The sequence below is a fragment of the Ursus maritimus genome, unplaced genomic scaffold (assembly GCF_017311325.1).
Source record: "Ursus maritimus isolate PB19 unplaced genomic scaffold, ASM1731132v1 scaffold_6, whole genome shotgun sequence".
NCBI classification, from domain to species: Eukaryota; Metazoa; Chordata; class Mammalia; order Carnivora; family Ursidae; genus Ursus; species Ursus maritimus.
In genome coordinates this window covers 965,727-1,037,815 of record NW_024426774.1, presented here as the reverse complement: position 1 = coordinate 1,037,815, position 72,089 = coordinate 965,727, and positions in this window count along the sequence as shown.

Below are 72,089 nucleotides of genomic sequence, written 5' to 3'. Positions count from 1 at the left end.
CTGTTCCCTTGCAGAGATAATATCGATGCTGCAGGATTTGGGGAAGGCTAAATTAGACAACGTATGGGAAAAGAGTCCAGCAGAGGCAGCTGGTTCATTAAATCCATTCCTTTTTTTGCAAGAGGGTTAAAACTGAGCAAAAGCAGCTACCCAAATCTCCATCTCTCTCACTGACCTCAGAAGACAACGTTGAATCATTATTTCTACTTGTCACTCATCCCAAACCGTGGAGCAGGGGCAAGTTTTTCTTTTAAAAAAGACTTTATCCAAATGACGATGGTTTATCTTTCCACATATGTGACTTTGATTACATTTTATAAAATCTTTGAGCTGGAAACCACCTTTCTCAAACTTGCCACCTGTCAGCAAAGTTGGCCACAATGTCATCAGAAGAACAGAAAAGCAACATCACTCAGGAAGGAGAATTTATTTCCTGCTGCACACACAGCAGTCTTAAGAAAGCCTTTACTGCTGTGAGACTTTAATCTCCGTGGCAATAACTTCAGTTTGGCTTCAGTGTGGGGTAAGAGCAAGACAGATGTCATCCAGTCACCCATACAAGGCATCTTGGTATCGGCCAAGAGAGACACCCAAGTGTTCTGTGCATTCTAGACTATATTTGTCTCTTTAAAGAGGGAGACAATGATTTCCTGATTCATAACTAACATTTCAAAGTGTTTTATATTTGATCATCACATTTGACCCCTGATGAGGGGATTATTAATTGGAATCCCGTTTCATAAATTAAAAAAACTGACAGCAGATAAATCATCTAGCCAATCATTTGGCATAGTACATGTCTCAGTTGACTTCAAATTCAGGACTATTAGCCAGGATTCCATGCTTTTTCTTAGTTTATATGCTTGAGTTCACCTCTGGCCTTTAGAATGAGTTAAGCATCATGATTAGGAATTAAATAACCATATGTCACTGTGAAGGTTAACTGTATGTGTCAACTTGGCTAGGCCACAGTACTTAGAGTTGGTGAAATATTATTCCGGAGCTTCCTCTGAAGATGTTTTCTGGATGAGACTAACGCTTAAATCAATAGACTTAGAATAAAACAGATTACTCTTCCTAAATGGTGGGCCTCATCCAATCAGTTGAAGGACTTAATAGAAAAATACTGACCTCCTTCTCAGAAGAGGGAGCCCTGACAGCAGACCACATTTCAGACCCAAGCTGCAATTCTTTTTTGGGGTCACTGGCCTGCCAGCCTACTCTGTAGATTTTGGACCTGCTAAGCTTGCATCTGAGCCAATTCCTTAAACTCAGTCTCTAAATTGGTGCACATCCCATTCTGTTTTTCTGGAGAACCCTGACTAATATAGATATTGGAGTGGGGAGCTGTTAACAAATACGAAAACTATGCAGGTGTCTTTAGGACTGGGTAATGGGTAGAGCTGGAAGAATTCTTGAGTGCCTGACGGGAAAAGACAAGATTACCTTGCAGAGAGTGTTGATAGCCATAAGACAATGAAAGGTGCTTCTGGTGAGGTCTCGCTTGGGACTGAGGAAGAGGTTGGAAACTGAAGGAAAGGTGGTCCTTGTTATAAAAGGACTAAGAACTTGGCTGAACTGGGTCCAGTGTGCTGTGGAAGGTCGAACTTGTAGGTGATTAACTTGGATATTTTGCTGAGGAGATTCCTAAGCAAAGTGTGGCAGGTGCTGCCTGCTTTCTCCTTGCTGCTTATAACAAAAGGTGACAGGGGAGACACACATTGAAGAAGGAATTGTGAGGCCAAAGGGAATCAGAACTTGAAGATTTGGAAATGTTCGGCCTACCCATATTGCCAAAACATGAGAATGCTCCGTCTGGAGAGAATACCAAACATGTGGCTGGGCAATCATTTTGTCCAGGTGTGACTCATGGATCCAATTAGCTGTCTTAGCAGGACTGCCAGCTTGGACGGGAGGTGACAGAGACAGGACAGAAGGAAGGCGTGTGTTGGGCTTCTGAGATTTTGCAGAATGAGTCAATTGGGCTCTCTGGCTGGGAACGTGTGTTATCCTTCAAGAAAACAGAAGAATGGCCCTAAAGGCAGTTCCGATGTCGGCAGTGTTCCCACCGCCACCACAGGCCTAGAGGGCACAGGCTTGTGGATGCGTGGGGGTGTGCAGCTGCTGCTTTTTTGATTCTGAAGGGTAGAATTACTGCCCAGGGACCCAGGACAGGCCTGCCTCCCTGGTGGACCAGAGGGCAAGAGACTGGAGCCAAAGAGGGTTATTCTCAAGCCTGAAGAAAGACCTCATGGAATTTGCCTTGCTAGGTTTCAGACTTGCTTGGTATCTGTCACTCCCTTCTTCTTCTCGACTTTTCCCTTTAGAATGGTAATGTCTGTTCTTTTTTTTTTATGTTATCTTTTTTTCCTTTTTCTTTTTTTTAATATTTTTTTATTATATTATGTGAGTCACCATACAGTATATCCCTAGTTTTTGATGTAAAGTTCCATGATTCATTACTTGCGTATAACACCCAGTGCACCATGCAATACGTGCCCTCCTTACTACCCATCACCAGCCTATCCCAATCCCCCACACCCCCTCCCCTCTGAAGCCCTCAATTTGTTTCTCATAGTCCATAGTCTCTCATGGTTCATTACCCCTTCTGATTACCTCCCTTTCTTCTTCCCTTTCTTCTCCTACCGATCTTCCTAGTTCTTATGTTCCATAAATGAGTGACACCATATGATAATTGTCCTTCTCTGCTTGACTTATTTCTCTTAGCATTATCTCCTCCAGTCCCGTCCATGTTGCTGCAAATGTTGAGAAATCGTTCTTTTTGATTGCTGAGTAATATTCCATTGCATATATGGACCACATCTTCTTAATCCAATCATCTGTTGAAGGGCATCTCGGCTCCTTCCACGATTTAGCTATTGTGGACAATGACACTACAGATAAAAGACTGGTATCCAAGATCTACAAAGAACTTCTCAAACTCAATATACAAGAAACAAATATACAAATCAAAATATGGGCAGAAGATATGAACAGACACTTTTCCAATGAAGACATACAAATGGCTAACAGACACATGAAAAAACGTTCAAGTAATGTCTGTTCTATGCCTGCCCTGCCATTGCATCTTGGAGGTAGCTAACTAGTCTGGTTTCACAGTAAGAGAAGGATTGTGCCTCAGGACACATCACACCTCGAGTCTCACCCACATCTGAGCTTTGCATTGATGCTGAAATGGGTTAAGACTTGGGGGCCGCTGGGATGGGGAGAGTGTATTTTGCTTGTGAGAACAAGGTGCATTCTGTGGGAGCAGAAGGTGACATGTTATGGGCTGCCTTGTGTCCTCCCAAATCCAGATATTGAAGTCCGAACCCCCAGGTCCTTCAGAATGCGACTGCATTGGAGATGAGGCATTTACAAAGGTGATTAGGTAAAATGATGGTAAAGTAAGGTCAAATGAGGTTGTACGGTGGGCCTAACCCAACAGGACTAGCATCTTCCTAAGAAGAGATTAGAGCACAGACACATAGGAGGAGGGGCAGCCACACGAGGACACAGAGAGAAGGTAGCCGTCTACAAGCTGAGGAGAGAGGCCTCAGAAGAAACCAAACTTGCCAGCGTCTTGGTCTTGAACTTCCAGCCGCCAGAACTGTGAGAAAATAAACTTCTGTTGTCAAAGCCCCTCCGCCTGTGGTATTTTGTTGTGTCGGTCCTAGCAGACTAAAACGGTCACTGGTATCAGTTTAATGATTTAGTGGGGGATTGGGGGAGCAGTTAGCCACACCATGTTGTTGGCATTAAGAAGATGAATCTTGGTTATTTGATTTTGTTATTTCAAAGCTGATATTGTATAGACCCAACTTTAATTACATGTTCCTTCATCTCTGATTTTTTTTTCATGTAAAATCACTTTCTCTCAAGTCTATTGCCCTAATAGCCTGGGGGAAATATTCGCTTCTGAGGATCATGTATCAAATCTGTTTCATTTTGGTCAGAATATCCTTCTTTCCTTGTAAACCAAATTACACTGTGATTTTGAGTGCAGAAACTCTTGGAAGGAAAAGTCTGCTTTGGATTCCAAGAAAGTTTCCTCTTATTACATTTCGTCTCTATTGTAGACTTCAGGACTCCGACACTACCTGGAACCAAGCTATCCAAAACCAGTGTCTTTCACCAAAAAGAACTGTAGGACCAAGGAATGTCCCCTTTGAAGAAATTCTCCCCCTTCCTACTTCTCCCCAGGAACACTCTAAACATTCCCACTTGACAGAGGAATCTTTTTTTTTTTTTCCAATTCTGAGTTTTACGTGCCCAGATTCCAACATTTCAGCACACATACACAGGAAAAAAATAACTGACAATTCCTAATTGACATCTCATTTTCTGGCTGTAGTTATGAGCCTTGAAGAAGAAAAATAGCAGTGAGAAGGTGAAAGAGAATGATGCCAATATTTGTTGATAGACCCACACAGTATTTCTGTGCGGTGATGATACTGCAGTTCGTGAACAACATTTCTTGTTAATTTACTTTTCTGGTTAACCAGAAAATCTTTCTTGTTTTACCTTTCGAAAAAATTGTAAATCTTTAAAAATTCACACACTAATGGAACTCTATGTTGAACAAAATTGATTTTTTCTATGATTGAGTCTCTTGACTTTAGATTCCTATTAGAACAACCAAAGACTGTCTAGAAGAGTGTACGAGATCAGAATGCCTGTACACCAAATAGAGAAACTTCTCTACGTCTAGAATGTTATTTTTTCTTTCTTGAAAGTAGAGGGTCCCTCCAGACTCCTCTTTCCTCCTCCCAAACCATAAATAAACAAAGCCAGACCATCATAGATCCTGGTTAATTGGGTTCCAGGAGACTGAACTTGTAGGTCTTTTGTGGGTCGTTCTAGTTCTGGTCGATGGTACATTTGATGGGCGGAATGCAGGGGGATGGAAGGAGCCTGATTCTGTCACACAGTCATTGTGCACCCTTAGCTAAGTCATTCAAACGCCGAGCCTTGACGGGGGGACAATAATATCTGCCTCACAAATTTTCATGTGCATCAAATGAGATAATGGATGCGAATTTGGTCTTTAAACCATAACTGGGCTATGCAGATGTTAGTCATTATTTTCAAACAGCATCTGTGACCTAGTTTTGATTGTGGTTTACTTTTGGAAAGAAGAGAATTATAAACGCAGCGTGGCTCATCTGGGATAAAACTAATTCAGGGACTTGAACTACCAGTGATCACATTCAAAGCAAATGCCCTACTGCAAAAGTAGACGGACTCCAAGGACAACTCTTCTTTGCTAATTAATTACCAGAAGCATTTCCATCAGCATACTCAATTTTGAAAATCCATTTAAGGAAAAATTGTACTTGTCTATGGCACGTCACCTCCAGATTCTCTCACTTTGCTCAGTTAGAGAAGGAAAATGCTTCTTGGAACTTTTCCATGTTCAAATATTTCCACTGTTTGTAAATAACTTGCTTTTGTCACTTACACATCATTGCTCGAACACATTTTTTTTTAAAGATTTTTATTTATTTATTTGAGAGAGAGAGAGAGAGCTCAAGCACTAGCGGTAGAAGGGGCAGAGGCAGAGGGAGAAGCAGGCTCCCTGCTGAGCAGGGAGCCTGATGCAGGACTCGATCCCAGGACGCTGGGATCATGACCTGAGCTGAAGGCAGATGCTTAACTGACTGAGCCACCCAGACACCTACTTGAACAAATGTTTTGATAGTTTTTTCATTATATTTATTTCCCCATTACATAGCTTTATATAAGGGAGTATTTTTTTTATTGCTTAAGTGCAATACGGAAGAGATTAATCTTTAAAACAGAAATAAGAAATTAACCTCTGGTTCACAATATCGCACATCAGATGTAATTCTTTGGGATTCCCTCTTTTTTTCCACTCGAAACTGTCCATTCAACCTTTTTATCGGGCAATCTCTATACTGGTTTCCTGGTCCAGGGAGTATTTTGATTGAATTCAGAGAAGGGGACTGCCCGACAGTCCCCTCCAACTTGCTCACCTAGTGGACCTTTGCTTTCTGGGCATAGTTTAATTCTGACACTTCCATCTATCACGTTAGCAAAGTCCCTCTCTTCACTTCTTAGATACACCATTAGATGATGTTCAAGTCTTTCCTGTCACATCATTTTTGCTGCCCTCTTAAAGTATTATCCTACAAATGAACGACTCCTTTTCTTCTCTTGGCCATGTGGTCCCGGTGAAACTTCATGAAGCAATCCTTCCCACAGGGGTAGTTGTCTTCTTGAAGGGGAGCTCACATGGTGAAGAGAAAAGGATGGGGCTGGGCTTCAGGGGAGCTGGTTCTGCTTGTGTTTCTGCCTCTGATTACCTCCAGCGTGTTGCCAACATTGCTAGCCTGCTCTGGGCCTCTGTTTATTCATCTGAGAAATAAACCGTTTGGAGGAGCTGTCCTCCAAGATTTTTTTCAAATTTAGATTTTCCTTAGTTATCAAGTATGTAGGATATTAAAGAATATGGGCTTCAGAGCCCAGCAGACCTGAGCCCCCTAAGACTTTGACAGAAGTCACTAAAATTTGGAAAGCCTCAGTATTCCTGTCTGTAAAATAGGGATGACCATGCTTGTCTCAAAGTTATAGGCATTGAACGTGTATAAAATCGTTACATATAGAAAATACTGTGATATAGAAAAGAGGTAAGTATTGTTTCCCTTCTCCTCCTCCCATTATCTCCTAAAAATTAAAGAAAACCCATATGTGGAAATGGAATAAGAAGCCATCGGCATACTTGGCCGTGGAGAAGGGAAGCTGCTGGAAGACTGGCCCAGTGTCCCTCTTGGAGAGCATGGGGCTGGGATGTGGCCACCAAGCTTCCGGTTCACTTCCAGCTCTGGACTCACTAACACTCCACGTGATTCTTCATGGAACATCATTGGAATCTTCTCTCGTAATCTTTGCAGAAGACATGGGGGACGATTGATCTGGCAGAGGACCCTGGGGACGTGGAAAGTGTGAGGATAGCCTGAGAGACGTAGTAAACGTAGACAGTGAGCGCTGTGACTTCTGTGACATTCTTGCAGACATTCTGTGACATTCTGGTGCCTCTTGCAGACCATGGAGCAGACAGAATATTAGAAACTGAGGCTGCTCCAGCAACATGCCGGTAAGTCGTCATACCTCGGGGGCTTTCTTCCCTACAGCAGAAATAATGATTCCGTTAACTAGACTCCAGGGTAGCATGGAAAGGTCAGAAAGAACAGCGCCTTCTGGAAATCTGGTCTCACCAAAATTCCAAGTTTTATTTCCTCCCACATTTCTTGATTGTGCAGTGCTGAGTCACTATGCCTTCCTGCCTCCCTTCTTCACGAGGGGAAGCCAGGACACAGTAGTTCAGTGCTGGTGACTGGAACGTAAGTCGGGGGATGACATGAATGTGGCAGTGGGAAACTCCAGCATCTGTATTTAAGTGGAATGAAAAATTAGTCCATTGCACTAGAGCAGCGGGCAGACATGGGGCTTAGCAAAGAGTAGCTATTCAAATAAATGTCCCAGTGCTTTGAGGTGACTATGCATTCTCTGTAAACCAACCACGTGACATGGCTACCGGAAAAGTAAATGCAAGAGTAAAATGCATTACTAGAGGAATTGCGACTTTTTTTTTTTTTTTTAAGCAAGATGCTATTTCTCATATGATTTGCATGGTCCAACCTTTCACTAGAGTGCTGTTTTCAATTTCTCATTAACCTTGCATCCCTGTTGCCTATAAAGGAATATCATTAGAGCGCTCTACCCGTTTGCCAAATAAACAGATTAACGAGAGGTGTTTCATAAGCATTTAATGATTCGTCTATTTGTTTGACAGTATTTATTGAGCTTTTCCCAGTTTCCTTACGTGACTGCACCAAATTAGACGGACAGACCCGATGTCAAGGCATCTTCATTCTGGCCGAGATCTGTCCTATGAAGAGTGGCTGGAGGAACTGGGGTTTATTTAACTAGGCTGCAAAGGTCTTAGGAAGTGTTTGGCAGTGTTTCCAATAAAGAGCTGAATTCGGGATGATATTCAGGCTGTGAAACTCCAGAGGGTAAACATTGGTGGGAGTTTGAGGGAGGGAGATTCCTAATAATAAGAGGAGCCGCAGCGATGGAGGAATGGTGTGCCTTGGAAAACGGCATAGTGTGCCAGGTGACAGCGTGTGTAGCCAATGCTTGTGATGCCCACCTGACCAGAGGGGATGTCCTAGAAAAGAAGATGGACAGCCAAGCTCTGGGGTGTCCTCTGGGTCCCAGAGAGTCGTCATTTTCCCTGGAAGAGTGGTTTTACAGAGTGGACATTTGGTCCCAAGCTCCTACGTTTATTTGCTAAAACTAAAGCCGAAAGACAAAATACAATATAAGGTCTATGTGTTGAGAAGTGTTTCTAGGGGCCACCCCACTAAGACCCAAGAAAGAGTTCAGTGGCCTGCCTAAGATAGAGTCATGGGGTCACCTCGCTTGTTTCTACTTCTCTGGGAGATGCCGATCTAATGGATGTGAAGCTTTGTATGTGGACAGAGCATCTAAACAGGACATGCTCGGCCGCAGGGACCATCTTGCTGTGTGAACGAGAGTGAGTTTGTCACCTCTCTGGGCTTTGACGAAACAGCCCTCAGGGGCCCTTCCAGCTCTCACAGCCCAGGGGTTTTGTTTTATTTCAAAACGTCTTTTCTGCTGACAGGTAAGCTGCTGATTGAGTCAAATCATGCACTTGTTTGAATATTTCCTAAGATAAATGCAACCCCTTGCTCACTCATGTACATTGCACTCTGCAAATGAATGAGTAAGACAGTTTTGATGACTACTAAGCTGGTACCTGAAGAATTATGGAAAGTTTTACATCTGCCGGAAGGCACAAAGGTCATTATTTACTCTCTCTCACTAGCCAGATCTATGAATTTTCAAATTTTTTCCCCTGGATTGTTTCCTGGCATTTCCCGACACCAGGAAACACATAAAATATGTTATTTGAGAAATTTTGCAGGCGCGTTTCAAAATTGGGTGGAAACAATGTCGAAAAAGATATCTTTGTTTATTTGGAAAAATAAGTGGAACTTGGAAAAGCATAAGTTATTTTGGATTTAAGGGCTTGAATGACATTCCTGTGCTGCAAACCAGCGAGTTCTTTTCTATATTTTAATTTTTTTTTTTGGCAAAGTTTGGGGTTGTGTGCACGTAAACTCTGAATACAAAAGTCGTCTCTCATTTTTGCCCCAGTTCAAATTATTGACTCTGATAGGCCCAGAAAAGATGGAATTGATAAGAATAGCAGATTGCTGTTGTTTTTACATCTCAGAAAGAACAACATCTATGACTTCTGACAACTATTTCCTAGAAGGAGTTGGAATGTCCCAGTGCAGCCTTGCAAATGGTCACACAAACACCGTCAGGTTAACTGCTGCCCGTTCACGGACTCTGGAACACAAGTCGGGCTGATGTCTGGGGCACCCCGTAGCAATCGACAGTGTCTTGCTCGTAACGCCAAGTACATTCAACCATCATCTACTTTTCCTTATGAAAGTGGTGCCTATTAATTGCATCAAGTTTGTAAAATACATTTAATGTGATGACCATGACAAGACCGTGTAGCAGAGACTTTGAAAACAACAATGTCAGACTACTTTATGCTTGTCCTTTGAGGGCTTTGAGACCAAGTCATACCCTGGTGGGTAGGGGAGGGGTTTGCCACTGAGTGAATGTTCCCGTCCTTAATTTTCTGGCATGATGTAAATCTTGGGGCAGGAAAGGAACGACCAGGAGACGGACCTTCCTCATGCTTTACAAATTAATTCTAGAACAAACTCCCTGGGGTCCGAGGTCAGTCTAGCCCAGTCTCTGAGGCTTGGCAAGGCACGGTGTGGTTTCTGGGTGGGTGACCTGCCATCGTCCTGTAGGGTCAGATGGGAAGCCAGGCCCCTGGGATCTGGCCTGGGAAAGGATGCTCCGGTGGGTGTGGACCCGGGGCAGAAGTTACAAATGATTCTGTCCACACCGTTTCCCCACCATTGTCCTTCATGCTTTGTATCTTTTTGCACACAGCAATCTGGGATTGGGGGTGCTAGTCATAGATGGGGTGATAATGATAGTAACAACAGTAAAACTCTCATGTAGCCTTTGTTACGTTCCAGGCACTATGCTGAATACTTGATGTGAACTCGTTTTTGTCCCCACAGCAACATCGTGAATGAGGTACTAGTATTTTCCCAATTTTGCAGACTCGGAAAATAAGGCCCAGGAGAGCCCCAGGGAGGGTCCCAGGTCTGGGAGGTGTTGGAGTGGAGATGGGCGCCCTGGGATCGCAAAGGCTCTGCGGGCAACAGAGGCTGAGCCTTAGGCAGCGTGCGGCAGAACTGGGGTGGGGTGGGGGGCTGGGTGTCCCGTTCCCCCTGGGGCAGAGGGAAGAGGCAGAAGCAGTCGGGGGGGGGGGGCGGTTAAAGAGCAGGGTCTGCTGACTCAGAGGCCGCCCAACAAGGATGCAGGAGAAGAAACAGAGGGACTTGTCCCACAGCATGGGCAAGGCAGTTTCCAGAAGCCAGCAGTGTCCCTTCAGGGAGACGAAAGTTTCATTACGAAATGGGACCAGGACAGCATGGTGTGGGTAGCATATATAAGCATACAAAAGAGAATTAAAAATCACCCATATTGTCACCACTGAAAGGTAATGACTGTGAGCATTTTGGTAGATACAAATGTTTGTGTGGACATTGGCATAAAATGGGTCTTTTCTCAATTTTATATCATAAAAAATTTTCAACCGTACAGCAAAGTTGAGAGAATGATCCAGAGACCACAGTACACGCACCACCTAGAGTCTATAATTATCATCTCACTCTGTTTGCTTTTGCACTCATCTGCCCATCCCCCTACCCATCTCTTCGTCAATTTATCTTAGTTCTTACGCATATCTCGGTAAGTTGCAGACAGCAGACCTTTCGTCCCCAAACACTTCAGATCACACAGGCACATGATGCTTTTTCACACGGTATCACAGTCTTTTCCCCTCTCACTGGAATTTGTTAGAAGCATAGTTTTTAGGGCCATACTACATTGGTAAACTCTATCCCAGATGGCCTCAGCAACCAGAAGAAAACCACCTCCCAAGCTCCTCTGTCCACCAGTCTTGTCCACCCTGGGACATCTGTACACACGCTCTCTCCCCCCTTTCCTGTGACCAGGGAAGAACTGCCTACAATAATGTTTGCACTGAGTGGGTGCACAATAATATTTATTGAGTAAATGAATTTAACCAATGTCCATGTTTGCAACACGCACCGTTTCCAATTTTGTCCATCATCTATGTAAATATGGCAAGAAACATACTTACTTGCATTTTTACATTGCTTTGTAGAACGATCTTTAAGAAGTGTAACGATTAACTCAAAGGTTAGGAGCACTTTAGAGACGTTTTGTTACGTTTGGCAAACACCTTCTAGAATGCCATCGGGGTAGTGCTCCTTCCCCATATCGTTGTGGGATTTGGTTTCACAGGCTTGGCAGCACCCATGAACTCAGCTGTGGGGGTCGAGATAATCTGTGAACTTCACCGCGAAGAGCAAGCACGGAGTGCGTGGGGTTGGGGGTCAATGTAGCTTTCATTTTGTGAACAGTGATTCTCCTGACTGATTTCTCTCATTGCCGTGGCAAAACAGTTCAAAAATAGAAGCTACCTCTGTCCCCCGTGGATTCCTGGTCTGGGCTCATATGACTTTATCTAGTGGGACCCAGGGAGTCTGACCCAGAATTCCCAGTGACTGATCAAGTCTCTTCATCTCCAGCCTCTGCTTTGCTTGGTACAAGGCTCAGGTCACTCCCGCTCAGCAATGAGTGAACACGATTGCCCGTAAAACTCTCTGTCAATGAAAGACGTCGTAAATACAGAGTAGAGCAGTCTGGTGGTCGCGGCTAAGATGAGTAGCGATTCTGATATGATTCTGAGCAACATTCTCATGGCTCAGTATACAAATGAACTTCAATATCCCTGAGGATCAGAAAACCTTAAATATAACGATCCATTCTCGATGACCTATGAGTGGGAGGCCGGGATATTAGACGACAGAACTCTAAATATAATTTCAAATACTCATGTCACTGCTCAGATGTGACACCTCTTCCTTTACCAAACTTTTTAAAAAACTCTTTCCTTCAAAGCTCTTAAACCACACAATTCAGCTACTAACCGAGGCTCACCCTTCTGGAGTTCCCCTGCTGTACTGTGGTCGAGGTGCTAATTAGCAGGGAAAGTGCCAAATGGCAGGCAGCCAGAAGGAAAAGCAGAGAAGTCAGAAGACCTGCGCAAACCGCAAATGGGATAACCTGCGCCTTGTAAAACGGGAGACACGCCTCTAAGGAGCGATGCATTCAAGTCCCTCCCCCACTTCGCAACCTTGTCAGGTTGGCAAGGGGCTCCAGCCTCCTCTCCTGTTCGGTGGGGATTGTAAATAATACCAACCCCCCAGCTTGCCCAGAGGGGTAAATACAATCAGATAAGGGCAGCTAGCCTTTGTTGAGTACCCCCTGCGTGTCTGACACTTGGCAATGTGTTCCGTTGAATTCTCCCCTTGACTTGGTCAGGTAGGCGGGACCAGCTCGGTTTGATGGATGGGTGAACCCCGGCGGGGGAACGTGCTGGATGTCACATACCAAGTAGTCTGACCTCACTCCAAAGCCTTTGTTCTTGCCGCTGAGCCATGGCGAAGTGCCTGGCATTTTGTGGACACTCAATCACATCTGTTATTATTGGAGAGGACAGGAAAAAAAATGATCCCCTTGTTATGAATGAAAACAACCTATATTTAAAGCTGTTGGGAGCCTTTGCGTTCCAGGTTTCAATATCTGCTTTACCTGTCCTATTTTAACCAATTCGCATGAGCATTTGTTATATAACCGGCAGACGCTTTTACTGGATATAACTTAGGTTACATAAATCTAAAGCTTGCTGACTGCTGGCGATCTTTAAAATGTAATGAGCTGAAGGATTCGTTGGGAGCCTTGGGGCAGGATGGCTTTAACCATTCGCCGAGTTCCGCTTTGAGAAGGATAAGTTTGCTGCATCTTTTCCATAATCCAACTGAAGCCTGGATCCCAACCAGCTGTGGATGAGATTTAAGTCTTTAAGAATGATACAAACTTAAATAAAACAAGGCTTAAGGAGAAAGTCCCCGCAAACCCTGCGTCCACGTTCCATCAGGATGATGTAATAGAAGTTTGGAAGCATGCAGCCTCTCCCTTTGGGTGCCATGACCTCTCGGCAAGAGGGAAATCAACCGAGTGATGATCTGTGACCCTCAGAAGCCACAGATCGCAGTGGGCTTTCTGCGGCTGGAAATACTTGGCCATTGGTGGGTTTCTCAACTATAAAGATGATCTCTATAAAAAAAAATGCAAAATAAGAGACGTTTTGGTTAATGGAGGTCAAATTTTGTATTAAAAGAGGAGTGAATTAGGGTTTAGCTTTCTTTGCATCGGAAAAAAGTCTCTATGTGGATAAAAACATCCTATCATTTAGTCTTGTCCGTTTTCTTGATAAGTTGAAATTGGAGCAATAAGATGCAAAGAAGGGAAAGGATTTGGGGCCATTGGGTTTATTCTCTTTTGTCGGGGCCAAAACACATGCAGATTGTGGCCGTATCGCCCCCAAGCTGGTGATAGATATCAGCTCTGTCACCTGTTGTTCATTCATATAATGAAATGCAAGGTGGGACCTATGCTGGGTTATTCAGCCCCTCTGTATCTCATATTTTTTCATCTGTAGAATAGGAAAATTAGAGTATCTACCTCAATGAGTTGTGTGCAGATTAAATGAGTTTTAAATATTAATTAGATATGGAAATTTAAATTAAATGCATAGATCTCTCAGAACAGACCCAGGCACATAGTAGGAGCTATGGGTTTGTGATGCTTCTATTATGAGGACAAGAGCATGGTCCTGGGTATGTGTGAAGTCTTGGGAATCCACTTGACCTGCTTCAGAAGCCGAGTTCTGCCATCTACCACTTCCCCGACCTCGGGCAAGTCACATGAAGTCTCTGAGTCTCCTTTTTTCTCAAATGTAAAAATGCAAATATCAATTCCTAACACTAGTAGCATTATGAGGAAAAGGACAAGATTACATTTGATGATATGTGATAAGCATGGTGTCTGGCACATGACTAATTCTCTCAGTCAGTCTCTGTGGAAAAAACGTAACCCCTTCCGCTTTAAGCTCATGTTTCCACTCACATCCAAATACACACATGTTGGACTACGGTCATTTTTTCATTTTTAACTTTTCGATACATCTTAGAGACCCCAACTTGAAATCCTGAAACAGGTGAAAATCCCAGTTTCCTTTGTTGGCAAATCACTTCAGAAAAGAAGTGTATTAGTCAACTCAGGCTACCATAAAAACCACACTGGACTGGGGGGGTTAGACAACAGAAATTTATTTCCTCAGTTCTGGAGGCTGGAAGTCCAAGATCAAGGTGTCGACAGGGCTCGTTTCCCCTGAGGCGTCTCTTCTTGGTTTGCAGATGACTGCCTTCTCCTGTGTCCTCACACTGTCTTTGCTCACTGGTGAGTATCCCTAGTGTCTCCTCCTCTTCTTCAAAGGACATCAGTTTTATTGCATCAGGGCTACGTCCTTATAACGTCATTTAACCTTAATTACCCCTGTAAAGACTTTATCCCCAAATATAGTCACACTGGAGGTTAGGGCTTCAACGTATGTATTTTGGGGGGGCACACAATTCAGTTCATAATAGGAAGCCATTATAGCATATTTTCCCCCTCATTCGTGTTGACTCACTCATTCAGAGAAACTTCGTGTTGCATTTAGTCATCAGAAAGCCTAGGAGAGGGGTGCCTGGGTGGCACAGCGGTTAAGCATCTGCCTTCAGCTCAGCGAGTGATCCTGGCATTCTGGGATCAAGCCCCACATCAGGCTCCTCCACTATGAGCCTGCTTCTTCCTCTCCCACTCCCCCTGCTTGTGTTCCCTCTCTCGCTGGCTGTCTCTATCTCTGTCGAATAAACAAATAAAAATCTTAAAAAAAAAAAAAAAGGAAGCCAAGGAGAGAGGCTTCAGAAACCAGCCCTGCTGGTACTTTGGTGGAGGATTTCTGGCCTGGGTGCTGGGAGGGAATAAATTTCTGTTGTTCAAGCCACTGGGTCTGTGATCCTTTCTTGTGGAAGCCCTCACAAATGAATCAATTCCTTTACCTAAATAATACGTACTTGAAAATATTGAGCATCTATGATGTCCCAAGCCATCTGGATCTCAAACATTCCTTACAATTCTGAATGTGTCCATCCCACTTCAGAGATGACAAGTTGGAATTTGAACCCCAGAGACCTGCTCTGTCTATTCTCCCATGTCTAATTTCTGATCATTGCAAATCTCAAAAGTCACCCATCAGATATTTCTGCCTTTTAGTGGCCTGTGTGGTGTCTCACTGGCTCTTCTAAATAGTTTCTTTAATTAGCAATGGAGTCTAGAACTGGATCCAGTACTAAAAAGAGAATGACTGTGTTTGAGCTAGTGGGAGCCTCCCCTGGGACTTCTATGACCCGTTCTGCCGCTGAGACATTCCAGACCTTCTCCTGTTTTGAAACATACAACTGTAGCCAGAATTTATGTAACAGTTTTACTCCTAAAAATGTTGTATAATAATCCGTCTCATGGCGTTGGAAAACCATACTGAATGCACCCGAGCTTAGTCTTAAACCAAAAAATAAAAATCGACTTTGTTAACTTTTTACTTGATGAATTAATAACTCACCCAGTTTAAATTTGTGCGAATCAGGCTTTTCTTGTATTGGTTTCTGTGGTTTAGCTCATGGTGACCTCTTATGTGTGTGATAATCCCATCTCCTTGCGGACTTTCCCTGCCATACCTCCAGGTCCCCCAGAGCCTTGGCTCTGACCTCAGGTCAGTCACTTGTTTTTCTTACTCTGCATAGGGTGCTGAGCTAGGTGGAGCTCAGGCAAGCATTCTGAAATCCATGAGGTGCTCTATGGTGACTAACATAACATAATAAAAAATTAAAAAAAAAAAAAGAAATACATGAAGTGCTATCTGGATGAGTGGAGTTTATTATTTTCCCTAAGACACCATTCTTCATTTCTATTGTTATCTGTAAATATCTACTATCTATACTGTAGGTCCTGACCATGTTTTTATGACCAACTGAAGGAAAAAAATTATAAAAGCCAAGAAGTTTTCACCAGCAGCAAAGTAATCAAGCCTGTAAAGTTGTCAAATGTGAGGTCGTGTACTGTGACAGGCAGGTCTAAGGAAGGAAACAGAAAATCGTTGGCACATCTTGGGGTAGCTCTGACCCATGTCCTCATGTTATAGAGAAAGAAGGAGAATGTAGAAAATTATGTGATTTCCCATGAATGTCGCTAAACTGAGAAAGAGCAGAATGAGAGGGTCTTGACTAAGATAAATCGTGCTCCAGGGGAGATGCTAAGAGGCTCATTTCTTCCAGGAGGGTTTTGAGTTGGGGATAGAGGTGTTTTCTGGGAGGAATCCCGTGGCATGCTCACATGTGGCAGCCAAATACTTAGCACCTGCATGTTATGGGAATCCCGAGCTAGAAAAAAAACCAAAAAACAAAACACAGAACTGGGTTCTGTCCTTTAAAACTTTTGGGGGGTGCCCATGAGAAGCAGATGGAAAACTACTCTGTGGGAACTCTTCCACCCAATGTTCAAAATAAATTCATTTGGAATATGTTGAATCTTGGTTTACGACTCAGGAGATGGTAAATTTTTGCAACCATCCCATATGTGCAAGAGAACAAGTGTGTTTTGTGTAGTCTTCTCCTACTTTTGCTCAGTTGGGCACTTTCCACATCTAGACACTACCTGTCCTGATTTCTACTTTCTCCAAATTTCAGACGTACGCACTTGCAAACGCGTACGTGTGGGTTTGAAACAGAAGTTTCCGTCTGTTCTTTATTAGCACTCTTCTCTGTGACTCATTAACTTCAGCCTAAAGGTTCTTCTAAGCTGAACCAAGTGATTGTCAGAGAAGATGCAGGTTTAGATCATTCTGAGTGTTTGGGCGTCTCTATGTCCAGTTGAAGGCCTCTGAAACCTGCCGGCTTCCTCCACATTAGATTTATTTTTATTGTGATTCTTGCTGTTGTCACAGTAAGACTGGGCAACTCTCTGGCGAAGGAAGATTCTGAAACATGAAAACTGTTTGTTCTGACACTTTTTCCTCTTTGTTATAGGGCCAAGTGACCCTGCCTGTTTGGATTCCCAGGAGCCTGCATGGGGCCATTGGAATGTAAGTGCCAAAGACCCCTGCGTGTGATGTCGCCGGGGTTCGGCGTCCAGGCTGCTGGGGCGGTCGCCTCTCCTCATGCAGGAGTTCTCCTGTAGCCTCCACACTCAGTGTCTCTGGATTTGGTTTCAGTAGGGGATTTCAGCTCTGTCTAGATTACATGTCCTTCTGGTACAATCTAGGACTTATGTTACGGTGAAGAGTCAACTGACATTGGGTGGATGTTTCCTTTGCTTTAGACATGTTCAGTATCTCCCTCAATTCTCATGACCGTCCACAGAAGTGGTCTCAGAGAGATGAAGAAACTTGCCCTCGGTCACCTGGTTCATGGCAGCACTGGGCATCAAACCCCAGGCCGTGTGCTTCCCACATTGCTGTGTGCACCGTGGGCTGGGATCTGAGGTTGAACTTCTTGGCAAGTGATCACTGGATGGTTGAGGATGATGATGGTAATAGGGTAGAAAGGATGGAATTCTATGAGTTTCTTGATAAGTGAGAATGATACTTTGCTTACCAAATCTCAGAGTGCTTCACCGAGGAGAAGCCCGTGGACCCCGAGGACCGGGGGAAGGGATGTCCTATCTGCCAGGTAGAAATCTCCAAGAAAGAAGTCTCCGAAGGAATATTGGGGGGTAGGGTGGCCCTGCAGGCCAGATCTCAGAGCTTCAAAGTCAAAGATGGATTAGTTACAGGGTAAAGTCCTCGTCAGTGAGTGTGACACACACCCTTTCACAATCTGACCATTGTCTGTGGGTCCAGCCTCTGTTCCCATGACCCCCACCCTGCCCCACACAGGCAGCCTGCTGTTCCCTACTCCCCATGCTCTGGACTGCCTCTGTACCTTCACTCATGCTGCTTCCCCTGCCTAGAATGCTCCTACTCCTTCTAAATCTTTCCACATGTTGAATAACATCTACTTCTCCTTTAAGTCCAAGCTCAGTTGTCTCATCAAAAGCCTCTTCTTGGGACCGTCCTTCTGATAGAAGATGACATTCTATTTCTCTATCTGCGGAACTTAGCCCTATGGATGATGAACGTGAGACCCTAAAACCAGTGTTTTTGCGAGGATGAATGGATAAATTCCCAGCGCAGCAGGAGAGGCAGTGTGGGGCTGCGGAACCACAGGTGGATTGCTGAGCAGAAGACCTGAGCTCTGGTTCTCACGCGGCTGTCTGTAGGCTTTCCGACCCCAGGCAAATCACTTACCCCCAAGATTGAGATTCCTTATCTGTGAAATGAGGATGATGCTCAAACCTTGCTTGCCAGGTTTACGAGATTAAAAATAGGATGAGAAATATAAACTTTAAACTGTGATGCAGGATTGGCCGTGATTATAAATCCCATAAAACAATATGAAATTAAAGGCTGATAAATTACATGACCTTCAAATTAAGAAGTTCTGTCCCCTTTAAGGACACCATAAAAGAAGTGAAAAGAAGTTACAAACGAGGAGGCGATAAAGGTAACGGTAACTGACAAAATGCTAGTATCGAGAACTCCTTAGATCGACACAAAAAAATTTACCCAGTAACTGTGGACAACGCACAAACAGGCCTTTCACGGAAGAGGAGACACATGACGAATAAACATGTGGAAATGGAAATCAAGACCGAGTGAGAGGCTTTTTGTATCCATTTGACTGGCAACATTGAAGAAGCATGACATTTCCATGTTTTGGAAGGAATACGGGTCAGTGGTGTTTCTGCTACTTTGCTGCAGAAATGGAAACCACTATAGTCATTTTGAAAAGCAATTTGTGATCCCTTTGTAGGTTCCAACATTCACATGCAATAGCACCCAGCAATTCCCTCCTAGGTACACACCCAAGGGAAAGGTACACACAGCAAGTTGTGCCTGGTACACAAGGGTACCAGGAGGTGTGCAGAAGAACATTCACAGTGGCACTCTTTCTAATAAAACAATTCACATGACCCATATGTCTATGAACGGGAGAATGGATTCATGAACGATGGGATAGTCACCCAAGAGGATAGTAAGGAATAGTGAGAACAAACTTTAAGGACAAACACTCTGGATAAATAATAACATGATTGTGAATAAAAGAAATAAATCTGATATGTGAGTATGATAATTCTGTGGCGTTTCAAATTAAGAAAACTAATGACACATTGTTATGCATACACAGAAATGCAGTATAATGGACACAGATTCAGGAAATTGGTTACCTCTGGTGGGGGAGGGGAGATGGGAAGATGGGATACAGGAGGACCACAAGATACATGTTAGTTAATAGAAGTGTCTAGTTCTGGGCTTGGGTGGTAGGGTCATGGATGTTCTTTGTTTTTTAATTTTTATTTTTATTTTGAGAGAGAGAGCGTGAGCAGGGGAGGACCAGAGAGACAGGGAGAGGAAGAATTTTTTTTTTTTATATATTTTGCAAAAGACTTTAATTAATTAATTAATTATTTTATTTTTACTAATCTAACTCCACTTTTTTTTTAATTTTTAATTTTTATTTATTTATTTATTTTTTTGATTCTCTCTTTAGAGAGAATTTTTGAGTAGGCTGTAGGCCCAGCACAGAGCCCCACCTGGGGCTCGATCTCACAACCCTCAGATCCTAAGCTGAGCTGAAATCAAGAGTTGGATGCTTAACCTACTGAGCTATCCAGGTGGCCCCAAGTCCTTTAAGTTTCTAAACGAATGAGCACAGATGATGCAAGGTCATGCAAGGCTCCATGATGACCAGTCTGTGCACCACTGCGATTCAATTCCATCAGTTCTGTGTATCTTTCCTCAAGTACACTCGTTACATTTTTACTATGTGTGTGTGTGTGTGTGTGTGTGTGTACATATGTGTCCGTGTTCCAAGTGTTTGGGAGAAGGTGCTAGAAAAGAGAACAGAGAAAGGTGGAGTGACTCTGGGTCAGTTTGTAACTGACCACAAATGTGGGAGAATTATCACTTTAAACAATGTATGATCTTGGGAAAGTCGCTGCCCTTCTGTGCCTCAGTTTCCCTGTCTCTGAAAAGGGGAATGGACTCAGTGGTTTGGAATTCCTGAGTCTCTACGGCTCCTCGCTTCTTCCCTCCTCACTTGGCAGACCTTCATCTCAGGCTTGCCCTTCCTCCGGGATGGTCTCCCCGGTTGCTGGCTCCGAGGCGATGCTCTGGCAGGGCTGGGGAAGAGGAGCCGAGTGGCCACGTGCAGAATTCTGGCCGCACGTCCGTGTTGGCATCTACACTTCCCGCTCTGTCTGTCCGACCACATTTTGTTAATCACACAATTTAGTGCCCTGTAAACACGGCCACTGCTTCATTTCCTCGCAAGTATTCTTGGAAACAGCAGCCGGGGAAGATTTGTTTCTAGTCATGAACCGAATATGAAGGTCACGTGATTTTGTGATTTTTTTTTTTTCCTTCCCAAAGAAATATGGGAGGCTTAAGCAGGCCAACCTTCCAATTAATCCTAAGAACAGCTGCCGTCGAGGTGGGTGAGCCTGAATATTATTCACTTTCGTGGTCATTTATCAAAGAAAAGAAACTGTCAGCTGGCCTCTGATAGCTTTAATTCATTGGAGGCTAAAATGTAGCACAGGAGGAAGATCCCCGAGTCACCGGCGTGGTCCCGGTCGTTACCTGGAGCCGCGTGTGCTTTCTAGTGGAAAGGACGGTCCTCTGTTGGGCTGTGCACGTGCTTTGTGCCGACCTGCAAGCTCTCACCCGCAGTGTCTGGGTCGGCGTCCTCCTGCTGGTCCCAGGGCTTTGGGGTGCTCAGGAAACCCCCTCAGGGGCCTTGCAGGTGTGCTTGTAATGGCTCCTGCTTCTCCTTGGTGGCATTTGGTGGCAGGGAGCAGTACTTTTTCCCAGCTGAAAGCACAACTGGACGGTGGCCCGGCTTACACACGAACAAGGGCGGACAGGATGAGAGTGAGAAGGACCCGTCCGTATCCGAAGCAAAATCAGCAATAAAGCCAAATTTTCCAGTTGATATGGGACCGGGGGGTGGGGAGGGAGAGAGAGGGGAATTTAAGGGACACCTACATGGGCCAATATTATTTCGATATGGACAGCAGCCCCGAGGTTGGGCATTACTGACCCTATGCGATTCTTGCTATATGAATGGCTGTTGTGGGTACCGCCCAGCAGACACGTGGCACAAAGTGGGCACCCGATAGGTGTCTGTTGAATGAAAGGATGGGTGGATGAATGGCTAAAATGAAGTGACTTTGCTTATCTCCACACTAACTTAAAAAATGTATCATAAAATAAAATAAAATAAAATAAAATAGAATAAAATAAAATAAAATAAAATAAAATAGAATAAAATAAAATAAAATAAAATAAAATAAAATAAAATAAAATAAAATAAAATAAAAATGTATCTCTAGTCCAAAGAGTTGTATTCAGGATCTTGGGAGCACTTCCCTTTCCTCTAAATTGATGTTGGCAAGGACCTCTCTTTTAGTGCAGGTTTCCCCAAATTCCTCTGGATCCTGTCTGATGGACTCCTCATGGAATGGACCCAAACAGAGAAGTCCTCCATGATAGCAGGAAAGAGATCCATTAGGGATGGACTAGTGAATTATGTTCTGGAATGGCAGGAATGGTGAACTTAGGTGGTAGCACATTGAGGGAGTGCAAAATGAAGTGTGAGAGAGAGAGAGAGAGAGAGAGAAAGAACAATACTGCCTCAGAGGGCTGAACAATGGTCAGGGCTCCATGTAAGAGAGCAGCAACGGGGCCGTCTCATAGAATCTCTCTCTCGAAGGTGACTCAGGAATTTTCATCCCCATTCCCAGAGACAGAAATAGAGAAAGAGCAAGTCATTGGCTTCCAGCCTGAGCAGGATGCTCGGTCCTTGCCCTTCTTCCTGGGTCATCAGGCCAGGCCCTCAACTATCACACACCTGCTGGGGACCCCCCCATTTCTGGACTCATCCCCGATTTCACCCCTGGGGGTGTGACTCGTACATCCAAATGTCTCCTAGCTCTTACCCACCTCAAATCCCATGTCTGAGCTGACTCCATCTGCCCTGGTCTCTGGGACTGTCACCAATTCCCATTCACTGAGGCTGGAATTCTGATGTCATCTTGGGTTAATCATGTTCTTCAGAGGAACAGAACCTACAGAACAGGACGTATAGATATAGAAAGAGATTTATTACAAGGAATTAATTCACGCAATTATGAAGGCTGAGAAATCCCAAGATCTTCAGGGTGAGTCAATTGGCAGGCTTGAGCCTCAGGAAAAATTTTGGTTTGAGTCCAAAGGCAGGAAAAGGCCAAAACTCCAGCTCAAAGGTGGTCAGGCTGGAAGAATTCTCTTACTCAGGACCGTCAGCCTTTTTGTTCTATTCAGACCTTCAACTGATTGCATAAGGCCCACCCACACTAGGGAGGACAATGTCCTTTACTCAGTCTACCCGCTAAAAGTTAATCACACCCACAACACCCTCACAGAAACACCTTGAATTCTGTTTGACCATATATCTGAGCACCTGATGACCTAGGCAGAAGACACATAAAATTAACCATCACCCATTTTAGTCAGCACATCTTGTCACTTCTGCTCTCTCCTTAAAATATCTTCCCTATCTGTCCCTCTTCCTTTCCTGCAGCGACTGCCACAGGCCACAAAGCACCCCACACCAGGGTCACCGAGCACATCCCCACAGCCTCCCAGTGGGGCCTGCTGCCCTCTGCCCTCAGCATGAGGTCTTCTCCCTGCCGCAGCATGAGAATAACACAGGTCACCCCCTCGCCACCAACGTTTCATGGCTCTCTGTCGCTCTGTGTCCTACAAAATAACACCCAAGCCTTTCGCGTGGCATCACGGCTCTGTGTTCGAGTCCTAACCTATTTCCAGCTGAACTTGTCATTTCGTTGCAAGCTACTCACGCCCCTCTCAGCAGACTCCGTGTCTTCTCTCAGACACTCCTACCCTCTGCTTCTTCCGCACGGCACTGCCATATTCTGCAAAGTCCTCGTTGCTCACTCTGCTCCTTCAGGAGCTGATGAGTGACCTGCCAGCCCTCTCTGCTCCCGGAGTCAAGTAGGCGACTCGCACATCTTTACATTTTGACCCCGTGGTCTCTTTGCTCTGACCCTAGCATGGTCTTCCAGTCTCTTGTACATATCTTCCATATCTTGTACACATGTGCACATGCCTCTTTCTAGAAGATATGACTAAGGTTGTGAGACCCTGTGTCTCTGTGCAGTTTAAGGAAGCTCTCCCAGCCAAGAACGGGTCTTCGAGGCAGGAAGACCTGAGTTAGAATCCTGACTCTATTAATTTCTAGCTGTGTGACCCGGATGGAGCTACTTAATTTCCTTTATCTGGACAGTGGTGCTAAAAAACTTTCTTCCAGCATTGTGACTCTTAAAGAAAAGGTCCAGTGTCTGGGTCCTAGTATGCATCAAAAACTTCTGTCTGATCAAAGGAGAAGTGAATTTATAAACTTTCTTTCCTACCATTCCATTCAGTCATCACATATTAGATAGTCATTCCTCCTGGATGATTTTCTCTTCTCTTCAGTTTGGTTTTTCTCAATGGGCTCTATTTTCTACATAGTTTTTGAAAGCATTTGAACGTATGTTCAGTGTTAGTAATCTCTTTCTCTCTCCCCTTTCTTCTATGGCTGATGACCTGGCCTGAATCTCCCCTTGAGGAGAAGGGCCAGTGTTCAAGTTTTAAGATATAGAGGTCGGCATTCCGCACCAGCAGCCAAGCACCAGCCCGCCCTGCTCTGCCGTGGCTGTGATCTCCGTGGAACAAGAGGGTGCTGTGCTCCGGGCCTTGAAGACACCAGTGTGAGTCCCCACCCTGATTCTTCCCAGGAGAAGCCAAGTGTTGAAAATTATATTCAGCTGCAGGAGTTTTCAGCATCACATTCAGAAAGAGCAGAAGTTGCTAGAGGCTATTTTCAGAGAACTCCTAATAAGTACAGAACCAAAATACAGACATGGTTGTTAACACCCTGGGAAATGCCAAATCCAAGCTGGATCTCAGCCATCAGAGAAATGGAAAGTCCTAGATAGCTTATCTCAGAGCAAATCTGTATTATGCAGAAGGTGTGAGAGGCAATTACACGGGAGAACACGGGTGCTCCTTCTCCGCTCTGCATCAGCGCCCCGGAGCCGACAACATCGAGGCGCATCGGGCCTTTCCCAAATCTTTATTTTCAGCGAGCAGGTCCCTTGTCCTGCCCTGTGTTCTTTCCCGTGCTTCTAGCCTTCTTCTCTTTCAACTCCACCCATTCTTCCTGGTCTGTTTTATTCCTTCCTGGGGGCTTCAGTAACGGTCTATCCCTAAACGAAAAACTCCTCATTCTAAGTCTCCAGCCTTGACTTTTTGTCTGAACTCCAGGCACCTGTTGGAGTCCCTGATGGACAGCTAAACTCAGCATGCCTTTCTCCAGCTCTGTTCCCAGCACTGGAACACAGGTTCTCCAGCTCCACACCGAGAGCTTTCTCCTCTTTAAAACATTGCCTTTGGTAGTAGGGCATGGTTGCTAATTGAAGTTAAAGCATGCATTTAGAATGTTTTTGGGAAAAGCAAGAGAAAGCCTTTCTCTGGCCTTGATTAGAATTTGGATTCTGAAGATATGAGTTCAAACCTCAAGGTCTGGCTGAGTAATATTCCATTGTATATATGGACCATATCTTCTTTATCCATTCATCCATCTCGGCTCCTTCCGCAGTTTGGCTATTGTGGCCATTGCTGCTATGAACATTGGGGTGCATGTGCCCCATCTTTTCACTACATCTGTATCTTCGGGGTAAATACCTAGTAGTGCCTGCTTTCTTAACAAAGCTGAATGCCCTCTGGAAAGGGAGGGGATTGCTGGTCCATCGACCAGGTGAAGGCTTGCCCTGCTGTGCCAGCAGAGAGGGGGGCCCGCGGGAGCTGGAGCTCTGGGCTCACTGCTGCTGGAGACCCATGGAGGGACACTGCCAGGCACGGATGAGCAGAATTCACGCCACGGGTGGGACGCACAGCAGAGAGTTGAAGGACAGCGAACTGCGCAGAGGGAGAAGCAGCAGAGGCTGGGGGGCCTGGCTTTGGTGAAATTCTATGCAGCAAGGCCACCAGGGCCTCTGAATGTGTGATGCATTCTCAGCACCCTCTGGGAAGAGTGGACCAGCGTGCTGACCGCTGCCAGGGTGCCTGGGCGTTTCATGGCTGCGTGCGGGCAGGAGGGGGGGGAAGGTCCTTCTCTATCTGTGTTGCAGTAAAAGCTTTCCCAGTGGGTCCCCCAGCAGGTCCCTGGTGGGAAGGTGGGAGAATCTGAAAAGCCTGGGTCAGGTTAGTGCAGGACTGACCGAGAGCCAAGCCTTCCTGCAGAAACTGATTTCCCCAGGGACCCAGGCAGCCCTGGCTGTCACAGCCAGCGGAGCTGATTGGAGGGAGGGAAGAGAAAGAACGGCCTTTCCTGGAGAGCAAGCCACCATACGGAGCTGCCTGGGCCTCCGTACCGGAGTGGACCTGGGCCTCCAGAAGGAACACAGGCACCGTGTGGCTGCCCAAAGGATGTGGTGGCAAGACCAAATAGATGCTGACCTCAGTTGGGGGACCCTCAGAATCAGAACCCCCACCCCATCACTGGCCTCTGGTTGGTTAGGGTTGGTTACAACAGAGTTTCCTTGGCAGTCTGATTCCTGGAGCTCACAGGACCAGCGCAGGGTGGCCTGTGGGTGGCAAACATGGTCCTGCCCAGGTCTTTGGTGCATGGGAACACCCTTTTGCTCTGCTTGTGGCAAGAAAGGAGAAATAGGTCAGCGAGTGACTGACAGCCCCCAGAAGCCAGGGCTGGGGGGGGCGGTGAAGATAACTTGTCATTCCTTCCTTTTTTATAAAAGAAACACATCTCCTCTTTGCGGAGGCCCACAGAGTTTATCAGCTTAGAAGGGACAAAGATGGTCTCTGTATGTAGCCTCCTGTCCTGATTCCCTCAAAGAAGACTGAGAAGATAAAAGGTCCAGAGTAACTTTTGCATGTATTTTTATGTTCCATCATATGAATCTCTGTCCGGAGCCTTTAGAAAATGTTTGTTTTGCATTTAGGGCTTTTTTTGGACAGGTGTTTCTTTGCCACCATGGTTACGGAGACAGGCGTGGTAGAGGCCAGATTTATTCAGTTGACATCCCAGCTGCTGTGACCCTGAAACTTTCCTAGTCTCACAGCACACCTGGGTCACTCTGTCCCCAGAGAGAAGGGAGCCTGCGAGGTAACACAGACCCTGCATCACAGCCGGCGCTCGGCACCGTGAGACTGCAAAGTCTGAACCTGCCGGAGTGGCCCCACGAGAGGAAGGACACCAGGAGAACCAGGGACAAGCCAACATCAGGAACCGAGTGTTGGTGACTGAGCTCACAAGTCTGGCGAGGAGTGGCATCTAGGGGAAAGCCTGAGATCAGAGGCTGGTCGAAGCGTCAAAAGAAAGAAAGTTTGCGAAAGTGAAGGGAGGTTAAGGACACGCTCAGAATGGTCCAGCCTCCGGGGTCGGCTCAGTGTCGATGTAAGTTTTCGCGTTGGACTTGTGTCTTGTTCACTTTCCTGACATTTATTTATGATGTTACTGAAACTAACACCCCGTTGAAATGAACATGATGAACAAAGATAAAAGAGTTAAATTATTCCAAGGGCTACAGTACAATAGATACATTAATTTTCTGTAAAAGTTTACTTTTTCCTCTTGGGGATCAGCCATGAACTTTATATTTTCTTTAGTTATTATGAGTTTGCTCTGGCCCCGACTTCTAAAGGGCATTCTGACTTCTTTGAATTGTGGAATTGGAAGGCACCAAAGCCGATCCGACTCTAGTATTTCATTGACAGGCAAGGAAAAGGTGGCCCAGATAATGCTTATAACCGGTGGAGGATTACAGAGGTTGGACTGGAAATTTGGTTCACTACATTGAATTATATCGAGTTTTATTTGGAAAATGGACATTCGTTTCTTATTCTGCTCTGGGCTTATTTACATTCATATTAGGACATAAAAAGCTTAGTAAGAAAGCTTCCCCCATGCCACATCAACTGAGGAAAATCAATTTTATAGTAATAATATTTGCATTTTATGATGTCTTAAGATTTTTCAAGTGTTTGAGCTTTATACTTTTGAAGATAGATGTTATGTCCCTTTTAAAGAGAAGAACACACACGCTCAGCATGGCCGAATGACTTGGCCATGGGCTCCCCACGCGGGAAAGTTTTGGGGCGGGGGCCGGGGTAGCCACCTATGTGGGCTTTACTCACTGGTCCAGCTCTCATCCCCTGGTAATAGACTTAACCCATTCCTGCTCTCAAACCTGATATTTCTCCTGGATGCTGGGGCATTTTATCCATGGACTGGTACATGCAGAGGGAAGAAAAGATGCTTTTTCCTGAGTCTTTCTCCGAGTTTTCTGTCTGTATCATGTTCTGATCTTCTCCTTACACCTCTCCTCATTCATTTTCCTTTCTTTCCACTATTCTTTTGCATTTTCCCCATTTTTTTTTTAAAGATTTTATTTATTTATTTGACAGAGACAGAGACAGCCAGCGAGAGAGGGAACACAAGCAGGGGGAGTGGGAGAGGAAGAAGCAGGCTCACAGCGGAGGAGCCTGATGTGGGGCTCGATCCCAGAACGCCGGGATCACGCCCTGAGCTGAAGGCAGATGCTTAACGACTGAGCCACCCAGGTGCCCCTGCATTTTCCCCATTTTTACTATCAAACATTTCAAAAGTACAAAGTGTTGAAAGATTGGTACTGTGTTGTTTATTCTAATAAAGTTTTTTTTTTAAAAAAGAGCTTTATTGAGTTATAATTTATACACTATAAAATCCACCCATGTAAAATATACAATTCAGTTGATTTTACTGTATTCACAGCATTGTGCAACCATGACCACTGTCTAATTCTAGAGCAATCTTATCACCCCCCAAAGACACCCTATACTCTGGAGTACTCATTTCCTGTTACCCCTCATTCTGAGCCCCCCAGCCCTAAGCAACTACTAATTTTCTTTCTCTTTCCATGAATTTGCCTCTTCTGGACATTTCAACTAAGAAATCCTACAATATGTGGCCTCTTGTGACTGGCCTTTTTTATGAATCATGATGTTGTCAAGGTTCACCCGTGTTGTAACATGAAACTGTAGTTCATTCTTTTTTTGCTGCCACATAATATTCCATTGTGTGAATACACCATGTTTTGTTTATATGTTTGTGAGTTAATGGACATTTGGCTCTTCTGAAAAATGCTAATCTGAAAGTTCACATACATGTTTCTGCATGTACACATGCTTTCGTTTGTCTTGGGTATGTGTCTAGGAGTGAGTTTGCTGGGTCATATGGTAACTTTATGTCTAATATTTCGAGGAACTGTCAAACTCTTTTGCAAAGTGGCTGTACCATTTAACGATTCCACCAATAGTGACTGAATGTTCCAATTTCTCCACATCCTTGCCAAGACTTATTATTTTTCATTTTGCTTGTCATTGCTTTTGTGGGCTGGTATTTGGTCTGCATTTTTTATTTTAGCCATTCTAGTGGGTATGAAGTAGTGTCTTCTGGTTATAGATCTCTCATCAGTGTATGATTTGCAAGTAATTTCTCTTATTCTGCAGGGTATATGTTCACTTTCATGATGATGTTCTTCAAAACACAAAAACTTTTAATTTTTATGAGTTCCCATTTGTCTTTTTTTTTTTTTGTCACTTGCATTATTCTTTTTGTCACTTGTGCCTTTGGTGTCATAGCTAAAAAACTATTGCCTAACCCCAACACGCAGAGATTCATTCTTATGTTTTCTTGTAGAAGTTTTGTAGTTTTTGTAGGTCTATGATCCATTTTGAGTTGATTATTTATATGGTGTGAGTTAGGGGTCTGCCTTCACTTTTTGCATGTGGATATCCTGTTGTCCCAGTACCACTTGTTGAAAATAGTATGGTCTCCCATTGAATTGTTCTGGTGTGCATGTTAAAAATCAACCGACCTAATGTCAATTATGTCACTTGCATTTTGATAGCTAGTCTTAACATTCCCATTCACTATTCTTTTTTTTTTTTTTAAAGATTTTTATTTGTTTATTCGACAGAGATAGAGACAGCCAGCGAGAGAGGGAACACAAGCAGGGGGAGTGGGAGAGGAAGAAGCAGGCTCACAGCAGAGGAGCCCGATGTGGGGCTCGATCCCACAACGCCGGGATCACGCCCTGAGCCGAAGGCAGACGCTTAACCGCTGTGCCACCCAGGCGCCCCCATTCACTATTCTTATATTTTATTCCACTCAAGGTAACACCACTGGCACACTAGCGCATAAAGAAAGCAAAGATAGTCTAAAAGTTTGAAGGAGTTTGTTTTTACACCTGGAGGAGGGAAAGTCTCTCTGAATGGGATAGATAGTCTAAAAGTTTGAATGCATTTGTTTTTAAACTTAGAAGGGGGAAAGCCTTTCTGAGTAGGATAGAAAGTCCAGAAGCTGTAAAAGAAAAGAAGACACATACTAAATAAAAATTTCAAATTTATGTTTGGTATGAGGACCTGAAGCACAGTAAAGCAAATAAGTCCGGGGACCATATCTGTAACATGTATGACACTTGAAAGGCTAATTTCCTTAATCTTTGAGTCTTCAAAGCTCATATAAATCCCTAAGAAAAAGTAATAAAAAAGGCAACAAAGAATCCGAACAAGTAATTTAAAGGAAAAGGAAAACGGGCATGAATCACGTTAAAAGGTGCTCAATACATCTCTTAGTTGAGGAAAATTTCGTAAACATTGAGACACCACATCACTTCATTAGTAACGCAAACATTAAAGGGCCGGATCCTGCCAGGTGCTGCTGTTCCTGGGGCAGTGGTGCAGGGAAATGTACTCCCACATATTGGGAGAGTGTAGGTGGGCCGCTCCTGTCATTCTGCACTGCAACTTGCCAGTGTTTCTTAAGATACGAATTACTCATATTTCAATTTACCAATTGCATCGCTATAAATAGACTTGCTAGAGTCAAAAACCAAAGCAAGACAAAGCACAAAACAAAAATGAGCTTGGAAGCAGCTTAAAGGTTTCGTCAGGAATACTAAACAGTCAACAAGTAGCTCTGTATATCCTAATATGGAAAAATCTTTGAGAATACTTTTAAGGAAAAAAGTTAGCATACTGGAAAGTGTACAGCATATGAACCAAATTATATAACTGTTGAAACTGTAAATATAAAATAAAATACAAAAAGAAACATACCAAGGAAAATTGAGCAATACATGCACGGGCACCATCACCACCTTAGTCTACGCACTCTACTTACTCTCTTTTTTCTTTTTAGAGAGAGAAAGTGCATGTGCATAAGTGGTGGGGAGGGGCAGAAGGAGAGGGAGAGAGAGAATCTTAAGCAGGCCCCATGCCAGCATGGAGCCCAACACCGGGCTTGATCTCACGACCCTGATATCATGACCCTCAGTCGTATGCTTACCGGACTGAGCCACCCCAGCACCCCCCACTTACTGTCTTTTGAAACGCTACACGAAGCAACTGTTAATGGCAATTACCTTTTGAGAGCAGGACTAGGAAGGAAAAGGTTGCTCGCCCTTTTCATGTCACAACATCGCGCACTGCTAATGCCAAGTGCACGTGATCGGTTTTTACTTTTAAAAATATGGTTTATTGGGATTATCCGAGTGGTGGAATTAGGAGCAATGTTTTTCCTCTTTACGTATCTCTGTATCAAAAAGAAGTTATCATCTTTTTTAACATTCTTAAAATAACCACAACTTGTACCCTAGCAACTTCGCTCTCAAGTTTCTGAAGCTTGTTGGGTGATGGGGCTACTGGAAGCCAGATGCTTCCTAGAGAATGTTGTTAAATATTGACGTTCATCTGCTCATTCTTTTTAAAATTGTGATAAAATATTCAGAAGATGAGACTTACCATTTTAACTACTTCTAAGTGTAGAGTTCGATGGCCTAAGTCTACTCACATTGTTGTGAAACCATTGCTTCTGTCCATCTCCAGAACTTTTCATCATCCCAAACTGAAACTCTGTCCCCGTGAAACATGAACTCCCCGTTTCTTCCTCCTCTCAGCCCCTGGCAACTTCTATTTTGCTTTCTGACTCTATGAACTTGATTATTTTAGGTACCTCTTATAAGTGGAATCATCCAATAGTTGTCCTTCTGTGTCTGGCTTATTTCACTTAGCACGACATCCTTAAGATTCATCCATGTTGTAGTGTGTATCAGACTATGGACTCTGGGAAACAAACTGAGGGCTTCAGAGGGGAGGGGGGTGGGGGAATGGGTTAGGCTGGTGATGGGTAGTAAGGAGGGCGCGTATTGCATGGAGCACTGGGTGTTATACACAAACAATGAATCATGGAACTTTACATCAAAAACTAAGGATGTACTGTATGGTGACTAACATAATATAATAAAAAAACATTAAAAAAAAGAACATACTTTATTTTTAAGGTTGAATAATATTCCATTGAATCCATAGACCACATACTGCTTACCCATTCATCCACTGACGGACACTTAGATTGCTTCTGCCTTTTGGCTATTTTGAATAATCCTGCTATGAACATGGATATATAAGTGTCTGTTCGAGTTTCTGCTTTCTGTTCTTTTGGGTATATACTCAGACGGAGAACTTCTGGCAATTCTGCCTTTAATTTTTTACAGCACTGCCATATTGTTTTCCACTGTGGCTGCACCATCTTACCCTCCCAGCAGGGTCCTAATTTCTCCCCATTCTTGCCAACACTTGCTTTGTGTGTTTTGTTTGTTTATCTTTTTTATTATTATAGCCATCCTAGTGGATGTGAGTTGGCATTGCACTGTGGTTTGGATCTGCGTTTTCATCGCTCATTCTTACAGCAAGCATTTACTGTGAGCTCCCAGGGGTCAAGTCCTGGGCTACGCAAGAGCTCTAGAGCTGCATGGGCCCTGCTGTCAGAGACATCAGAATATGGTGGAGAGAAAGATATGCAAAAGTAGACTGGCATTACCCCGTTAGCATGCAATGGGCTAGTGGCATGTGTGCAGTCCTATGGGGACAGTGGTGTGGCATGGCTTGCTCGTTTGCTGTCATCTCTGGTAGTTACTAGCAAGCTAAAGGTAGTGAGTCCCACTACTCCCAAAGAAACTTACAGAATAAAACTTAACATTGAGAAATGTCTATTCATTTACTTATTTGTCTCCCTGAAGACTGGGAAGACAAGCTTTCTTTGATTTTAGGTTTGGAACTCTGGGGTTCTTTGGAGTGTATTCTGAGCACCACAGCTCAAATGAACCATGTCTTTCCAGGGAGATGAAAGAAGATGGAAAGTATAACGCCCCTGGGTAATTCCTTCATCCGCAGCTTTGGCCTTGATAAGGAACAGTGAAGGCAGGAATCATAATACCATCACCTCGCAATTGTAGAGGGCATTTAACTCCTCAAAGCACTGCCACATAATCAGAGGAGCGGGTGTCCAGGCTGAAAAAAGGTTCTCACTTAATTTTTTTTCAAATCTATAATTACTCATGTGCTTCATGCACCTGGTGGAAATTATATTTAACAGTATATGCAAATGCTTATTGCCTGAACGGGCTTACATTTTGCCTAGTTACTTTTTATGGTTTTCTTAATTTGGACTTTATCAGCCACTTTTTGTACATTGCTGTCAATATCATCCACTTGGGTAGTAACATCTTCATTTATAGATATCTTGGAGGCAGGACAGAAAATGGATGTGTGCTCATAAATACGATCAAATTCTTGAAAGATTAGCTTTTTCTTTAAAAAAAAAAACACAGACAAAACAAAAACACAAAAAGGACTTTATAGTCGGAGTAGTAGAGGCCTAAACTGGTATTTCTTCGTGATATTACTGGTTGGTAGGTAGCATACAGATAACTAGTGCATTAAAAAATGTGGTATTTTTCATGGTAATAAGCATTCTTCCCAGTGGTCAAGGAAAGGCTCTTAGATTTCTGTTCTTACTCCTATTTAAATGACATCAGAGCTTACGATCTTCATTATAAAGTTGTAACAACTTCTCTGGGTGTTTTGGGGGACAAGGAAGTGGGATTTGATAGCTAATAAGAGAAGAGTTTTTTTTCTCACTTGGTTAGGATGCACAAGTAGAACTTCTGGTTCATATGGTAATTCTGCATCTTTAACTTTTTAAGGCACCGCCATACTGTTTTCCACAGTGGTGGCGCCATCTTACACTCCCAGCATGGCGGAAACTTTGGCAAATCTGACTGGTTTCTTCAGGCTGTGGGAGGAAAGCAGAGCAGTGGTACTCAGGGACCTAAAGTGTCCAGAGAAGAGCTAATGGGAGTTCCCAGACCAGGAGTTTATGTCAGAAGTCCTGGAAGGGTCCATTTGGTCTTTGCTTCATTCAAGAAATACGGGTTTATTATCTCTGTCATGGGTTGAATGTATCCCCCCCCCCAAAAAAAAAGATGTGGTGAAGTCCTAATCCCTGTACCCGTGAATTATGATCTTATTTAGAAATTGGGTCTCTATAATCGGGTCAAGATGAGGCCATGGTGCATGAGGGTGGGCCCTAATCCAATGTGACTGCTGTCCTTCGAAGAAGAAACACAGTGAGCATCTCATGTGAAGACTGTCTTCAGAGGCAGAGAATGGAGTGACACATCTACAAGCCAAGGATTTCTGGTCAACCATCCGAAGCTAGGAGAGAGACAGGAACAGTGCCTCCCGCAGAATCCCCAGTAGTGCCAACCCTGAAGAATTCCTGTCTCCAGAACTGTGAGAAAATAGACGTCCATTGTTTAGAGCCGCCTGGTTTGTGGCCATCATTGTGATAGAATACACCCTGGAAAATCTCATGCAGCTTCGAAGATTCCAGTGGCTTCCTGGTACGGGGGAGTCCCAGCTGAACAGGACAGTGCCGCTGCCTTAGAAGAGGTCACACACCGATAGAGAAACAGACACATGCCCTGGGGCAGTGGGTCCTGTGGAAGACAGTGGGCTTTGGGGTCAGACAGACATGACTTCCAATCCTGAGATGGTTTCTTAATCTGTCTGGAGCTTTTGGCTCTTCATCTTTGCTGTGCAGGGCACCAATACTCTCTCTTGGGATTTCCGGCTGGCGCTTCAATCTGCCAGTGGGTCTGAGTGAGCTGGGTCCGTGTTCAGCCCGCTGAAGGCCCTCAGCTGACACTTGTTGCGGAAGGCCTGTTTTTCTCTCCTCAGTCAGGTCATCCTCTTAGAGTCAGTCTGTTCTTTCAATTTCATCTCGGTAGTTTCTGTCCTTGCATTGTGTTTATTTAAGGAACCATTCCGTTGGGTGAAACCTCACAGCATTTAGGTTTTGGCTCAATGCATTGGAACGATCTAAAGGGTATTTATAGCTAAAAACGTTTGTGCACCCAAACCACATGATTTTCATCTCCTGACACTTACACAAGCTCTGGGTTGGGTGGGATCGTTAGGCCTTCCTGTGGTGTGGAGGGCAGCGGATTTTCCAACACCTCCTGCTCGTCTCTGTAAATATCTCGGTCCCACCCCATCTCCTCAGCCCAGACTGTGGTCTTTATTAGGTGATGTCCACGGCGCCCCCCGTTATCATACTGCAGGCAAATACAGTGTGAGCAACCTTGCCGGCCATTTTGGGCAGAGATCAGGCAAGATATTTTCACAGCTTGCTTTCTGTGGACTCCCTTTGAGTGTCTCTCAAGACACCTTCAGTAGAAAAAAAAGTCATTTTGGGTCTTACATATTTTTCATATTCAGGTCTTGGCAAGACCCAAATAAGCAGAAAAAATTTTCTTCTGTTTCTTCTATACACCTGTGTAGGAACGAGCCAGGATTTATGAAGTTCGTCCTCTTTGAAAAAAATCATTTTATTCCCAGCCCATACCATGACCTTCACGTGGCTTCCACCCATATCTCCAAAGGCGGTCGCGAGAGCGGGCCCCAGAAACATCAGCGCTTCCTAATCGAGAACTGAAGTCAGACCAGAGTCGACTGTGGAGAGGGAAATATTTGGAGAAACAAGAGCTGCGTCTTTATTCTTTTGTTGCCAGAAAGCCAAAACCAAAGCTGGAATTTTGCGGTTCCGGCACTTTTTGTGCCTCCCAGTCATTTTACACAGATGGTTCTGGTTTATGGGTGAGACACTTCATCCACCAGAGGGAACGAGGCCCAGATAACGTGCCCGAGCGGCCCACTCTCCTGCCAAAGTATACTCTGCAGCCGGAGAAAATAAGAACCAAGAGAAGAAGGTTGTGAAGCCACCAATTAGGATGCAAAATTGGATGATAAAATTACTCTGCGACACTGAAACTTGAACTTCCCCTCAGATTATGTCACCTTGGGAATACGAACTATGGCCCCTCCACGACGCCGTCAGTCATGAGGCTCCCAGAAACCTACCGCCTCTAATGATGGTGGTAACGTTGCCACAGTTCTTGCTTTTCCTTTGTCATTTGAGGAAACAGACTCTGAGAAGCTTAGTGACTCACCATTTGCCAAGGATTTAAGCTGAAAAGGGAAATGTCAAAGTGGGGTTTGTACCAACTCTTTCCTTGGCTACCGAGTGGGGAAAACCTTGCCTGACCGAGTGTTCCTTTCCCGACTCCTTCCATACTCAACCGTTCTCCCACTTACCCCTTTCTCCTCCCTGCTCGTCTCCCCTCAGCCCTTCTTTAAGCCTCTCAGCTCCTTTCCACCCACCAAATCGGGGGGGGGGGTGGCCCAATGCAAGTCACCGCATCTTGAACCAAGAATTCGAGAAAGTCCATGTTTACTACAACACCCTCCTCTGGAAGGCCCTGCACTTTGCTTTCTGTGTGTTCGTACAGTGACTTGCTTGCTTGAGGGGCACCTTTTTCTTTACCTGTCAGCGTCCAGCTCAGTTGTCCTCTCCTGTGTGAAGCTCTTTGCGTGTCTCACAGCACGCGAGCCGTTGCTCTATGAGAGCTCTTACGCCTTTGCGTGCTAGTTACTCACTTAATGTTTGGAGAGTGGGACTACACTACCCAGTACTGCGTTCTCAGTAGCCAGTAGTGTCTGGTGGATAGAATGGGGGGTCAACAATTTGGGTTCTTGTAGCCTTACAGGTTGACCCACTGGTTAGGGACTTTGCTCTATCCGCATGGCTGGAACATTTCTTCAGGCCCGTGTCACCTGGTCTAATGTCTATGCTCTTGTTGGGTTCAAATTTCAAATTCGAAAAAACAAAAAAAGACATATGTTACATTTATAGACTGCTTTGCAATTTGCATTGTACTTTCGCCAATATTTTTGATTTTAGGCCACATGTCGTTCAAGAGAGACAGGGAGGGCATGCATTCAACCCATGACTGTCATCCCCATTTTGCAGATGAGAAAGTGGAGACTCAGAAAGATTTATTGATTTCCTCCTGGTTACAAAGCTAGTAAATGGCAGAGCTGGGTTTTCTACCCAGGGCTTCTGAATCCCAGCTCAAAATTTTCTAACAACGTGGTATTGTTGTTAGAAAAGCATAACAGTAATTTTGTGGGCTTTAGAAAACAAAAGAAAACCACAACCCGCCATGATCACAACCATAACAAAGCTTTTGAACCCTCCGGGGTAGGCGCGATCTATGTTTATTGGTGTGTCTTGTGCTGAGATGCCACTGGCATGTGAAAAGTGCCCCAAACCCAAGCACGCAGGACGGGCTGTGATGGGCAAACATTGTCACAGCTCGGCAAGCTCAAAGATTTGCAAACATGAAACATTTACCAAGCCTTGGCCCCATGAATGAGTGAGCCAAGCCCCTGGGATGCGGCCATGTTACTCCCTCAATAAAAAACTGGAAGAGACCTTGGCAGGGCTTCAGGGTTCACATCTGGGAAGAAAGGTATGCTTCATCTTTATTCTGTTCATGTTTGCAAGTGTAGACCAGGCCTTCCTTCGGAGCCAAGCTAGACTGATTGGCCCTGGCATTTCCTCTTCTATGGGCCCTTGTAATGGCATTTCCAGGTACCCTTTGGGCAAAAATGTAGGGGAAGCTATATGTATATAAATACATATATATATATTTAAAGTTGAATTTCCCATCCCAGTCTATGGTCAAGTAAGTGGATTTAGATGCTGTCTCAACATTTTGAGATGAAGTCTGCTTGACCCTGAGGCTACCCCAAGTATTTGAGGTAAAGGAGATTGTGGAACCTCTTCGGGTCTTTTAGGATGAAGCTCAGGGAAGGTCACTGTACGTCTAATTGAGTCATTGAACCAAGAGCAACACATTTGCACTGGAGAAACTCCTCAGAGAACCCTGTTCATGTCTGGGGCACCCAGCCCTCCTCTCTCTCATCCCTTCTTCCTGAGCCACGAGGCTTCTCCTCAGACAAGCCCCTGTGACTGACTTACTGGACACAAGCCTCTTACTGGCTTACCACCCTGCTGAGGGATCTGAGTAGAGCCCCAGCCTCAGTTTATCCCTGTCGAGCTCTGGGAGCCACCACTTTGCCTGAGACCCTCTTGCTGTATGGAGACAGCGGGGCGCACGGCACAGGGCATCGCTCCTGGGATCCGAGCCCTGGGTCAGCTCAGGACGAAGCATGGTTTGATGAGACCACGGCAAGCTTCTGTCTCAGTTTCTCAGTAAACACGGTGTGGTGCAAACAGCAGGGAGGGTATGGGATCAGTTCCTGCTCCTGGCTTCTGTCCCTACTTCACATTCCTCAGCTTCCCTGTGCCTCAGTTTCCTTATTAATGAAGTGTGGATTACAGTCCTTAACCCGGGCCGTAATACGTGCCATTGACAATACTATGGCTATAATGCGGATTCACTGAGATTACGGCTGTGAAGCACTGTCCACAATACCTGTCTCATAGTACGAGCTCAGTAAATGTCAGTTGTTTTTGTTCTTCTTATTAGAAAGTGGCAGGGATTATCAAAGATGGGTGGTCAGTTTCATCATGATGAAGATATCAGAGCCGCCGGGGCTCGTAAAAGAGAAGGACGGTCCAGATCAGGTGGCTCAGAGGCTGTACGGGGGAGGTTGGAGAAGGCGTCACATGCATGGTTGGGTCAGAGGCTGCAGGGGGAGTGGGGAACCAAGCCAGACTCCAGGTCTGGGAAGAGAATGGACTTCCAGGAGCAGTGAGGGTGGGGGGCCAACCTGGGAGGCAGGCCTGGATCTGGGCAGCCTCAGATAGGGAGAGGTGACTCAGCAAGTATTTAGGGCACTTCTGGAGGGCGAGGTAGTGTATGGGTGTGGGGCGCAGAGGAGAACAAACACGATCTCGTTCCAGGAAGATTCCAGCTCTGGGGGTGAGCAAACGGAGTCAGCTTTGGTCTGAATATCAGGAATTAGAGACCTCCAGAAACGCTTTTAATGAGACAATCATTTTATGTTGTTCTCCTTAAAAATAGTAAGCACAAGGAGTTTACAACCACATGTCCAGCCGTGTTACTGTGCTGACAAGGAACGGAGTCTGCGTTCCAAGGGTCAAGGCGCCTGGCACCGCGTCCAGGCAAACTCCAGCCTCAGCTTTCTCTTCCACTTCATCAGAAGATCATTACTTTGTCAGGTTGTTACGAACATCACATGAGAGAGAGAAAGTGACTTTGCACACCCTGCCGTCCGATGTTAACTGTCATTCTATTTGAAAATATCCTTTCCCTCCCGAGAAATGAATAATGCATGTTTTTAACCTCTGCCTGCTGCTTTCCCTTTTAAAGTTCTTGGGTAGGTGCTGCCATCTGCTTCTCTCTCATTGCAGTGATTATAAGATAACTCGAGAAGCTGAAAGGCCTATCATTTCCCTAAGTCAGAATTTGCTCGGTAATTCTGTGCCCTCTGAGCTGGGCATTTCAGATAGCCTTCCAGAAGTTGCTTTGCTTTTCTGCAGTGCTCGCCTTGAGGTGAGCCCATCTCTGGCTGTACTTGTCCTTCCTTTCCAGAGGCTCAGGGAGAGAGAGCAGCGACAGGGGTGGGGTACCGTCCCACGTGCTGGCTCATCCACGTTGACTCAGTTGGCCAGAGGCTAAGAGGGGAAGTGAGGGATTCAAGCCTCAACAGCACAGTTTACCGTGATGGGAACCTTGCCAAGCTGAGACTTGGCCCTTTGTCTCAGAAGCTCTCCTCCCTTCCTCTGTGGAGGCCCTGGTCTCACTCGGGCAGCACCACTCTCTCCAGCCATCGCCTCTCCCGAGCCCATCCTGGTGACGCCCTGACTAGTCACGAAAGTGTTAGCCAGTCATGCATTTACACTGTGGCTAAGACAGGGCAGGGTGGGGAGGCTTGATGCTTTTACATTTGGGGTGACTGTTCGAAAAAGAAGACACGTGTGTCTGTTAGGACTGCTAAAACAAAATACTACAGGCTGGGTGGGTGCCTTAAGCAAGAGTTTCCTTCCTCACAGTTCTGGAGGCTGGAAGTTAGAGATCAAGGTGTCGGCAGGGTTGGTTTCTTCTGAGGCCTCTCTGCTTGGCTTGTAGGTGGCCGCCTTTTCTTCACATGGTCTTCTGTGTGTGTGTGTCCCAAACCCTTCTTATCAGAACCCCAGTCCTGCTGGATTAGTGCCCACTTTAGTGACCTCATTTTAACCTACTTCCTTCTTTAAAGACCTTGTCTCCAAATACAGACCCATTCTGAGGCACCGGGGGTGAATTTTGGTGGAGGGCGTAATTCAGTCTATAACAGAATTCAAGTTAGGATTACAAATGAGGTTCTGGACTCTGGAAGGGGCCTGCACAAGTGAGGGGCCCTGACGCTTAGCTTTCTTGGTACATTTGCTTCTGAGGTGGCAGCTTCCCTCAGCCCTCGCGGGGCTGGCACCGGCTGAGAGAGGAAGGAGACAGCCCTGCTCTGAGGAGGTGGCCGAGGGGTGGGGGCAGCTGGTCCCTGAATGAGTTACCTGTGGGGTTGGCAGAGTTCAAGGGTGAGGAAGAGGTGCTGAGATGCTGTGAGCCTGCTGTGAGCAGACCTGGGCAGACCCACAGGGCATGAGAGGAAGACGATTGAGAAGGCGAATTGACTTCCTGTGAGAGTAAGCCAATCCAAAGCAACACAACAGCAACACAACCTTGACACCAGAGTATCCACCATGGGAGATGTTCCTTCTCGGTGGGCTCCACCACTTCTTTCCTATTCACAGTATCGTCCGAGCCTTACAACACGGTCATGTTCCAACAAAGATACACACCCTCATGTCCACATCCCGCTCATCCTCTGGGGCGGACGCTGGTGTCCACCTGTACCTCGGAGGAAGCCCAGGGTCTGCAGGTGACTGTGACTTCCCTGAGATCCACCGTGAGCGAGAACCGGACCTTGCCTTCCAGCCAAGCATTTTTACTACATTTCTCTTTGTGTGCCAGAGGCAACATCTTTACAAAATAAATATTCATGCTAAGGGAACTCTCATGACAAGACAGCAAACCCTGGTGCCTATCGGGCTGGGATACTGGCCACGTGATGGACCTAGAGGAGGAGAACGCCCAGCCGAGAAGGGGACAGGAGTGTCAGAGATCTGAGCGGCCAGATGGAAGCTATGGAAGTATCCTCCTACTTTGACGTTCGCCCCGACTAATGTCACACAGTACGGGAGGGTTGTGGCCGAGTCAGATAATTCGAACCTTGTAGTAAACTGGGTGGGTCTGGCCTGGGAACCAACCAAGAGAAGACTAAGGGAAGCCAAAGTGGGGAAATAGGGTATGATTTCCTTCATGCCTGCTTGATTCATGTTCACTACACTTTGCCATAATTACTCTAATTAGAAGTTTTGAGCATGATGAAAGAAAATAATTATAAGTAGTTATAGCTGGTCAGTGGGTTACAGATTGGACAACCAAGGAAAGTAGACAATGGAGCATAGTTTAGCTGAATTTACTCCATGTTATAATTAAAATTCACTGCGTTCTTCATTACATTTATTTGGCAACAGTATAGCATGTAACATGAATTCAGGAGCCACATGGGAGCAGTTTTGAAGGCAGGGTCTCTGGAGTGATTGACCTTTGTGTCCCAGCATCCATGTCAGGAGCCCAATAGTAGGGGCTCCACAGAGGTGGGTTGGTTGAGGGAATGACTGAATTCGCATAAAGATCCACCGTATGGCTTCAAGAAAGAATGAGCACCTTTGCTCTATATGTGAAGCCTACCTCTAAGGCAATGAGAACAAAACGAAATCCTGAAAATGTACCATGCCCTTGAGCTGGGGGCGACCTGGTTGTTTCGTCTCCATGAGTCCTCGTGAAGACAGACTTCCAGGTGACATACAGAAGTAGAACCATTTCCTGGGCATGCCCTGCCTGCTGCTACCTCTGTTTCACTACTGAGTATTTATAGGATTGTGCTTCTTCCCCTGCAAAATGGGATAAAAACTACCTATCTGATCACTCTGTCAGGATTAAATGTATGCTCGCTGTCTAGCACAGGGCAGGAACACCATAGACACTTAGTAAATATCCCTTGTCACTCTGTAGCATTCCTGCCCCATCCTTGTCCCCCCCGCAGGGTCCTGACAACTCCCCCTTGTTCTCCACTGACACTTGCCGGTCTCTCCAGCATGCAATTAGATCTCAGTTCTTCACAATCTTGCAGTGCTGCCTCTTGCTTGGTACACTTGACCTGTCTCTAAGCACCCTCGTGAGAGGCCAGCGATCTCATCATCTGCTTCTTTTTCCCTTTTCTCTTTGGCCCAAGTCTTAGAGGAGGATTGCAAATAGTTAGAAATGATAGGACCACCCTGAGTTGGCCACTTACTAGCTGTGTGGCTTTGAGTCACTTAGTTTGCCTCTTGAGCTGCAGTTTTCTTGTCCGCAGCAAATGGGATAATTGGGTCTACCTTGTAGGCTACCGTGATTAGAAAGAGTGTTTTTTTCAGTGCCTGGTATAGATTTTAGCACACAGAAGAGGCTCCACGAATAGGAGACAAATGATGGAGAGGGTGATAGTGATCGTAATACATTGATAGTGGTAACAATCGATGCGTATGGAGCTCCTATTCTATCCAGAAACTTGCAAATGATGTTTCTTACCCACTGTTTCAACGGGGATGAGTTCAGCTATAAAGAATTCTGAACTTTGGGTAATAATCTTATGGGAAAGATGGGGGCCCATGATAAAAACAAATCATATTTGAGTATTAACTGCATGCCGGCTGTTTTAGCAATGCATAAAAGTCAATCATTAAAGCCATAAAACTAGTGATAATAAATTATTCATCCAAATTGCATAACTAGAAGGCAGAGCAGAACCAGATTTTAGCTCAGGTTTTCCTGACCTCAAAGATCAAGTTCTTTCATTGTCCGCCGTGGGAACAAGGAGCTACCCTAGGAGAACAGGGCTGGCTTCAGAGCCTGCTCTGAAGTTCAGGGTCAACAGTCCGCTTGCTGTGTCTGAGGGATTGAGGGATGTGGTGGAGTTGGACCTGATTAGGCTGCCCTCAGTCTTCGGTGGACCTGGGGAATGAGGGCAGATCCTACTAGTCTGAACTGATGTTATAACACAGGCCCATGGAAAGCTTGGGGTTCCAGAGACTCGGGGCCTTGGAGAAGCTCACTCCCTTCAGGGCTCTGTAGACAAACCAGGCCTTGGACCAAACTACTCAAAAGAACAGAGCACACAGGAAAGTACTGCAGGAAAAGATATGGACTGCGGCTGGAGGGAAAGGATAAATGCCAAAGCTCCCTTTCTTGGTGAAAGCTAGTTGTCTTCTTGGCAGCTTCTTAGGAATCGATCAGTTAGGCTTATTTGTCCTCAGATCTGAAGGTCATAGGCTGGAAGGTCACATAATTCACACAGAAACTCTGGAAGGTAATAGCGGCACTTAGTTCTTGGTTAACAGAAAAGAAATCTGAGGATGGCAGAAGTGATGCAATTGCCCCAAGGCTCTACAGCTGGTAGGTGCTGGGACAGGGTTTGCATGAACATTCTTTGCTTTTTTTTGCTTGAGGTATTTGCCCTATTCCAGAGATGGGGAGGGAATTCGAGGAGACAGGATGTGGGCAAGGGACAGGATGGTCACGATGTTTCTTTGACACTATCAGGTGAGTGGATTGTTGGGTGGAAAGCTGAAAGGGAGGGAATACCAAGCCCTGTCATTCCTTAAGAACTTCTCCAGGTGTTTTGAAATTGGAGGTCCGTCTAGTTCTTTATGGCAAAGCATGGGGATGCCTGGCCTTTCGTCTCTCCTCATTAAAAATAATGGAGTTTAGGAAAGGTTGGTCTTTGGAGCCACAAAAAATCGGTTCCAAACTCTAGTTCCACTATTTCCTAACCTCTCTCGACTCAAGTCCTTCATTTGGAATGGCTATAATACAATCTACCTTGTAGTATCATTATGTGGGTTGGGGTCAATGTAAAGAAATCACCTCACCCTTCTTGGTGCCTATGAGACAGGACGTGCCATTTCTACTGTCCTGACCCTCTTAGGGTTCTGCCACCTGGGGGTTGCACTCAGCAAGGACTTCAAGAGGAGAGACAGAGAGAGAGATGGAGAGAGAATAGGGGAGGGAGAAGTAGGACAAAAGGAGACAAGAGGAATTTGCTTTCTCTTCTCATTTGCACGCACGAGAAGATGAGCACCCCCGAGGGTTTCCACTGTCCTGGCTTGTCTCCCTGCCGACCTGGCCTACAGAGGATGTAGGAGTGAGCTCACTGCAGCAAAATGAGCTCCTTTTCCTTTGCACTGTCGTTAAAGCTCTCTGGGTGTGTTCTGCATACGCAAAGCGTGTTTTCAACTGAGATCTTCAATCAGCATCTCATATACATTGAGAAGCAGCCTCCAGCCTCCTGCCAAGCTTGCAGTCCCTGGCGTGGAGGGACTTCAAGAGCTTGAGGGGACTCATTGGAAAATGTTACTCCCGCGCCGGCTTGACACAAAGCATGTGTATGGCTACCGTGTTGGCCAGGGCACTGGGATCCATCCGGGCTGGTGGCCCCACTTTCTCCAGGGAGAGATTCTCTCAGGGCCCATCATCTACAGACTTCACAGCTGAGTCTGGAGACTCTGAGTATCATCATCGGCCCATGAGTAAGGGGCCAAATGCCTCCTCTTCCTAGTATTCATTCGGGCATTTGAGAGACATTTATTAAGCACCTACCTTGTCCCAGGTCCCGAGCTAAGTGGCGAAGGTGCAAATGCAGTGGTAATAATTAGTAATGGTATAGGTGCTACTTTTCGAGGACACAGCCAGCCTACAAGAATATGACGTGAGAGGCAACACAGTGATAATTCTCGCAGGGTTTTGTTCTATTTTAGGCTCGGTCCTCATACTTCTGCTGCGTGTGAGTTTTGATACATTTTCTTTTTTTTTTTAAATAATTTTTTCTATTATATTATGTTAGTCACCATACAGTACATCCCTAGTTTTTGACGTAAAGTTCGATGAGTCATTAGTTGCGTATAACACCCAGTGCACCATGCAATACGTGCCCTCCTTACTACCCATCACCAGCCCATCCCATTCCCCCCTCTGAAGCCCTCAGTTTGTTACATTTTCTTTTTTTTTTTAATAATTTTTTCTATTATATTATGTTAGTCACCATACAGTACATCCCTAGTTTTTGACGTAAAGTTCGATGAGTCATTAGTTGCGTATAACACCCAGTGCACCATGCAATACGTGCCCTCCTTACTACCCATCACCAGTCTATCCCATTCCCCCATCCCCCTCCCCTCTGAAGCCCTCAGTTTGTTACATTTTATTTTTTTTTAAATATTTTTTTATTATATTATGTTAGTCACCATACAGTACATCCCTGGTTTCTGATGCAAAGTTCGATGACTCATTAGTTGCGTATAACACCCAGTGCACCATGCAATACGTGCCCTCCCCACCACCCATCACCAGCCTGTCCCATTGTTACATTTTCTATCTCTTAAACATTTCATTGCTTTTTCTCTTCCCCAGGAAAGAAAATCCTGAAAAATAAATATTTATTTCAATAATAAGTATTCCTCAAGTGCCATAAATCTACGATTTCTCTCCTGGGACATCTTCTCGCCGAGAGGGATTTGAGCAGTTGTCGGGGCTTCTCATGCCAATCTGGGTATTGGCCATGTGTCCGTGAGGCCGAGGCAGATGGTTTTCCGGTCAGGTGTAACTGAAATGTATTTTCTCAACAGAGTCTGGCAGACAATCCCGTCTCCACAAATGCATATCACATCTCATAAAGAAACCATGCATATTGCATGAGCCTCCAAATGTAGAAACAGATACTCATAAAATACAAGTCTCAAAATAAAACCGAAACATTTCAAAACAACAGCAGTTGCAAGGCCACTAATTTATTTATTTAATTTTTTTCCCATCAAGATCAAGAGGAAAAAAACACACACACACACACACAACAATTCCCACAGTCCCCAAGCAGAACCTGAAAATCCCAGCAGCCCTAGTGAGAGCTTGAGATGAGTCCGTAATATAGGTGTTGGAAAGCGATAGACTGCGATAAGTAATTTTGCTGAGCGAAATTTCTTCTGATCTGGAAGCTGGCAGAGGTAAAAGCAGAATCCAATAGCAGTTTTTCAGAAGGGAGTTAGGAGATCTCATTTCTTGAATGATTGGAGGTCTTGGTGCCTGGGGGGGAGGCGTCCCCACGCTGACCTAGTCCTTTTCTCTCTGGCTTGCGCCGTGGCCCCAGGCCGGTGCCCCGTAGCTGTCTTGGTCCTCACTTAGGGCCATGTGCCCAGCTCACTGTCCGAGGCCTAAGGCTCCATGGGCATCGGCTGGGGACCTTTTCCAGGTGCCGTCCCAAGTCCCAAGTAACTGGCTCTAATTCCACTTCTGTCTCACTTTAGAACAAAATTAGTATCTATGCAAGACGGATGTGTTAGGGATAACCTTTACTATGCTCTAATTTATGAAAAAAGTAACATTTTAAAACTTGGTGCTTTATTATTAGTGCCGTGGACATCTGCTGATTCAGGTTTCTGGAATCCTTTTCTTCTTCTTATGGTAACAACGACATCTTGTCTTTTGGGAAATTGACTTTCTTTTCTTCTTTCCTTGACTTCTGGTCACCACGGTGGTAGGTAGTAGGAATTAAAGGCAAAGACTGATGTGAGGAACATGGAGTGGAAAAAGTCAGCGGGACTTAGCAGCTGCTTGGATGTGAGGGATGAGAACAGGACAGGGAATCTGGAGGGACTTCCAGGTTTCTGGCTTGGGTGACCAGTGGAGCCTGAGAAACAGAGTGAGAAGCTGGTCATTGCGGGGACACTGAGTCTGAGGGGTGTGTGGACTGTCCCAGGGAGCAGGGCCAGGCAGATGGCACCCGAGCTTCTCCCCAGCACTGCACACCTCACACCCTGGCAGTTTTGCTCAGGCCGCCCCCTCACTTGCGCTTGCTTTGTGAAGTCTCGCCTAATGCCCCAGGGAGCATTGACTGCTTCTCCTTTCCATGTCCTCTGCATCCCACACAGATTTAAGCAGAGTTTCCAGAAGACTGTACTCATTGAATTGTTGGCCTACCTTCCTCCTCCCCTGGGTTCTTCAGCTCCCTGAGAACTTAACCTCAGAGGGGCCAGCACTCAGTGCAGGATGTGTAAGGATGGTGGGGGAAAGATTCTGGGAGAGAAGGCCTACTAAAGTCATGCCTGCATATTTTTCATGGGCAAGAATGACACCAATGAGTTACCACTCACTAGACAGCCACTTTGAAGGATTTCCCGGCTGTGGACTGGGTCTGCCCGAAGGCACCCTTGGACTCCCTTCTAATCCTCATTTATGCCAGCAGCTGGTCCTGCAGTCTGTGGTCACAGACCAGAGCAAAACCTCCTGGCTTCTGTTCTAGAAGGGCCTGACACCTTGGCTTTATGATCACAGGGCTGCAACTGGTGAAGTCAATACTTACAGGAAGGCTGGTGGGGCCTGTGTCCCCCACCTTGGCCTCCCTGGCCTGCTGGTGTCAGCAAAGGCCACATTTCAGCTAGCTTTGTTCAGGTACAGAGGCCAGGAAAAAAAAATCTGTCCTATGGACATAAGGGCGTGCAAACACACACACACACACACACCCTTATATCCACTTCAACAACCGACAAACATCAACCGTGGAAGAAAAGTCGGGTCATTCCCATCCCTGTTTCCAGATAAATGTGGTGTTTGACATAAGGATTGCCATCAGAATATTTTTCTTTTTTCCTGTTAAGCTGTTTTGGGTGAGTGGGATGAGATGAGGAGGGGAGAGGGTTACACAAAAGGTGCAAACCCTTTTTCTGTAGCGCTGGGATAAAAGAAAGCCAGGCAGTTTGTGGGTTGATAACACACCTTGCCAAGGATCCTAACTCATCCGCAATTCTGAGTGTCTTCCCTCTGTGTTCCGTCTGCTCACTCCCAGGGATGCTTTGTGAATCGTAGAACTTTTGGACTGACACCAGTAAACCAACAGTTAACAACTGTTTCTCTCTGTTTCAAGGCCCGATGCTTGGAGATAGCGATGCAAAGCTGTAGATATCTGTTCACGTGGAATTCACAGACTAATTACTCTCAGGCGTTTGGTGGTTTTGAATGCATTTTGCCATCAGAATCCAAACCCAAAAACGTGGGGATAAAAGGTGGGGAAATACTTGTTTTGTATCTTTTGTCACAGTTTTTGTTCCATGGTCCTAGAACACACAAAAACCTCCAAGGATAGCACTTTACTTTTCTCCAGGGAAATCCTTTAGTTTTGCTGCTGGTGGGTGTGGTGTTGGGGTTGTGGGGTCCTGCCCCCCTCTGCATCTGCAGCCCAGAGCCCACCTCCCACCACACACGCGCCCTGCCTCCGCCACAGATGGGTGCGTGCAGATGTGAATCCTCTCTGCAAACAAACCGAAGATTATTTCAAGAGTCAGTCTAATGAGTAGTGAATATGAGCTGATTACTGTATTTGCAAAGAACCTTGTTTTTTTTTCCGACATGGTGCGAAAGAGCAGCCTAGAGCTTCTCCACGGGCTTATAAATATAAGTAATCAATGTGTTTATGTAAATATTTAATGATGTCCACACGCATGTTTATGAATCAGTACACCATCATAATTGCTTTTGTGCGAACTGATAGACGCAAACATAAACAGTCCCCACAATATCTTAGAAGGCCTCCTGGTGGAATTTAGAAAAACGTGGTGATCAAATAAACATTTATAGCATGTGGAAAAATCCTGCAGGAAGAATTATGATGGAAGGGTTTATGCTTGGATACAATCAACTGTACATTTTTCTTTATTTGTAATGATTTCTGTGTGATTTAGATTTTTTTTATTGTGGGAAGAGCACTTAGCATGAGATTCACCCTCTTAGATTTTGAAGTGCACAATAGAGTATTGTTATGTTTCTAGAACTTACTCATCTTGGTAACTGAAACTTTATACCCATTGAATGGCAACTTCCTGTTTTCTCCTCTCAGCAAACTAGGTTCTCAAATCTACTTTTGATCTTCTTGACTTTCTGATTCTCCCAGGTGCTGAATTATTTGCTCACACCTCCCAATTGTTCACAGAACAGACACTTCTTGATTTCTGGCTGTGCAGTGTGGTTCAAAGTGGGGGTCACCAACAGACCCCTGGCATTGGCTTCTGATGGTCCTGGGTTCAAATCAGAGTTTCTCTGCTTGTCAGTTGTTTGACTTTGGGCAGACCAACTAGTCTCTGAGTTTCAGCTTCTTTATCCATAGAATGGGAAACCATACTTACCTGGCAGGGCTGTCATGGAGATTAAATGCTACAACAGTTTTATAGCACCTAAAAGTTTCTGGCATACAGTAGGTGCTCAATGAATGGTCGTTTCTTCCCATCACACTTTCTCTACCTGGAAGCGTGTTCTGGGGCCAGCTCTGAAAGAGAACCAGAAGCGCATCCCCTAAGATATTTCTGGCTGAAGTCGTCGGCAAAGCCAAGTAGTTTATGGAAATAATGGAGGGAGGAGGGAATGCCGTGATGATATTTTTGGCAGTGTTTTTTAACACCTGGGCCAGTTAATATTCCTTCAATCCGAAATGCTTTTTCTGGCCTATCCTTTCGAGTAGTAATGTCCTGACCCAAGCTTTCCTTTATGACTTTCCCAGCCAAAGTTACATATGAGCTCATGCTTCTCTGAACGTGTATGCATCCCTCCCCAAACATCATGTCTGTCCTTGTGTCCTTTTATAGCTGTTGTCGCCTTGGGTTATAGTCTCTGTTGAAATTTACTGAGAGTAAAGCCACCTCTGCTTCATTATTGTGGATTGGGCACTGAGGGCTGTAAATGGTAAGTTGTGTGTGGTCGAAAGAAAGGTGTGAGATTGGGGGTTGGAAAACCTGGGTTTTGATTCCAGCTTTATTGTTCATTGGGTGGTGTCAGGTAAGTCCCACAGGCTTTCTTAGACGGTGTTTCTGTTTATGAAATGGTTGTAATAATCCTATTGGTCATTATTTTTGTAAATGTCCCCAAATCCTATTCAGAAGGGGTGGAGTAGAAGCAGGATGAATGAAATGGTTTCTGCTCTACCTTTATCGTGGGACTGTGGGACAGCCATGGGAGATCACGGTTGTGGAAGGATTTAATAAACAATAAATGCCATACCCATGCTATTTAGGGTCATTAGGAGCTCATTAAATATTTCCCAAATCAATGCTTAATGAAAATAAGATTACTTCCCCCTTTCTCTTCTATGAGCCTAGGAAGGAGGGGGCAGTTTGATAACACACTTGGGGGGGGGGGAGAAGCATCTCTCATTGGAGGGAGACAGTCAAGGGAAGGGAGCAGTGTCTTCACTAAGTACTGGATATGGTTGATTGAGTAAACATTACCGTGGTTGGGAAGGTATCTCATAATACAGGAAAATGCTAAGAGATCAAAGGGAGTCAATCTCAAAGGGAGATCAAAGGGAGTCAATTAGACCCTTCCCTGACTCAGACACTGCCCATTTCCTTTCCATGCATTATTACTATTACTATTACTATTATTATTATTTTGTAGAGCACTTTACACTTAGTCTTCATGTGCTTATTTATTAATCTGATTTGTTAGTTTACTGTCTCTCTCCCCTTGCTAGATAACAAGCTCGACGAGGCAGTGATTTTTGACTGTTTTGCTCATCCTGTATCTGCCAGAGTGCCTGGAATGGTGCTTGGCGCAGAGTAGGCGCTCCATAGATACTTGCAGAATGGATCAATGATGGATTTTCTTGTCTTCTTTAGGCAAGGAAGATATTCAAGAAACCTTTTGGCCGCAAGATTCTTTTATTTATTTATTTATTTTCCTGCACATGTCACTGCTGTGAACCACCCAGTGGGAGAGATGGGGTTGTGGAAGGGCAGGACAGGGTGCAGAGGATGGGGTGCTTATTCATTGTCTTCACCTTGACCAGCCTCACTTGTGAAGTTTCCATTCCTCCTGTTATTTACTACATCAGACTCTGGTTTCCTACCTCTCTCCATTTTGGATTTTCTTGTCTATTTATTTGCTTATTTGTTTGTCATTTAAAGCTGAGTAGAGACCTGAATCCAGATTGCTTGGCACTGAATTCTGATGCCTCACTGACAAACTGTATGGTCCTGGACAACTTGCCTAACCCCCCAAAGCCTTCTCTTTCTCAGCTATAAAGTGGGGATAATAGCAGTACCTGTCTCCCAAAGTTCTTGAATTTGTTCATGCACATCAGGCACTTAGAATAGCGCCAGGCACACATTAAATGCTCAATGGAATGCTGTTATTGTTAGAATGTAAGTTACAAGAAGGTGCGGGCATTATGTCTGATATGTTGTTCCCAGTGCCTGGTATAGAGTAATTTTTATTGATGAATAAGGGAATAAATACATCAAAACAACTCATTGTAATATAGACATTTGTCTTAATATCCTAGACACAAGGAATTTTATCGAATAAACCTTTTTAGGGAGCACCTGCTATTTCCCAGGCAGTGTAGGGGAAATCTATCCATTTCTTTAGCGAATGGTTATTGATCACGTGTTTTGTGTGAGGTGCTGTTCTAGGTACTCTGGTACTAGTACTAGGTACTCTGGTACAGAGGGATGAGTCAGCCGCAGGCCCTGTCCCCAAGGAGCCTGCAGTGTGCACAGCCAACGTATCACAAGGTGAGGCTAGATTTCTGTCTTTAGGCAGCTTCTAGCTGAGTCTGGAGGTGATCAGGCCAAAATGCCACTGGGCTCAGTGGAGCTGACCAAATGGCTGGTGGGCCCCCAGTGGCTGATTTCAGGGCAGTCAGGGATTGGAAACCTATGGCCTAAACTGCTGGAAGTGTGGTCCCTAGAATCTTAAGCCTGACCCCAGGTCTACTGAATCAGAAACTGATTTTAACGATATCCTCAAGTAATAAGCATGCCCACTAGAGTTACTGACTATCCAGGCATGAGGCCGATCTGGCAGACCAGAAACATGCATACATCATTTGTGGGGAATACGTAGGAAATTGTACAGAACTGATCTAAGCGGAAGTTGATCTTGTGAATTGCGGAGCTACAACAGACCTCAAATTCCCATCTGTTCCTTTAAAATGGGACGATAGACTGAGCATAATGTCTTCTAGGTCGATCCATGTTGTGTAGGTGGCAAGATCTCATCCCTTTTTATGGCTGAGTAATATTCCATTGTGTATATACACATCTTCTTTATCCATTCATCAATTGATGGACACTGGTGCTGCGTCCATATCTTGGCTATTGTGAGTAATGTTGCCATAAACACAGAGGTGCATGTATCTTTTCAAATTAGTGTTTTCATCTTTGGATAAATGGTATTAGAATCATTGGGGAATAATAGTGGAATCGTTGGATCATCTGGTATTTTTACTTTAAATTTTTTGAGGTTGAATCACCATGTTGTACACCTGAAACGAATGTAACATGGGGTGTCAGCGAGACTCAACTAAAAATAAATAAATAAAATGGCAGAATAGATTAAAAGGATCATTAGAAAAAGGACATTTAAGTAGGTAAACCTTTTGTTGGAGACGAGCTAACAATTTAGCTTGGTACTATGAAAAGAAGTCCAGGCCATACAGAGAATTTGGGGGGGCTCTACCCTCAAATCAATATGGGGGTGACAAAAGTCTTGAGAAAAGTGGGATGTCTTCCAGGGACAGCCAGGCCTTTGGTCTGAGTCCTGGCTCCATCCTGCACTGGCTGTGTGCTTTTACTCAGCTACTTATATTTCTGAGCCTCAGTTTTCTTATTGAAAAAAGAATATGGTAGCTCCTTTATGGGTTGAATGTTATGTTATATATATTAAAAAACTGCATATTCCAAAAGTATAATGGAATTATTGTTATTATTATTACAAAACTTTGCACCAAAAGCAAAATAAGTTTCAGAGCATTGAGTCAAGAAACTTTGTTCATCGTCCCAGCTCTGCCACTAAGAAGCCCTATGGCTTTGATTGCAGTAGTATGAGCCGAGATTTGCTGAAGTCTCGCTACACGGGAGGTTCTGAGCTTAGCGCCTTCACCGCCACCCCATTCAGTCTTCTGAAATTCTGCTAGCTGGTGGTTATTTTCCTTTTTGCAGATAAAGTCAGCGAGGCTCAGGGAAAGTAGGTAATGTCCCAAAATCTAGGAAGAGCTGCATGTCGGTAGGTCTGATCCCAAGCTCTCTTGGCTTCAATTTTTCTTCCTGTAACATGGAAGGAGATGGAATCTGCTTTATCTCCAAAGTTTTTTTTTGTTTTTGTTTTTGACCAGATATTCTGTGATCTAATGAGGTATAGAAACATGCATAACCGAAGGCAGCAAGCATGGCTTTCCATCCATAGTCCCCTGCCCAGCACAATACCAATGCAAAATAGGCAATTGAATGGTGCTTATTGAAAATAACCTAGATAAATATCCGAAATCAGGTAATCATACTATGAGCATGTCTGCATCACTATCCAGATGCATGCATTTTAAATCTGCAGCCATGGCCTCAAAATCCCAAGGATTTATAGATTCTGGCAAGAAACAGTGATTTGGACCAGTCTAGGACATTGACCTTTTTGCTAATCCCCCTGACGGGTGTTTATTGAACACTCCCCCATGCCGGGTTCTGGTTGGGCTACGGGGATACAGGGATGGAAAAAGGCCAATCCCTGTCCCAAAGAGCCGATGGCATGTGACAGTGACAGTCAGTGCACTGGGCTGCGAGGTCTATGGTAGCACAGACTTGAGTGCACAGGGTTGAGATACAGCCTCCAGTGAAGGCCTCCCGGGAGGTACAAGCATAGACAACTCAGCCAACCCCCAGCAATGGTGGAATGCCACTCTGAATCAGTAAAAAGGAACTAATTACAGGACTTTTTTAAAGGTATATAATAATTGTGAACTCCCAGCTGTAGTGATCGTTCATGCTTTAAAAAGCAGATGAGTCATCTTAATTCAACAGGGACCAGAGTTCTTGAAACTATTTTTCTCAAATCATTTTATAGTTTTAGCTTCTATTTCTTTTAATTCTATTCACATTTTTCATTAGCTGAGTACATCCTTTCTTCATAATCATGAAAAGACACTCTTGGCTTTGAAGATGATTATATTTAGAATTTATAGAATCTGAATTATTTACATTTTACCTGATGAGTAAGATTTGAGCCATCGGCCCTCAGAGAAGCCTTTCTTGAAGACCTCTCCTTCGTCATTAGTTGAATATCTTCTAAAAATACACTGTCATCGCACTCCTCATAAAAGGTTGTAATTATCCAGTTATCTGTTTTGTTACCCACTGCACTGAGTTCAGTGACTGTACATTGAACTGAAATGTAACCACAAAGGTTACATTCTGAGGTACTGGGTGTTAGGACTTCAACCTATTTTAGGGGGACACAATTCAACTCATAACACCAGGCTACGGGGGTGGAGCGTTTATGGAATTAACAAGATGGTTGACATCGTAGAAGGCTGCAAGGGACATGGGCAAGACTTGGGGCTTCCTGAGGTCTTCGCCCGAGCAGGGAAGACTGTGGGAAGATAGTCTTTAACCAAAGGCTCAGCTGCACCTTCTGAGGCTCTGTTGCAGATATTCTGCCTCTAATCCTGCCAGAAAATTGCTTTATAACTTCTGAGTCCAGCCTGCTAAATAGGACCCTGACAGCTGCCCAAAGGACTAGAGTCTGTTCCTGCCTTCTAGGCTCCACTCTCTGACTTCAAGTATTGGCCCTGCTTTTTTAGTGATCCGGATCCATTCAAACCAAGTGTGGGTTCACCTTGCCCCATGGACCCCTTACAGCAGTAGATATAACAATATGGTTTCCTTTAGTTGAGAACCTCAGAGCCTCCTCTCCTTAGATACATCATCTCTGGCTCTCATGACAGTTGCACTGGGGACACTGCCCTTGGGTAGGGTGGAAGTCATCTCTTTGGAGTAAGAGAAATAATGGAAGCTCAGAGAGTTTATATTGACTTCACAAGGCCACACAACTAGTAAGTGGTGAACTAAGGGTTGAACCCTGGTGTATCTGACTCCACAGGCTTTATGTTCCATCTACCTTGCTCCCCTCCAGTCGAAGGACTGGAGGGCAGCCCTAGGAAAGTTTTTATACCTATTCCTATTGATATCTGAACAAACCATCTTCTGAAATGGCCAATGCCTTCTTCGAATCTTCTATCTTCTTCCTTGAGCTACAAAGCAGGAGTGGATGAGACGGACTACCAGGTCATGGAAGGTTCTCCTCTGTTCTCTGTGTGACTCGCTGGGCTTTATGCCATGTGCTACCTGCTCAGGGCTCTGACATGCGCATGTTCTCCGTAGAACACTCTGGCCTCAAGGCTGTGGGGCATCCATCATATTTCAAAGTAAGTGGAAGATTGACCTTCCAACTCCTGCCCCCAAGAGTTAGCACTCCACTGCCTCCTATGACATCCCTGTCATAAATGGTGTTCCAAAAGTTTCCAATGTCGGGCAACTAAAGAGAAACCAGAGCAGTGAGCTTGACAAACACGTGTTCTGACAGAGACTTCATTAGTGGCCAAGGTCCAAAGTCACTTTGGCATTTCTGGTTCTTATCTCTCTCTCTGACTCTTCACCATAGACCCTGAGAGGCATGTGGGCTAGGAGGACATCTACCACGCTGGCTGTTTTTGTCAGCCAAGCCACAGAAGGGAACCACATGGCCCCGAGGCCAACCTTGGCCAACCACAGGGGCCAGCACTCAGGAGGGACCGTGGGGACGGCAGGATTTGGGTTTCCGCTTTCTCACAGGAAGACTCATTTGACAGCCTCAGCACCACAGGCATCTAGCTGAGCAGGGGTGACTCAGCTTCCTTTGTGTGCCACGCGGCCTCGCTGCAAAAAGGAGCCCTGACAATGCCTGTGGGCTGCCACTCCACTTCCTGCTCCAGAAAACCTCCAGAAATTATTCAAGTCTCTGCTTACCTGAAGACTTGTTGAATGAATAAACAAGTTTGCATGTCGAATTTCTGCAGCATTTGACACTTTACAAGAACATTTCCTCACTCAGTGGTTTATTCAATGTGCATACCAGTTCTGAGATTGTAGGGAGGCCATTGTCATTGCTGTTGCACAAATTAGGACAGTGACACTCAGCGCAAGGCCACTTGGCTTGTCGATGGAGGGATTCTAGGATACTCAATTCAGGATGTTATTACACTTTCTTGCATGGCCATGTGCTCTGGCCATTGCTCACCACATATTACAAAAGTGTTTACTGATTGAGTATCTGACTGTAATTTTCATCCATTGTGAGGTGGATCGTGAGGGCTCTGAGTGAGCCACTGTGGAGGCGTGGGAAGGACATAGGTTTGGAAAGGGTTCGGTTCACGTTCCGCTGAGACCCCTCTTAGCCATGTGATTTTAGGTAAGGAGCAAGTTCTCTGAGCTTCGGTGTCTTCTAAATAAGGAGGATAATAATGCCAATTTTCAGGTCGGTTCTAAGATTTAAATGAGATTATATGGGTCAAGAGATAGCATAGTGTTTGCTACATAGAAGGGGTGCAACAATTCAAGGCTCTCTTCATTGTTCCTCTCATGCTTAGCTTCAGAAACTCTTCAGAGTTAAATAAATCTTGCAGGTATTTTCTCTATACATGGAGCAAAGTCTTTGGTTGGTATCTTTGGAAAATTAAGGACATAAATAGACCCAGTAAATGAAGTATGGTCCTGTCTTTCTCGGTCACTATCATCAAGAAAGAAGCTATGCCACATATGTGAATTTCCTAGTTCAGCACCCCATACTCTAAGCACCGAGATTTCTCATCATTTCTTTTGACCTAGTTCAGAGAGAGAGCATTTCCAGCCTTTTCAACAGAATAGAGTAATCCTCCGCATCAGGGATTCTCTGTATATGCATTTTTAATTCAACACTGACCATCACAGCTTCGTTGCCTCTTGCTCTTGCCTTCCTGTGAGATGTCGCAGACACACTCACCAAAGGGAGGAAGTGGCATTGGGTCTGCAACTTCAGAGTCAGAAATAATACTTGTGTTTTGAGAAAATGCATAAGAAGTCAGGATGCCCTTTCATAAAAAATGCTCTGCCTTTCTTCCACCAATTAGTAGTTTCCTTCTTTGAAGCTGAATATATGTCCAAGAGAGGTTGACCCTTTTGGTGTTCATATTTTAGATTTCGAATTTCTTACAGTTAAGAACTCTGTTATAGTCTCCACCATATACCCAGAGCTGTTCACCTCAGATTCTTGATGAGTGGTTCTTGAATGAGCAAGATCCATGTATTCATCTATTCATTTAACAAAACTATACTGTGAACAAACCAGAGGAATTGTCCAGGTGACTAAGATGGCAGACTGCTTTCAGGAGCCTGAGTCAGGCATGTTCCCTAAACAGAACAATAGGGAGAGGCTGGGTCAGGAGACGAGGAGCTTGGCCAGAGGGAAAAGTAGGGCCCATGGTGGTTGAAGGGGACAACTGTGAATGAATCAAGTGAATCTTCTCATTGGGTATGAACCATGTGACAGGAGAGATGGGTCTGCTACCTTAAACAGCCAGAGCCAATGGAAGGAGGACTAAGTGAACCGTGGAGAGGCTGGCAAGTCATTCTGGGAGAGGGGGTGCTGGCAGGCGTGAGTGGTTCTGGGAAATCCAGGCAAATCACTCAGGACACATACAATCTTACACTCACACATAGGAATTGGGCTGATGTGATTAGTATCTGTGGAGGACCAGGGAGTATTGTGACCCTGTCTGCCAGTGGGGACATTCAGTGTCGATGCAGCCTTTGGGGGGCTGAGCAGGAAGGGTGTAAGCACTTCCAGGGAGGAGATGTTTACTTTGTGGTTAAGTGACTTTTTCTTGTTTCTTGATAAAGAGGATTTAAATAACTCAAAATTATTGTAGTTCTCCTTTTCAGAATTACACTGTGAAGGGAAATGGAAGAACGCGTTTGAAGTCATGCCCCTCACTTAAGGAGTGGTTTACTCTTCATTCCTTTCGTACGTTTTATTGAACCCCAATCCTGTGTGGGTCTTGTGCTGAGCCTGGGAGTTCAAAGGTGGGCAAAGTCTGTCCTGGCACTGGTAGGCACCACCAGTCTAGTGCCGAGTATAGAAGGGGAGATACACAGAAGAGGGCAGAGGAGGGAGCGCTTCATGATGCTATTAGCGGTCAGAGAAGCTTCAAAGAAGATGTGCTGGGTCTTAAGGGATGAGTAGGAGATTTCTAGTTGAGAAGGAGAAAGTAGCACCTCAGGTAGTGGAAATGGCTTGCATAATTGCACAAGGACAGGCGAACGCCCTTGGTTGGGAAATAATGATTAGATCAAAGCTAGAGTAGTTTGCCAGATAAAAAATACGAGGCTCAGTAGATCTGAATTTCAGATAGACATTGAAAGTTTTTTAGCATCAGCGTACCCCACATATGGAGTGAGACATGCTTACACCGAAAACATTATTTCTTGTTTATCCAGAACTCAAATTTAACTGGGCATTTGTATTTTTATTTGCTAATCTGGTGACTGTAGGCGAGAGTACAAAGCAGGTAGACCATATTATTCAGGCCTTTGAAATTCATGCCAGAAAATTTCCACTCTGCTATCTGTTGGGGTGGTCTTGGAAGGTCTTTAAACTGAGAAGTGATATAATTAGATTTCCGTTTTGGAAATATTACTCTGGCTCCACGGAGGATGATTTAGAAAGGGGGAAACTGGTAGCAAGGACATTAATTTAAAAAGAGAGAAAAAGGGGCCCTGAACTAGGACAATAACCGAGGGATTTTCCAGCAACACACTCCAGAGGTATTTTGGAGATAGAAGCAGGAGAATGTGCTGAGCAGGAGAATAGAAGTCATGACTATTTGTGTTGGCAATTCTTCCTAATTATGGGCACAATGTATCTGTCCTTGAAAGCTTATGACCTGAATGTTCACTCCCAAGAGACTTGGGAGAGGGGATTCTCTGGAGCCTGGAAACCTTTGCCTTTAACCACACGGTTGAGCTCTTTACTTCTTTAAAACATAGACTCTGGCTGACCTCTGAGCCAGACAATCACATCTTGATTAAGTGGCCAAGTCCATGCTGTGTACAGGTGGAAACACTTAGTGCCATAACTTTAGAGGGGTCTATAAAAGAGAATGTCTTCCATACTTTCTTAGGAGAGATTTATTTTTCTTAAGAAAGTGTGTATTTTGGAAGGGAGGGACGTTATTTATTTCTGAGATTGAATGCACCTCCAACATCACAGACTATATTTGGGTTCTTCAGACTTGCAGAGAACTCACAGAATCATGTTAGAAGAAATCCCTTGGTCCCTCTCCTCCTGTTACAGTTGGGGAGTTGGGGGTCCCAGAGAAGAGATATGGCTGGTGCAGTAGGGTAGATATGAAACTAGGGTAGAGGATTTATGACTCCAGCTAAAGTGTAAAATGGGATTTGCACAATTCTTAGGCTCTCTCTAAACATTTAGAGTTTGGAAATACAGTGCCTCTCTTTTTCTTTATAACTACCAACCAACAAAGAATTTCTCTTTGAGATTTTACAATTGGAATGTATTAATCCAAGTTGTTTTTAAGGGATTTCATGAAATTGTGTCATTTAAGAAAAACCACATCTTTATTCCTATTGACAGTCTTTTTGAAATAGATTGGCACAGCCTAATTTTTGAAGGTTTTCAGGGATTTTGGAATTTGGAAAAAGAATAGTTCACATAAATAGGAACTAATAGTTATTTGTTGAATGCCCTTTCTGTTGCCCGATTCTGACATTTTGGCAAAGGTGAGCTGTCCTTTCAACTTCCAGAGCCAAATTGTGTTTAAAAAGAATAAAGTGAAAAGTACTGTATTTGCACTTCAAGGATGAAATGTCTTTCCTTCTTAGAAATCTTAGGAATGCTGTCTGGGACCACTGCACAGCCTTCCTGGGCTTCATTAATTCCTGGGAGACCTTCACTGCTAGAAAATACCAACAGAACTCCTCCTTTGGGGTTGAGGGATTTGCACCCAATAAAGAACGTCAAAGTCCTCCCTCCTTTCCTTGGCAATAAGACACGACAACCAAATAGGTCCCAAGCTATGAGTTATCTGCTCACATTTTCAATCCTCATGGACAATTTGATTTTGTTTTGAAGATCCTGGTTCACTGGACACCCGTTCTTGCATATCTTCTAGGCAGTTCCTTCCAGCCCCTCCTGGGACAAGGAGGTGAGGAGAAGTAGAGAGCAGGGGTTCTGGAGTGAGAGGACCCCTGGGACGGCTCTCCTTACTGGCATCGCCCCCCCCCCCACCTTTTCCTGACATGGTCCTGGGTCTTTCATGGGGATTTGCCACATTCGTTCCTCCCTGTTAATGGAGATGAAGCGTGCTGTAAAGCCAGAAATGCTAATCACCAAGTGAGGCATATAGAGAGTAAGGACGCTCAGATGGCTCTTAAGGATGGTATAGAACACACTCTAAATGAGCCTGACCATGATCCAGCAGGTGTTTGTCGACCTCACCACACACGCCCGCCCTGCCAGCTCCCCGTACTGTACGTACTGTATTTATTTATTCAACGCTATGTCTTAATACCTTCCCACACCAGACCGTGTTCTGGGCATTGGGGCATGGCAACGAACAAGCAGGTCTGCCTTAGCCACAGATTTCTCACGTCTGATCCTATTAATAGCCAGAGGCCCCAAGTTCTTGGTATTGATGTGAGTTCTAGGAAAATTTAAAAAAAAATTTCCTTTGTCATTTGATGATAATCTAGAAGTTAGCATAAAATATGACCTGGATTGATTGAAAAGTTGCCTTACAACAGTCTTGCTGCAAGATCTTGGTGTCTGAGTTTATGTTCGTGACCCTGAGCACATCAGAGCTGGTGGTCGTTAAAATGACAGTTAACCTTTCATTGAGCTATCTCTCAAGGTGGGGGCCAGTAACCACATCCCTGAGTGCTTTCTTTCACATGCTTTTTTTTTTTTTTTTAAGATTTATTTATTTGAGGGTGGAGAGGGCAGAGGGAGAGGGAGAATCTCAGACAGACTCCCCGCTGAGTGAAGAGCCTGATGCAGAGTTCGATCTCACGACCCTGAGATTATGACCTGAGCTGAAACCAAGAGTTGGACACCCAACTCACTGAGCCACCCAGGGGCCCTCCTATGCGTCTTATATATTTCTCAAATTTAAGGAGCGCTGGTCCAGCAGCAGCACGAAGCGTGGTTTCCTATAGTCTCCACACTATTCCCAAACTGTGATCACACTGGTTTTGTAGGAGGCAGGGAAATGCCAACCCCCCCAAAGATGTTCACACCCTAATGCCGGGGAACATGTTACATTACGTATATACAGGTGGAATTAGGGGAGATTGTCCTGCATCTTCGGGGTGGGCCCCATGTAATCAATCATATGGGCGAGGTGCATACACCCCAAAGAGTTGAAAACAGATATTCCAACAAATATGGATATAGCGTGTTCACACCCGCACTCTTCATAATACTCAAAAGGCGGTGAGGACCAGCGTCCGTTAATGGATGGCTGGACAAACAAGACACAGTGTAGATACACGATGAAGTATTATTCAGTCACTGAAGGGGATGAACTACTGATAAATGCTACAGTGTGGCATTTCATATGCACTGGAACTTATGACTCTGAGCGGAGCAGAGCTGCCTTTGGTCACTGTGGCTGAAAGCATCTTCTCTTCTACCATGCCCCCAATAAATGCAGGGGTTCTCTGCCCTTACTTCTATGTCTGATCTTGCAAGGAGGGCCCTCTAGGAAATGATCTTGAGGTCGAAGGTGAGGAGGGGTTGTGAAGGAGAAAATGACAGGCTTGTCAGCTGCCCTGGGTGACCAAGTGTCTGGGCCCATGTGCAGGGTTTCTGGAAAAATGGTATTAAATGGCTTCCACGTTTCACGTTGGAAACCTCTACACTTTCCTTACAATATCAAGAAGAAAGGACAAAAATATGTTGTAAGTTATTTTGTTCTGAAAGTTCCTTTCTTTGTATTTTCCTAACTTCTGTAAAAATAAAATAACATTGACACGACAGTCATTTGTGAAAATATAAGCCAATGAAGTGGAATTTATAAACCTTAGGAGAAGTAAATGTTTGGATTATCTTGTTCCAATTAAGTTGCTGTGCCTTTGGCCTTTCAGGAATAAGGGGACTCTGTTCGGTTCTGTATTTGAACGTACTGTGCCCTGAGATGAACTTCTGAACAAGCAGAAAATGGAAGGGAAAGGAAGGAGGGGTGGAGAGATACAGTAGACCAAGCACGGGTTTGGAATCAGAGAGGCCCTGAATGCAGACCCCAGTCGTGTGCTCACTAGCTGTGTGACGTTGGGTAACTTGCTTAACCTCTCGGAGCCTCGGTTTCCTTGTCAATACAGTGAATATAATTATACCACTAATTCGGTTTGGGGGATGATTAAATGGGATAATGTATGGTGGTTTGCCTGGTATGAAGGCTCTCACTAAATATTTTTTGAATGGATGAATGCTAACTCTTGGCATATTACTACTTCTGACTTGTCTGTGGATAACTCCCCAACTCCAGTGTACCTTTGAGAGGCTGTGGTCCAGATAGTGTCACTCCACTGTGGTCTCCTGGGCCTCATTTTTCAAGCCATCCTCTTCAACTTCTTTAGTGATGCTGGCCTTTATCACAAGACTTGAGAGTGACCCTTCTCCTTTCCCTCCTTGTTTCCCTCGTTCATCCAAAATGGATATTAAAATTCTATTATATTCTAAGCACTGGGTTAGAAGTAAAGGCTGTGAGGTCACAAAGACTTGGCCTTGGCCCCTTGAAGTTCACAATCATGTAAAAGAGACACAAAGGAGAGAGCCAGGAGCTCTGTCTGGGGTGGGGAGGTGGGAGAGGAAGTGCGTTTTCCCTGAAGGGACCCGTTGTCTTGAAGACTGAGGAGAGTTAGTAGAGAAGCAAGTGGCACCACTCCAGGAAGAGGGAGGGTGTGCACTGAAGGGCAGAGGCCCATGGCTCAGGGACCAGCCGGGTGCTCAGAGTGGCCGGAGCGTGCTCCTCAGGGGCACGGGTAGGTGACAACGCAGGGGTCAGGGAGACCAGACAGCCACGGACCTCCTATGCCAGCTCCAGGTGTTCAGACTTGCCTCTGCTGGCGACAGGGAGTGGGAGCAGGGTGCAAAGTTGGCAAAGGGCCAGTGTTCGGTACTGTCAGGGGGGAAAGGTTTGCAGAGGGGCTGGTATCAGGGACATGGGTCAAGAATCTATTTTAAAATCCGGCTGAGCGACGGGAGGGTCAGAACTTAGAGACAGTGCAGGTGGACAGGAGGAGATGGGATTCAGGAGATGGTCTGTCGGGAACAGCTTCAGCAAGAAGTGGGGGAGGGGGTGTGCTGGAAAATTCTGGGGAAGGAAGGCCGGGCGCAGTCCCAGGGCAGAGCAGGAAAACAGGGGTGGTTGGGCCTCTCCTCACTTCCTCCAAAGCAGAGACTTCTCTCGGGGTAGACGTGACTGTCTCACCCTAAGAATGACCTGGGGGATGGCTCATCTCACAACTGGGCATTCCAGGCCCTCTGTAAACACCTGTTGAATGAGCAGATGCCGGGCGTGGAATTCCCGACAGAAGCCAAAATGAGCACCGTCAGGCTATTTTGAGCCAGTCTTATTGCTCACGGGCAATAAGTTGTATCCTTTGTCCCTCTGGGTCAGCCTGAATGTCTCCTCCCGGGGCCTCTGTGTCCTGGCCCTGAGCTAGGAGGAGGTAAACGGGGCCCGGGTAGGTTTCTGTCCCCTCCCACCAGCCTTTCTGGTCTGCAGCAGCCTTGGTCGGCATTCTGGTTATTTCGGTGTGGAATCCTGGCTGCCCCGGTGCTGCAACCCCAGGCTGGTTTCCACTGGAAATTTCCAGTTGTCCTTGCATAGTAGGGCGATCTAAATCTCCTTTCCTAGGCAGACCCAGGCCCAGCTGGTGAGGCCCGTGGCCCCTCTGTGTCCGAGGACACGGAAGGGCGCATCAGGATTCCAAGTCCAAGTCGGGTTCTTTGGTTTTCACAACGAATGCACACACCATCACTAACTGAATGATTACTCTCTAATTGACGGTTTAAATTCTTACATTCTAGTCTCTCGCCCACAATATCACACAGCGCATGTCATCCACGAAGCACAATTTTCCAGCCTCATGAAATCTGGGCTGGAATTCTAGCTCTGTGTCATATTATTAGTGGTGAGGCCTTGTACAGATCTCTTAAAATCTCTGTGCCTCAGGAAGGGAGTCGACAGCACAGGGTAACATGAATGCCGCACAGACGACGTGTTCCATGCCTTTTGCTATGTTTGACTCCATCCACACGCATGAGCAGAGGGGCATGTCAGGAAATTCTATCGCTGAGTCACATTCCACGGTGCAGACGTACCCCAGTTTGTTTATCTATTCAGAAGTTGATGGACATTTCAATCCTTTCCAGCTTTTGGACGCTGTGAATAAAGTTGCTGTACACAGATTTCTTTTTTTTTAATAATAATATTTTTTATTATATTATGTTAGTCACCATAGAGTACATCCCTAGTTTTTGATGTAAAGTTCCATGATTCATTACTTGTGTATAACACCCAGTGCTCAATGTAACACTTGCCCTCCTTAATACCCATCACCGGCCTATCCCATTCCCCCGCCCCCCTCCCCTCTGAAGCCCTCAGTTTGTTTCCCAGAGTCCATAGTCTCTCATGGTACACAGATTTCTGTGTGGGTTTATATTTTCATTTCTCTTGGGCAAAGACTGGTAGGTCTTATGGTAAGTCTGTGCCTAAGTCTGTAAGGAACTGACAAACTAGTTTTCAAAATGGCTGTTTTAATAATTCATTGTTTTAAAAAACTAAACTTTTATTTTAAGACAATGGTAGATTTACAAGCAGTTGTAAGAAATAATACAGAATGACCTTGAGGACCCATGTGTCCTTGACGCCATTTTCCCCAGTGGCGGTAACATCTCACAAAACCGTAGTCCGATGTTACAGCCAGGATTTTGATCTCGTTACTGTCAAGAGGCAGGCCATTCCCCCCAGATCCCAAGATTTCTTTCCTTCCCACCCCACCCCTTCCTTAACTTCCGGCAACCCGTAATGAGTTGACCAGTGATATTTCAAGAATGTTAGATAAATGGAACCACACACTGTGCAACCTTGAGGGATTGGAGGTTGTTCACTCGGCGTGATTCTCTGGAGATTCATCCGGCTGGTTGGGTGTATCGGTCACTTGTTCCACCGTGTGTCTGAGTAGTATTCTGTAGCACGCACGCGCCACACTGTTTACCCACTCGCCGGTTGAAGGACAGCTGAGCTGTTTCCAGTTTCCGGCTACTATAATCAAGTTGCTATAAACATTCGTGTACAGGCTTTTTTGTGAAAAACTCTGGGATGCAATTGCCGGGTCCTATGGGCGTTGCATCTTTCATTTTATAGGAAGCTGCAAACTGTTTTCCAGCATGGCTGAATACAGTCCCACCAGCCGAATGATTCATCTTCTTCACGTCCCCACCAGCCTTTTATTTCTTCAGTTTCTTATAGAGAATTACTACCCCCCGCCCTGAAGGGCTCAACACAGGGCCCCTGAATTTGTCATTTTTATAATTTGAAACTATTATTTTTGTTATGCTTTCCATTATGTAGCTTATTGTCCCTTAGGTAAAGTGTTGTCAGAAGTCTAAACAAACAAGGATAGAAGTTTGTGTTTCCTGTACGTGGTTGATACCCAGAGCTATATACATGGCATGCTACTGCTCTTTTCACCTTGGCTGCTGGGATGCTCAGTACCAAGTGTTATGCTAATTGTCAGGGCCTCCCATTAGCCTCCTTTCATTCCTTGTTCATGTCATCTTGCCATGCTTGCTGTAAATAATGTATTTGCCTAAGTTGGCTGGGCAACCCTTCTCCACGCTCCCATAGATAGTTGACTTAGTCTACCACTGTACTTACAAAAGTGAATTATGATCATACTCACAGATCTGTCTCACACACTGTATAAAGAGCTCCTTCAGAATAGTGCCCCTTTCATTGTCTTATTTCTCCCGAAGATGTCTTTTAAGTATTTATTCATTCATCATGTATTTCAGAGAACATGCAGGAACTGTGAAGAGGTTTTGCCTCAAGGAAATCATAGTCTAGAAGGGAAAGTTCAGCTATGAATCTGAAGAACTATAAAAGCAGGCAAAATGTGATGAGTAATTTAAAAGAATTGAGATGCTTGGGGAGTTCAGGGATGGGAGAGATTGTGTCTCTAGAGGAGATATCGAAGACTTACTTTAGTCTTCTTTAGTTTTATGACTCAAAAAAATGGCTATCTTTAGCACCAGCTATTTAAATCTTTTCAGGAATTAGATGGAGTTTTATTACCTTCTGTGACCAATAAGGGAGGTGCCATAGGGAGAGAAGCCCATGGGTTACGTAGGAAAGGTGGAAGATGGGGCTGCTGTTAGCAATGGTAGTGCTAAGGACCTAACCGGGGGGAAGGCCGCTAGGGGAAGGAAGATCATTGCCTGTCTCAGGAAAAACCAATTCTTGGTGATTACTGAGAGGACTGTGATTTTGAGAAAAATGAAGGTACATCTTAGCCATCTGAGACTAATCTGAAGGACCCACCATTTTTAGAAATCCCAAACATTGGAATAGAGAGGGAGTTCCTGGCTCTGGGGCTTCACAATTGGAGTGTGGAGAACTGCCTGCTCTTCGGTTCCTGAGACAGGAGGACACCCAGGCTGACGGGCTACCTGACCACAAAGTCTCTGCTCTGTCCCACAGGCTTCTCAAGTACAGTGAAGGCAGCACACTGATGACCTCAGACAAGCCCAGGGAACCCTGAAACCCACACATCCAGTGTCTGAGCCAATAACTGACATTGGTATTTTTTACAGCCAAACCCCTAAACCGAACAAACGCAGAAGTGAAAGCAGGGGCTTCTGTGGAGCGAAGGGGGCCTGGTGCTCCAGTGGAAACTAAATCCTTCTCATGACAAAGCTGCTGATCCAACATGGCTGCCTCCTTGTAGAATCCTTTGGGTCAGTAACTTCTAGAAAGATTGACACCCGTTGGCCAGATTGGCTCCATACTGGGGACACTTGAGAGCTCACTGTCCAGTGTTCACTGAATTATTCTAGTTGCGCTTCTCCTGAGTGCTTTAATCTTTTCTGATTCTCTGGTTGTATTTTCCTTCCTGCATTGACTGCTGGAGATTCAGAGTTGAACTTGTGACCCAAATCTTGTAAACGTACACTTACAGACATAAATTGAATGAGCAAAGATCATTTCAAGTTTTGCCTTCATTTTCTTGCCTTGATTTCACTTCTGCCTTCCTTTTTAACCTGTTCTGGGCTATTTTTCTTAAGACCTTTGAATCCCAATTTTATAGATAAGCATATTGAGGAGTTAAGTTAAGTTAAGTAACTTTCCTGAAGTCCCACAGCTAGCAAGAGACAGGGCCAGGATTGGAACCTAGAAAGACTAGTCTGTGTTAAAGAAATTTGCATAATCACCCGCACATTAGCATAATAAAATCCCACAAAAGCACAGAAATATACCACAGATTTGGATTCAGTCAACCCATGGTTTTCACTTAAATTTATGTGACCTTGTGCAAATTCCTTGACATTACTTGAAAATGGGGCCATTAACATCCAACTGCCAGGTTGATCTGAGGATTAAATTACATTGTGTGGGCTAAGCATATAAGACACAGTGCTGTTGACACCAGTTAAGTGACGGCAAAAAGAGCTCTGGACAAAGAGGAGATGTGGGTCTGGTCCCACCTCCATTTCCTGTCAATAAAATGGAGTGCTGACATTTTCACAAGCTCACATAGATCAGAGACATGAAAAAGCTTTGTAAGTGACAAATGGTGAACAATGTCAACGGTCATCAGTCTAAAGGGGCTGTTGGACCTGCAGACCTCCAGAATGTCTCCCAGGCTGGCTACAGGGGCAAGTACTTCTGCTGATTTTCCTCAGACTTTTTGTGAACTGAGAGTATAAGTTGTTACAGGTAAGATGGATGGTCCATGTGGTCTTTGGCCAATTCAACTTGGCCAAGATTCTACTCAGGATTCCATCCTTTATTTCGCTCTTACTTGGATGAAAGGGTTTCTTTTCCTTTGAATGTCAGGCAGGCATCTCAGACTCGACATACCTAAACATGAGCTCCCTTTTCCCGATCCTTCTCTGGAGTTACCTCTAAGTCAACGGCACCACCATCTACCATGTTGCCCACTGAGAACTGAGTCATCCTTTGATTCAGCCTCCTGCCTTACCTCTGACCCTGACTGTGAGCACACATCAGATGCAGTTAGGAGATAACTGAGCCAGCGCCATGGCTTTTGCTTCCAGACGTTCCCCTTTCTCCATCCCTTCCATCAACCCAGCGCCCCACCCGGGAATTGGCTTTTCAAGTGCCATCTCTAGTCTTGAAAAAATGGTCACTGTGGTCATCCACATCATCATCACCATGCCCAGAATTTATCGAACACTTACATGTGCCAGCACGCTTACATGTGCATATGTATACCTATGTGTGTGCACGAATATATATGCATACCTATATATTCACTTAATTTACAAAACACGTAACCCTTACTATGTGCCAAATACAACTTCAAGGATATCATACGTTCTGATCCATTCGATCCTCGTAACAACCCAATGATGTAGTGGTGTTATTACCTTCATTTCACAGATGACAGAATTGAGGTAGAGAGTTACGGTAAGCAACTCGCTCAGGCTTACACAGATAGACACCGGCAGCACTTAAACTTGAACCTAAGAAATCTGGCTCCAGAGCCTGTGCCCTGGTATGTCGTGAATAGTCATAATGATGGCTATTATTCTAAGTCGGGCATCTTCCCTGGCTTTAGAGAAAATGTAACCACTCTGAGAGACAGGTATTATTATCCACATTTTACAGATAAGGACGCAGGTTTAAGAACCGTAAAGAAAGAGCCCCGTTCACATGACCAGGAGGTGAGAGCAGAGAAAAGCCACCGGCTGCGTCTGGCAGCGTGGGAGCCGTAATGCCAGAGCGGACTGTGGGTGCAAGGTGCTGCCCTGCTTTAGTTACTGGACTTGACCTCTGTATATTTTATTTTATTTTATTTTTTAATTTTTTTAAATTTTTTTAAAGATTTTATTTATTTATTTGACACAGAGAGAGAGACAGCCAGCGAGAGAGGGAACACAAGCAGGGGGAGTGGGAGAGGAAGAAGCAGGCTCCCAGCAGAGGAGCCTGATGCGGGGCTCGATCCCAGAACGCCGGGATCACACCCTGAGCCGAAGGCAGACGCTTAACCGCTGTGCCACCCAGGCGCCCGACCTCTGTATATTTTAATCTGGAAAACAAAGCCAAGAAACAAGCTCACAGAATTCTAGGATGTCAGAGATGAAAGGGACCGATGGGGCAGCTTGTTGAGGACATTTTTATACAGATGCAGTATCTTAAATCCATGGGGTTTAAGAGACTCTCCTGGAGTCCCATATTCAGGAAATATGAGGGTCCATTCTGATCCCCATGTCTTCCAGAATTAAACCCAAGAGCCACAATGGGTTTTTCTCTCTTTTCAGAGCAAATTCCAAAGACATGAAAGAATGAAGAGATGTAATAAATAATATACAATAGCAGCAGCAATCAGTAATCACTGTCCTCAATATCTCTCCCCCCACCCCCACCTTCTCTCTCTCCCCTCTTCATCTGTTTAGTCCAAAAATTCCTGTAATCAGTTACAAATTCTCACATCACCTCGGCATTCTTATCAGTTCTTTGCAGTTAGGAGATAAAGACCCACGTTATCTTCAAATCAAGCAGGCAGTTGAAGCGATGAATCTTTCCTTCCTAATTTCAGCTGAAACCACAAGGTGGGCCCCCCGCCATAACCGGTGATGGGAAAGGGGAAGACCAGTTGGGGGGAGGGAATGGCAGCGTTGCAGGGATAACGTGAACATGTGAGTCTCCCACTCGGTCTCTGTGGCTCACCCAGGCCCGCCCCCCTGACCCACTTTCTCTGGCCACCAAAAAGAAGAGAGATGTTACACAGAGATGTTATAATGCGGGACCCGATAGCATCTAGCCTGTTTCCACCAGATAAGCATTCCCAAAGCTGCCTCTTGTCCGTCAGTCAGTCACCATCAGGGAGGCCAAGGTGGTGCCACAACGAATTGAAACGAGAGCCTACCATTAGCTGTGGAATGTCTCTGCTTGGTCTGTCCCCTGCATAGTCCAGGGTTTCTTGGTCTGGGTTGAAAGGCTGACATTCATGGGAATGAATAGGACATTTTTAATCACTGGTCTATACCCCACAGCGTTCTGCCCCGGGACAATTGAGGAGGGCTAGATGACTATAATAAGGGAACCCAAGACTTCAGTCTCACCAACTACGAATGCTGTTGGTGGTTACAGAGAAAACAATCTGACGTGTGCTTTTATTAATCTTCTGCCCGTGCATCTGGGACGAGCATACAGGTGCTCAGATTCAAGGCAGACGGCTCTGGCTCCCTTTGGAAACTGCTGGATACTGTCTTCAGAAATAACAGAGCACCAGTTCCTTTGTTTCTTTTCCAGAGAAAAGCCTAATTCATGCAAATGAATCACTGAACTAGGTCTGGTAGACAACTTTTCATTTTCTTAAAATTCCCATTTTTTGGAAACCCAAGAGCACGTTTCTAAAGATGTTAATCATCTAGCTTTTTCCACATGTATTTTATGCTAAATCTATACCGCTTGTAACCCCCATGATGATTCTCATTCTTTCGTGCTTCTCCGTCTTTGAAACTCGATTTCCTTTTTGCCCTGACCAATTCTTACCGATTTTCAAGATCCACCATGAATATATGTATTTTAAACCTGTCAAATTCGAGATTATTTTTGAAATGGAAAATTTACCTTCTCATGGGAGTTGGCAAGGTTTCCATACTTTGGTGAAATAAGAAGCCAGAACTTGATTTTTTAATTTTTTTTTTTAAAGATTTTATTTATTTATTCGACAGAGATAGAGACAGCCAGTGAGAGAGGGAACACAAGCAGGGGGAGTGGGAGAGGAAGAAGCAGGCTCATAGCGGAAGAGCCTGATGTGGGGCTCGATCCCAGAACACTGGGATCACGCCCTGAGCCGAAGGCAGATGCTTAACCGCTGTGCCACCCAGGCGCCCCTGATTTTTTAATTTGATGTGTAGCATACATGCAATAAACTACATAGAAAGCAATTATCTCAGGTAGAGCTTGATACAATTTTACATACATCTGTGTGGCCACCATACAGAATAAACGGAGAGCATTCCTATGACCCATCATTTCTGCCCCTTGATTATCAATACTCCACCCATAACCACATTTTGACTTGTATCACCACCAATTAAATGGTCCTACTCTGGAACTTCAGATAAAGGCAGCATGCACTTTTTTTGTGTCTGCCTTTTTTTTTTTTTTGCTTGAAGTAATGTTTTTAGATTCATCCATGTTACGTGTGATGAGTGGTTGGTTATTGTTTTTTATTGCGGTGTAGGGGTCCTTTATTTGACTACTCCATAATTTATGTGTCCATTCTTCTGTGGATAATTGTTTGAGTTGTTTCCAGCTTTTGGCAATTGTGAATAAACTTGTTCGTATTTTTTGGTGGACAAATGTACTTGTTTCTCTTGGGGATAAAATGATTAGTGAGACTGATGATTTATAAGATAGGCCTGTGTTTACATAAACTAAAGTAGATAAAACCAAATATTCCCAGTATTTGAGATTTCCAGTAGTACTACATCGTCATCAAAACAGTATTAAACTTCGTATTTTTGGGTTCATTTTAGTTTATTTTCTTAGATGAGCGTTGGTATCTTTCCACTTGCTTATTAGAAACCTGAGCCTCCAATTTTGCAAAATGCCTGTTCAAATTTCTTGCCCTTTTAAAAAATAGAATTAGTTGACTTTTTCTTATTGGGCAAGTCATTTGAAAAGACGCTTCTCAGAAAAAATTATGCAGGCCATGAGAAGATGGCCTTTTCTCTAATCAACCCCCCCAAACAAAACAAAGATCAGATCTGGCTTGAATAGTTCTTTCCAACAGATTGCCATTGGTCTTGTCCTGTGTTTATTAGTATTACTGTTGAAATCCTTTCTGAGCTAGTTCGACAGCTGGAGAATAGGTGGGTATGAGCAAGTCTCAACTCAATTCCCAGCTTCTAGAAAACTCTCACCTGGCACTCTTCTGCTCTACCAAGATGCAACATCTTCTCAATCCAGCCAATGGTTGTCCTGGTATATGGAATGGTCACAAATCGTGATAAAAAATTGTCATTTTTAGGATGCCAGATTCTGCTTTCCTCAAGTCCTACTTATAGAGGTTCCTTGTACAATCAGGTAGAGACAATCCCATCATTTTAACAGGTGACACCAGGATTCCTCTGTTTGGAAGAAATAACTTTAACAAGTGGTTGGTGTAGAAGGAGTTGTATGTTGACAAGAGCTGAAATTTAAGGAGATTTGCATGAGATCATGGGAGGAATTGCTTGGCTCCAAGAGTGGGGAAGAAGAGGGGAAGAAAGGTGAGGCTCCGGAGCCCTTTGGGGTGTTTCCAAAGCACTTTAAGACGATAATACCCACTATCACATTTAAAAGA